This window comes from Staurois parvus, unplaced genomic scaffold, assembly GCF_062004578.1.
Source record: "Staurois parvus isolate SC_StPar_1 unplaced genomic scaffold, SC_StPar_1.0 ptg000155l, whole genome shotgun sequence".
Classification (NCBI taxonomy): Eukaryota; Metazoa; Chordata; class Amphibia; order Anura; family Ranidae; genus Staurois; species Staurois parvus.
Genome location: NW_028317951.1, coordinates 32,128,681 through 32,200,769, shown reverse-complemented (window position 1 = coordinate 32,200,769; position 72,089 = coordinate 32,128,681). Strand labels below are relative to the sequence as shown.

The 72,089-nt window shown below is 46.0% G+C and overlaps 1 protein-coding gene across 1 annotated transcript; it reads right to left on the bottom strand.

The window, feature by feature from the left end:
* Positions 1-44,307: 44,307 nt before the first annotated feature.
* LOC149463400 (uncharacterized) lies at positions 44,308-50,314 on the bottom strand. The gene has a single exon (XM_089675660.1). The coding sequence runs from the start codon at positions 50,309-50,311 to the stop codon at positions 47,843-47,845; it is 2,469 nt and encodes an 822-aa protein (XP_089531786.1). The 5' UTR covers positions 50,312-50,314; the 3' UTR covers positions 44,308-47,842.
* Positions 50,315-72,089: the final 21,775 nt, after the last annotated feature.

Genomic DNA, 72,089 nt, shown 5'->3' with positions numbered 1-72,089 from the left:
TGTGAAAATTGCTCTTGCAGTAATATATTGATTACCACAACTATTCATAATACAGTAGAAAGTCCAAAGATCCCTTTTATATATGATAGAGATGTTTTAGGTTAATTGGAATTTAGATATATGTACTCAACAGGTTTAGTGGACTGCTAATTAGATGTATAAATATTAGCATCCAAATGAAATTCAAATGATACAATCTCTTCCAAAGTTCTCTTAACAAGTCCACCCAAAATGAAATACAGTGCAATTCTCACCACAGCCTTAAAGTGTATTTCCACTTTTGCTGCCAAATTGGGATAACACCTACTTTATATTTGCAGAATGAAAATAATGTCTCACAAGCCACACACCAAGCACCCCCATGCATCAAAGAGATGTCAGCAGCCTCAGTCTATCTGCATCCTGGTTCTACCCCCGATGCGTTTCACCCCGCCCACGGGGCTTAGTCATGGAGTCTGCACCTGGATGATAATTATTATTATACAGGATCTATATAGCGCCAACAGTTTGCTCAGCGCTTTAAAATATAACGGGAGACAATACAGCAACGATACAGTTCAATACAAGAGGGATAGGAGGGCCCTGCTCCTTGGAGCTTACAATCTAGGAAGAGATTTCTAAAATTCTGTTTTTACTTTGTCATTATGGAGTACCGAGTGTAGATTAATGAGAAAAAAAAATTAGTTTAAACAGCTGTAGTATCAGGCTGCAGCATAACATTGAAAAAAGTGAATACTTTCTGAATACTTTCTGAATGCAGTGTGTGTATACACACACACATACATATATATATATATATATATATATATATATATATACACACACAAAAGCGCACACACACATACTGCATATATTCAGTGCTGTGAAAAGTACTTGCCACCTTTATGTGTTTTTTTTGTTTTGAATGATTTAAATGATTAAAATCAAATTTTAATATTACAGAAAGATAACCCCAGTAAATACAAAATTCAGTTTAAATGATGATTCAATTTATTAATGAAAAACAGCTGGCCAAACCTGCCTGGCCCTATGTGAAAAAGTAAATGCCCCTTCCCCTTTGCTAAATCATGAATGAGCAGTGATTAACCATATATTTTGGTTAATCCACCAGATGATCCACCAGATATGAAAGCACAAGTCGGACTGGGGACCCGAAGGTAAATTACCTATTTATATTTGTTACATGTCTCCATACGTAAAAAAAATAAATACAAATTGAGGCTTACCTTTTTTAAATGCTCTATTCCCACACAAGAAAAAATCTTACAGAGTTCTCTTTGTTTATGAGGGGGCTGGGCAGCTGTGTTTGCCTTAATTAATTCTGTCCATACTGTGCATTTTATGGTAACGAGGACAGTCTTAAGACAGACTCACTGTAACATTGTGCAAAAGCCTCGCAGACAGCCATGACACCTCCTCCTGAGAAATATCTAAAAAGTAAGAAATATTGAAAAAAAACTTACACATGCTGTGTGAATGGGAACATATCACAAACATACAGTGGAGTTTCCTTATACAGGGTGCAGCAACATAACCTCCTTTTTTATTTTATGAATCAGAATTGTTTTTATTGTCTTTAATAATGTAGGTACATATCTAAAGTTCTGTTTTACACAGTTTTGAAAATCATATCAGGTAGGTGACGCCCCCCATTGTCCATACACTGAATAAGCCAATTTCTGGCATTTTTCATGACCCTTACCAGCATAGCAGCGGGTATGTTGGCAATTTCTGCACGGATGTTGGCCTTCAGGTCTTGTAGGGTCCTTGGACAGTTTACATAAATGCGGGATTTCAAAACACCCCACAAAAAAAAGTCGCAAGGGGCCAAATCGGGGGAGCGGGCTGGCCACTCCAAATCGCCCCTTATTGAGATGAGGCGCTCCGGGAAGTGTTCCCTTAAAACAGCCATTGATGCGCTTGAAGTGTGAGCCGTTGCTCCGTCCTGTTGGAACCAAATGTCCCCTCAGTCCAATTCATCAAGTCGTGGAAAAACAAATTCCTCCAATATGTTCACATACCAGTCTGAATTCACTTTCACTGTGACCTCATTTTCTTCAAAGAACCAGGGACCAATAATCCCAGCTGAGGCAATTGCACACCACACTGTGACTTTAGATGAATGCAAAGGCCTTTGATGCAATTCTCGAGGATTGGTGTCGGCCCAGTAGCGCATGTTCTGTTTGTTGACGCATCCAGTAAAGTGAAAATGGGCTTCATCACTGTAAAAAACAATTGCGTCCTCAGGGACGTTTTCGAGTACTGCCTCACATGCGTTCCTCCGAGAATTGAAGTCGCGTTCGGAGAGTTCCTGCACAATCGCCAACTTGTATGGATGGTAATTAGAGATGAGCGAAGAAATGAAAAATTCGATTCGACTGATTCGGCGAATTCGTGGACAATATTCGATTCGAGTCGAATAAATTCGCTGTGAATTTAACTTAAAAAAGGGTGTTTCTAGGCTTCAGAGAGACTTAATATTAGTGCAGAACACTGTACCTTTAATTTAAATGCCCTTGGAGTCTGCTGGGGAAGAGAAATAATACTGTCAGTCAGTATGACATGCAGATGAGTGCCGTCGATCTTAGAATCACCGCAAACTTCACTCATTTGGGCAGTCACGGGGCCAAAACCAGAGTGTGGAGCCACAGTGTGGCGGTGGAGGCAGCAGCAATGGGAGGCCATACAGCACCCTATGACAAAAATGGAAACCACCAGCAGTGTGAGGAGACCTGAAAGTGGCACATGGCAGAGTGTGGCGATAGAGACAGCAGCAATGGGAGGCCGTACAGGGACCCATGACACACTCTGGACCTGGCAGCAGCATGAGGAGGCGGTACAGGGGCCCATGACAGATTACGGGCCTGGCAGCAGCATGAGGAGTCGGTACGGGGGCCCATGGCAGATTACGGGCCTGGCAGCAGCAATGGGAGGCCGTACAGGGACCCATGACACACTCTGGACCTGGCAGCAGCATGGGGAGGCGGTACAGGGGCCCATGACAGATTACGGGCCTGGCAGCAGCATGAGGAGTCGGTACGGGGGCCCATGACACACTCTGGACCTGGCAGCAGCATGAGGAGGCGGTACAGGGGCGCATGACAGATTACGAGCCTGGCAGCAGCAACTTGGACAGGAGGACGTTCAGCTTCTGCACCGTCGGATGCGTGCTCGCAAACTGTTGTCTCTTGGAAACGGATTCCAAGAAAGACTGCTGACGGAATCCGTGAAGAGGAGTAGCAGGAGAAGGAGCATCTGAACGAGCGGAATATGCCAACAAGCGACAACAGGGGCCCATGTCAGATTACGGGCCTGGCAGCAGCATGAGGAGTCGGTACGGGGGCCCATGGCAGATTAGGGGCCTGGCAGCAGCTATGGGAGGCCCGTAATCTGCCAGCACCCTATGACAAAAAATGGAACCCACCAGCAGTGTGAGGAGACCTGAAAGTGGCACATGGCAGAGTGTGGCGATGGAGACAGCAGCAATGGGAGGCCGTACAGGGACCCATGACACACTCTGGACCTGGCAGCAGCATGAGGAGGCGGTATAGGGGCCCATGGCAGATTAGGGGCCTGGCAGCAGCTATGGGAGGCCCGTAATCTGCCAGCACCCTATGACAAAAAATGGAACACACCAGCAGTGTGAGGAGACCTGAAAGTGGCACATGGCAGAGTGTGGCGATGGAGACAGCAGCAATGGGAGGCCGTACAGGGACCCATGACAGACTCTGGACTTGGCAGCAGCATGAGGAGGCGGTATAGGGGCCCATGGCAGATTAGGGGCCTGGCAGCAGCTATGGGAGGCCCGTAATCTGCCAGCACCCTATGACAAAAAATGGAACACACCAGCAGTGTGAGGAGACCTGAAAGTGGCACATGTTTGGGGCATGATTCATGGCGGATTTAGTCAGTTGTGTCAGGAACTGGTGGTTTGAAATCCAGACTAATCCACGCCTGATTCATTTTCACAAACATGAGTCTCTCCACACTTTGGGTGGACAGTCGTGTCCTCCGCGGAGTTGCAATACCTCCTGCCGCACTAAACACGCGCTCCGATGCCACGCTACTGGCCGGGCATGACAGCCTTTCAAGGGCAAATTCAGCTAGTTGGGGCCAAAGGTCAAGTTTCGTTGCCCAGTAGTCAAGGGGATTGTCTACCTCGGTTGGCAGGGTGCTGTCCAAGTAGGCCTAAGCCTGTTGTTTGAGGTCCTGCTCCAGGTCCACCTGATGCTGCTGCGGCTCCTGCTGCGGCTGGTTAGTAGTTTCCTCACTGCGCTGGTGAAGAAAGCTACTCATCATCGACTGCAGACTGAGGCAGCCGCTGCTGGTGGAGCTGCCACTGCTCCTACCACCCCACCCCTCCCCTGCTGCCATGGCAGCGGAACGCGAGCGCACAGGGCCCACAGTGTCTGAGGATGGACGTTGGCGCAGACAGGCAGAGACCAGCTGACTACATAGGTGGTTTTTATAGTACGTTATTTTGGCCTCCCTCTCAGCAGGTGTGAAAAAGGCCACCATTTTTGAACGGTAGCGAGGGTCCAACAAGGTGGACAGCCAAAAGTCATCCCTCTGTCTGATGGTTATTATTCGGCTGTCGCTACGCAAGCAAGCGAGCATGCTATGGGCCATTTGTGCCAAGGAATGCGAGGGACTCCCTGCCTCCATCTCCACAGCATACTGCCACAGTGCGTCTGGGTCCTCTGTCTCCTCTTCCTCCTCCTCTACCAGATGCTCCTGCTCCTCCACTCCTGTCCGCTGAGTGGAAAAACCACCCATTTCACTCAATAATTCCTGAGCACCAATGTCCTCCTCTACCTCCTCCTCTTCTTCCTGTCCTGCCCCCACAGGGGTCATGTGGCGTTGAGATCTGTGCGCCACGTCTACCGTACCCTGACCAGCCATTGTTAACAGCATTTGTTCCAGGACGTGCAACAGAGGAATGACGTCGTTCATCCCATAGTCCTGCCGACTCACGAATAGCGTGGCCTCCTCAAAGGGCCTGAGCAAGCGCAGGTGTCACGCATGAGCTGCCAATGGCTGACATCTAAGTTACACAGGGAGTACCTTTATCCGCTTTTAACATCAGGAAATCTGTGATGGCCTTTTGCTGTTCGTAAAGGCGGTCTAACATATGTAGGGTTGAATTCCACCTTGTTGCAACGTCACAGCATGAGGAGTCGGTATAGGGGCCCATGGCAGATTAGGGGCCTGGCAGCAGCTATGGGAGGCCCGTAATCTGCCAGCACCCTATGTCAAAAAATTCAACACACCAGCAGTGTGAGGAGACCTGAAAGTGGCACATGGCATGAGAGACTGTGGACCTGGCAGCAGCATGAGGAGGCGGTATAGGGGCCCATGACAGACTCTGGACTTGGCAGCAGCATGAGGAGGCGGTATATAGAGGCCTATGGCAGATTAGGGGCCTGGCAGCAGCTATAGGAGGCCCGTAATCTGCCAGCACCCTATGTCAAAAAATTCAACACACCAGCAGTGTGTGAGGAGACCTGAAAGTGGCACATGGCAGAGTGTGGCGATGGAGACAGCAGCAATGGGAGGCCGTACAGGGACCCATGAGAGACTCTGGACTTGGCAGCAGCATGAGGAGGCGGTATATAGGGGCCCATGGCAGATTAGGGGCCTGGCAGCAGCTATAGGAGGCCCGTAATCTGCCAGCACCCTATGTCAAAAAATTCTACACACCAGCAGTGTGTGAGGAGACCTGAAAGTGGCACATGGCAGAGTGTGGCGATGGAGACAGCAGCAATGGGAGGCCGTACAGGGACCCATGAGAGACTCTGGACCTGGCAGCAGCATGAGGAGGCGGTATATAGGGGCCCATGGCAGATTAGGGGCCTGGCAGCAGCTATAGGAGGCCCGTAATCTGCCAGCACCCTATGTCAAAAAATTCTACACACCAGCAGTGTGTGAGGAGACCTGAAAGTGGCACATGGCAGAGTGTGGCGATGGAGACAGCAGCAATGGGAGGCCGTACAGGGACCCATGAGAGACTCTGGACCTGGCAGCAGCATGAGGAGGCGGTATATAGGGGCCCATGGCAGATTAGGGGCCTGTCAGCAGCTATAGGAGGCCCGTAATCTGCCAGCACCCTATGTCAAAAAATTCTACACACCAGCAGTGTGTGAGGAGACCTGAAAGTGGCACATGGCAGAGTGTGGCGATGGAGACAGCAGCAATGGGAGGCCGTATAGGGACCCATGAGAGACTCTGGACTTGGCAGCAGCATGAGGAGGCGGTATATAGGGGCCCATGGCAGATTAGGGGCCTGGCAGCAGCTATGGGAGGCCCGTAATCTGCCAGCACCCTATGTCAAAAAATTGAAAACACAAGCAGTGTGAAGAGACCATAATGTGGCACATGGCAGAGTGTGGCGATGGAGACAGCAGCAATGGGAGGCCGTACAGGGACCCATGAGAGACTCTGGACCTGGCAGCAGCATGAGGAGGCGGTATATAGGGGCCCATGGCAGATTAGGGGCCTGGCAGCAGCTATAGGAGGCCCGTAATCTGCCAGCACCCTATGTCAAAAAATTCTACACACCAGCAGTGTGTGAGGAGACCTGAAAGTGGCACATGGCAGAGTGTGGCGATGGAGACAGCAGCAATGGGAGGCCGTACAGGGACCCATGAGAGACTCTGGACCTGGCAGCAGCATGAGGAGGCGGTATATAGGGGCCCATGGCAGATTAGGGGCCTGGCAGCAGCTATAGGAGGCCCGTAATCTGCCAGCACCCTATGTCAAAAAATTCTACACACCAGCAGTGTGTGAGGAGACCTGAAAGTGGCACATGGCAGAGTGTGGCGATGGAGACAGCAGCAATGGGAGGCCGTACAGGGACCCATGAGAGACTCTGGACCTGGCAGCAGCATGAGGAGGCGGTATATAGGGGCCCATGGCAGATTAGGGGCCTGTCAGCAGCTATAGGAGGCCCGTAATCTGCCAGCACCCTATGTCAAAAAATTCTACACACCAGCAGTGTGTGAGGAGACCTGAAAGTGGCACATGGCAGAGTGTGGCGATGGAGACAGCAGCAATGGGAGGCCGTATAGGGACCCATGAGAGACTCTGGACTTGGCAGCAGCATGAGGAGGCGGTATATAGGGGCCCATGGCAGATTAGGGGCCTGGCAGCAGCTATGGGAGGCCCGTAATCTGCCAGCACCCTATGTCAAAAAATTGAAAACACAAGCAGTGTGAAGAGACCATAATGTGGCACATGGCAGAGTGTGGCGATGGAGACAGCAGCAATGGGAGGCCGTACAGGGACCCATGAGAGACTCTGGACCTGGCAGCAGCATGAGGAGGCGGTATATAGGGGCCCATGGCAGATTAGGGGCCTGGCAGCAGCTATAGGAGGCCCGTAATCTGCCAGCACCCTATGTCAAAAAATTCTACACACCAGCAGTGTGTGAGGAGACCTGAAAGTGGCACATGGCAGAGTGTGGCGATGGAGACAGCAGCAATGGGAGGCCGTACAGGGACCCATGAGAGACTCTGGACCTGGCAGCAGCATGAGGAGGCGGTATATAGGGGCCCATGGCAGATTAGGGGCCTGGCAGCAGCTATAGGAGGCCCGTAATCTGCCAGCACCCTATGTCAAAAAATTCTACACACCAGCAGTGTGTGAGGAGACCTGAAAGTGGCACATGGCAGAGTGTGGCGATGGAGACAGCAGCAATGGGAGGCCGTACAGGGACCCATGAGAGACTCTGGACCTGGCAGCAGCATGAGGAGGCGGTATATAGGGGCCCATGGCAGATTAGGGGCCTGGCAGCAGCTATAGGAGGCCCGTAATCTGCCAGCACCCTATGTCAAAAAATTCTACACACCAGCAGTGTGTGAGGAGACCTGAAAGTGGCACATGGCAGAGTGTGGCGATGGAGACAGCAGCAATGGGAGGCCGTACAGGGACCCATGAGAGACTCTGGACCTGGCAGCAGCATGAGGAGGCGGTATATAGGGGCCCATGGCAGATTAGGGGCCTGGCAGCAGCTATAGGAGGCCCGTAATCTGCCAGCACCCTATGTCAAAAAATTCTACACACCAGCAGTGTGTGAGGAGACCTGAAAGTGGCACATGGCAGAGTGTGGCGATGGAGACAGCAGCAATGGGAGGCCGTACAGGGACCCATGAGAGACTCTGGACCTGGCAGCAGCATGAGGAGGCGGTATATAGGGGCCCATGGCAGATTAGGGGCCTGGCAGCAGCTATGGGAGGCCCGTAATCTGCCAGCACCCTATGTCAAAAAATTGAAAACACAAGCAGTGTGAAGAGACCATAATGTGGCACATGGCAGAGTGTGGTGATGGAGACAGCAGCAATGGGAGGCCGTATAGGGACCCATGAGAGACTCTGGACTTGGCAGCAGCATGAGGAGGCGGTATATAGGGGCCTATGGCAGATTAGGGGCCTGGCAGCAGCTATGGGAGGCCCGTAATCTGCCAGCACCCTATGACAAAAAATGGAACACACCAGCAGTGTGTGAGGAGACCTGAAAGTGGCACATGTTTGAGGCATGATTCATGGCGGATTTAGTCAGTTGTGTCAGGAACTGGTGGTTTGAAATCCAGACTAATCCACGCCTGATTCATTTTCACAAACGTGAGTCTCTCCACACTTTGGGTGGACAGTCGTGTCCTCCGCGGAGTTACAATACCTCCTGCTGCACTAAACACGCGCTCCGATGCCACGCTACTGGCCGGGCATGACAGCCTTTCAAGGGCAAATTCAGCTAGTTGGGGCCAAAGGTCAAGTTTCGTTGCCCAGTAGTCAAGGGGATTGTCTACCTCGGTTGGCAGGGTGCTGTCCAAGTAGGCCAAAGCCTGTTGTTTGAGGTCCTGCTCCAGGTCCACCTGATGCTGCTGCTGCTGCTGCGGCTGGTTCGTAGTTTCCTCACTGCGCTGGTGAAGAAAGCTACTCATCATCGACTGCAGACTGAGGCAGCCGCTGCTGGTGGAGCTGCCACTGCTCCTACCACCCCACCCCTCCCCTGCTGCCATGGCAGTGGAACGCGAGCGCACAGGGCCCACAGTGTCTGAGGATGGACGTTGGCGCACAAAGGCAGAGACCAACTGACTACATAGGTGGTTTTTATAGTACGTTATTTTGGCCTCCCTCTCAGCAGGTGTGAAAGAGGCCACCATTTTTGAACGGTAGCGAGGGTCCAACAAGGTGGACAGCCAAAAGTCATCCCTCTGTCTGATGGTTATTATTCGGCTGTCGCTACGCAAGCAACTGAGCATGCTATGGGCCATTTGTGCCAAGGAATGCGAGGGACTCCCTGCCTCCATCTCCACAGCATACTGCCACGGTGCGTCTGGGTCCTCTGTCTCCTCCTCCTCCTCCTCTACCAGATGCTCCTGCTCCTCCACTCCTGTCCGCTGAGTGGAAAAACCACCCATTTCACTCAATAATTCCTGAGCACAAATGTCCTCCTCTACCTCCTCCTCTTCTTCCTGTCCTGCCCCCACAGGGGTCATGTGGCGTTGAGATCTGTGCGCCACGTCTACCGCACCCTGACCAGCCATTGTTAACAGCATTTGTTCCAGGACGTGCAACAGAGGAATGACGTCGTTCATCCCATAGTCCTGCCGACTCACGAATAGCGTGGCCTCCTCAAAGGGCCTGAGCAAGCGGCAGGTGTCACGCATGAGCTGCCAATGGCTGACATCGAAGTTACACAGGGGAGTACCTTTATCCGCTTGTAACATCAGGAAATCGGTGATGGCCTTTCGCTGCTCGTAAAGGCGGTCTAACATGTGTAGGGTTGAATTCCACCTTGTTGCAACGTCGCAGATCAGGCGATGATGTGGAATTCCGTTCTGCCGCTGCAGCTCAAGGAGGGTGTGCTTTGCGGTGTAGGAATGGCTGAAATGCATGCAAAGTTTACGTGACATTTTAAGGATGTCTTGCAGTGGGATGGTGGATTTTAGGAACCGCTTGACAACCAGATTGAACACGTGAGCCATGCATGGCGCATGGCACAACCTTCCTTGACGCAGAGCAGACACCATGTTCTTTCCGTTGTCGGTCAACATGGTTCCGATTTTCAGTTTGCGCGGAGACAGCCATCTGTCGATTTCTCTGTTCATTACACTGAGAAGTTCCTCCCCTGTGTGACTACGTTCGCCTGGACCTGGCAGCAGCATGAGGAGGCGGTATAGGGGCCCATGGCAGATTAGGGGCCTGGCAGCAGCTATAGGAGGCCCGTAATCTGCCAGCACCCTATGTCAAAAAATTCAACACACCAGCAGTGTGAGGAGACCTGAAAGTGGCACATGGCATGAGACACTGTGGACCTGGCAGCAGCATGAGGAGGTGGTATAGGGGCCCATGGCGGATTAGGGGCCTGGCAGCAGCTATGGGAGGCCCGTAATCTGCCAGCACCCTATGTCAAAAAATTCAACACACCAGCAGTGTGTGAGGAGACCTGAAAGTGGCACATGGCATGAGAGACTGTGGACCTGGCAGCAGCATGAGGAGGCGGTATAGGGGCCCATGGCAGATTAGGGGCCTGGCAGCAGCTATGGGAGGCCCGTAATCTGCCAGCACCCTATGTCAAAAAATTCAACACACCAGCAGTGTGTGAGGAGACCTGAAAGTGGCACATGGCAGAGTGTGGCGATGGAGACAGCAGCAATGGGAGGCCGTACAGGGACCCATGAGAGACTCTGGACCTGGCAGCAGCATGAGGAGGCGGTATATAGGGGCCCATGGCAGATTAGGGGCCTGGCAGCAGCTATAGGAGGCCCGTAATCTGCCAGCACCCTATGTCAAAAAATTCTACACACCAGCAGTGTGTGAGGAGACCTGAAAGTGGCACATGGCAGAGTGTGGCGATGGAGACAGCAGCAATGGGAGGCCGTACAGGGACCCATGACAGACTCTGGACCTGGCAGCAGAATGAGGAGGCGGTATATAGGGGCCCATGGCAGATTAGGGGCCTGGCAGCAGCTATGGGAGGCCCGTAATCTGCCAGCACCCTATGTCAAAAAATTCAACACACCAGCAGTGTGAGGAGACCTGAAAGTGGCACATGGCATGAGAGACTGTGGACCTGGCAGCAGCATGAGGAGGCGGTATAGGGGCCCATGGCAGATTAGGGGCCTGGCAGCAGCTATGGGAGGCCCGTAATCTGCCAGCACCCTATGTCAAAAAATTCTACACACCAGCAGTGTGTGAGGAGACCTGAAAGTGGCACATGGCAGAGTGTGGCGATGGAGACAGCAGCAATGGGAGGCCGTACAGGGACCCATGACAGACTCTGGACCTGGCAGCAGCATGAGGAGGCGGTATATAGGGGCCCATGGCAGATTAGGGGCCTGGCAGCAGCTATGGGAGGCCCGAAATCTGCCAGCACCCTATGTCAAAAAATTCAACACACCAGCAGTGTGTGAGGAGACCTGAAAGTGGCACATGGCAGAGTGTGGCGATGTAGAGAACCCACCGACTGTTTTGCTCGCTGCCAAGCTGCCACCCTCTTCTCCTGATGATGCGGAAGCAATAGCCTGATGACGACGAGGCTGCCAAGTGCGATCAGCCTCATCATCATCAATTAGGGTCTCCGCCTCACTACTAGCCCCCTCGGCTGCGTGTGGGTCAGGAGACAGACCTGTCTCTACACCGGCTACCGAGCCACTCTCCTCGCCACTACTTCTTCGCCTGGCTGCTGAAGAGGCGGATGTCTCCCCCCGTTCCTGACCGCCCTCTGTTAGCTCTTCCTCACTGTACTGGATGACACCGGGAGCACTAGCCTCTGGCTGCGAATAGTGCTGCCTCGACCCCTTCCTCTGCTGCCACATCTGCTCGCTCCTAAAACATTGCCTCCTCTGCCACTCCTCTGCATGTTGTCTGACATACTCTTTAATTAAACGATTCTGTGTCCCTGAGTAACAATTCTGTGGCCCTAAGTAACAGTTCTGTGGCCCTCAGTAACAATTCTGTGGCCCTAAGTAACGGTTCTGTGGCCCTCAGTAACAATTCTGTGTCCCTGTGTAACAATTCTGTGTCTGTGCGAGTAACAATTCTGTGGCCCTAAGTAACAGTTCTGTGTCCCTGAGTAACAATTCTGTGTCTGTGCAAGTAACAATTCTGTGGCCCTAAGTAACAGTTCTGTGGCCCTCAGTAACAATTCTGTGTCCCTGAGTAACAATTCTGTGGCCCTAAGTAACGGTTCTGTGGCCCTCAGTAACAATTCTGTGTCTGTGCGAGTAACAATTCTGTGGCCCTAAGTAACAGTTCTGTGGCCCTCAGTAACAGTTCTGTGTCCCTGAGTAACAATTCTGTGTCTGTGCGAGTAACAATTCTGTGGCCCTAAGTAACAGTTCTGTGGCCCTCAGTAACAATTCTGTGTCCCTGAGTAACAATTCTGTGGCCCTAAGTAACGGTTCTGTGACCCTCAGTAACAATTCTGTGTCCCTGTGTAACAATTCTGTGTCTGTGCGAGTAACAATTCTGTGGCCCTAAGTAACAGTTCTGTGGCCCTCAGTAACAGTTCTGTGTCCCTGAGTAACAATTCTGTGTCTGTGCGAGTAACAATTCTGTGGCCCTAAGTAACAGTTCTGTGGCCCTCAGTAACAATTCTGTGGCCCTAAGTAATGGTTCTGTGGCCCTCAGTAACAATTCTGTGTCCCTGTGTAACAATTCTGTGTCTGTGCGAGTAACAATTCTGTGGCCCTAAGTAACAGTTCTGTGGCCCTCAGTAACAGTTCTGTGTCCCTGAGTAACAATTCTGTGTCTGTGCGAGTAACAATTCTGTGGCCCTAAGTAACAGTTCTGTGGCCCTCAGTAACAATTCTGTGGCCCTAAGTAACGGTTCTGTGGCCCTCAGTAACAATTCTGTGTCCCTGTGTAACAATTCTGTGTCTGTGCGAGTAACAATTCTGTGGCCCTAAGTAACAGTTCTGTGGCCCTCAGTAACAGTTCTGTGTCCCTGAGTAACAATTCTGTGTCTGTGCGAGTAACAATTCTGTGGCCCTAAGTAACAGTTCTGTGGCCCTCAGTAACAATTCTGTGGCCCTAAGTAACGGTTCTGTGGCCCTCAGTAACAATTCTGTGTCCCTGTGTAACAATTCTGTGTCTGTGCGAGTAACAATTCTGTGGCCCTAAGTAACAGTTCTGTGGCCCTCAGTAACAGTTCTGTGTCCCTGAGTAACAATTCTGTGTCTGTGCGAGTAACAATTCTGTGGCCCTAAGTAACAGTTCTGTGGCCCTCAGTAACAATTCTGTGGCCCTAAGTAACGGTTCTGTTGCCCTCAGTAACAATTCTGTGTCCCTGTGTAACAATTCTGTGTCTGTGCGAGTAACAATTCTGTGGCCCTAAGTAACAGTTCTGTGGCCCTCAGTAACAGTTCTGTGTCCCTGAGTAACAATTCTGTGTCTGTGCGAGTAACAATTCTGTGGCCCTAAGTAACAGTTCTGTGGCCCTCAGTAACAATTCTGTGTCCCTGAGTAACAATTCTGTGGCCCTAAGTAACGGTTCTGTGGCCCTCAGTAACAATTCTGTGTCCCTGTGTAACAATTCTGTGTCTGTGCGAGTAACAATTCTGTGGCCCTAAGTAACGGTTCTGTGGCCCTCAGTAACAATTCTGTGTCCCTGAGTAACAATTCTGTGTCTGTGCGAGTAACAATTCTGTGGCCCTAAGTAACAGTTCTGTGGCCCTCAGTAACAATTCTGTGTCTGTCCCTGAGTAACAATTCTGTGGCCCTAACTAAAGTTTCTGTGGCCCTCAGTAACAATTCTGTGTCTGTCCCTGAGTAACAATTCTGTGGCCCTAACTAAAGTTTCTGTGGCCCTAAGTAACAATTCTCTGGCACTCAGTAACAATTCTGTCTGTCCCTGAGTAACAATTCTGTGGCCCTAATAACGTTTCTGTGGCCCTAAGTAACAGTTCTGTGGCCCTCAGTAACAATTCTGTGTCTGTCCCTGAGTAACAATTCTGTGGCCCTAACTAAAGTTTCTGTGGCCCTAAGTAACAATTCTCTGGCACTCAGTAACAATTCTGTCTGTCCCTGAGTAACAATTCTGTGGCCCTAATAACGTTTCTGTGGCCCTAAGTAACAATTCTCTGGCACTCAGTAACAATTCTGGCTGTCCCTGAGTAAGAATTCTGTGGCCCTAACTAGCGTTTCTTTGTCCCTAAGTAACAATTCTGTGCCCTCACTAACAATTCTGTGTCCCTGAGTAATGGTTCTCTGTCCCTAAGTAACGTTTCTCTGTCCCCAAGTATCGTTTCTGTGGCCCTAACTCTGTCCCTAATACAGAGCGGTCTGCCTCTGTTCAATGACTGCAGGCAAATGAAGAATTCCAAAATGGCCGCTATTTATAGCTCGACCATTACACAGTGCTGGCTGGCTGGCTGCTGATTGGCTGATGCGATCACATGTCATTGAGGAATGCATTATGGGTCAGCGCGCCTTGTCTGCGCGCCTTCCCAGACATCCCCGCTCCGTCGCCGCACATGTCCGCCGCCATTTTCGGAAAAATTTCGATTCGCGCATCCGAAGTCTGCTATTTTTCGGATTCGGCGCGAATCGAAATTTTTCCGATATTCGACTCGAATTCCATTTCGGCTACTTCGATTCGCTCATCTCTAATGGTAATGAAGGTCATCGTGAAGAATTTGCCTCACTGAATGATCCAAAAGTCCAAGGGCAGACGCATGTTTTTGTGCGCAGAACGCTGCGGGAATCGCAAGATTGAAGCTCTCACTGCTTCGATGTTCTCAGGTGATCTGATGGGTCGAGGGACTCCAGCTCTTCGTCTTGTCGTACTCGCGGTTTCAACGGTTCCAACGCATGATGATGACTGACCTGGAAGAGAACAAAAACTTTAGAACTATGCCTGTCGCCTGAGACCACTCTCGCCCCGTTATGGCAGCTACAGCCTGAATGGCACACATTTCAAAAAAGGAAGTTATGTTGCTGCACCCTGTACTTGACTGCAAAAGTGGAACATTTAAAAACAACAAAAAACAGATCAAATTTGAAAACCTGGAAGGGACCTGTAACATTTTGTATGGGGTTTCTTTCAGGAAGACCACAGACAAGCTCTCAAGCTGGCCATATACACTAAGTTTTCTTTTTCTCAACCTGTGGGCTGAATGAAAGAAAACAGATTCCTCTATCCATGTCAAACTGCATGGATGGAGGAATCTTCTGTACTGGCTATTGTATTCTTCCAGCCGACTCTCTGCAGCAGCTGATTGGCTGCAGTCATTGTTTGGTAGACAATTTTACACCTGGCTCCTTCCATCTTCAGACAAATGTTTGTTGAGTTGGGTGGTGTTGCCAGGGCCACCCACAGATCAATTTTCGGACAATTCATCAGGAAATGGATGAAATTAGATGTATGGCCATGTATGGCCAGCTTTAGAGGCTTCCTCCCTTATTTTATGTGGGATTCATATATTTTCGGTAAGCAGTAAATTCCATAAAAATATGTGAATTATGCTTGACTCATGTGAAGAAGGAAAAACCCAATATTCCTTTCCTATATGTAGGAAATACAGGATTGATGCCTCTGATATTATTAATGTATTGGCATGTTAAAGAGATCATTCTCTAAGCTGAATTTCCATTCCTACAAACCTATAAAAAAAAGTATTGTCTTAAAAGGAATCAGATTATAGGACTTTTGGTACAAAATGAAAAATGTATAGATTAAGAAATATATCTGAAGGGCAATTTTGTAATCCATCTCTTAGCTCAGAAAAGGGTTCACTGTTGTCAGCAAGATATGAAAGATATCTAATTCCCTTATTTCTCCATGAATTCCTTCTGCCTGACTTCAGGCCCTGAGGGAAATCTTTATTATCTAAAGGAAGAAGGAGTAACACCAAGGTTTCTTTTTGTTTGATTTATTAAAGATAGTCCCACATCTAGTTGAATAAATAGTATATACCTGTAGGGAGCCTTATGCATATAGCAGTGTTGCTGACTTTACAGTTATGGCAGAAAATACCTAGGAGGGCTTTTTCTCTAAGAATCCATAATACATGGGGGTGGGTTGAGTGTAAGTAAACAATATGGAAAATCTGGAAGACCATGTAATATTTTCACTAGTCAAGAGCATCTGAAGATAGTTTTGAATGTTTTCGTCTCAAACAGCATGACATTTTTTTGTAATTTAAAGATGAACCCTTGACTGATATAAAAGACACATTATTGCAGCTATGTAAATATTAAAAAATGATTAAGTATATTTGTTCAATGCCGGCAGTGTAAGTACCTGCATTTGGCCTAGTATTAGCCTCTTCCAGTCCTTGTACAAAAAAAGCTGGATTATGTACAGAAGTAGCAGTACAATGAGCCAGCCAAATCATGTACAGGCTAGAACTGATAAGGGGAGGAAAAAACAGTGATAGAGATGATATAATCACTGTGCTGCTTCTTCTTTCGCTGCCCAGTTACAGACTGGGCAGGTCCAGAGAAACATGGCCTCTGGAGTAGGTTGAATGATGTTGGTCATCAGACTGAGGACACCAAATGACAGTAAAGTATTGTGGAGGAATCTCTGGATTTAAAGTGAATATTGCAGCAAAATCTGGTTTACTTTTTACTTTAGGGCTGTTCATTTTTGTCTTGCTATGTAGCTTGAGCTCTGCTTTAAGGTAAGGTAAATTGATTCTTGTGTTCTGCTAGACCTGCAATAGATCTTAATCACAAGTAAGTTCATGGAGCCTTGATTTTGACCTAAGTGGAGCTAAAACCCTACCTACATCCTAGGGGACTCTACAGGGACACAGTTATCAGTTTAAAAACTAAAGCTGGCTGGACACTAGTAGATCTTCAAAACAAATGTTCTTTTGAAAATTTGAACAAAAATTCTCAGTACATTTGATGACTTGAATGTCATTTGAAAGTACTTAAAAATGTAATTTTCTGTTAACATTTAATTTAGGAACCACTGGACTTTCCCAAACTAAAACTACTTACACTGTGAGAAATTAATTTGTTCATGAAAAAATTTCCATCCTGCTCCTTCAAATTTTCCTATCACTTTGGCCAAAAATGAATATGCGCATGACTGAGCAATTGTCAGGTAAAGTAACGCAGGGCTGTATCGCAAAAAGTTGCCTGGTCATCAAGGGGGGTACATTTTCCAGAGGTAGAGCAATAAGCACAATTTTTTCCCATTCACAGTTAGAATTTTTTTGTTCAAACAAGAAACAAACATACATTTTCCATCCTTTGTCTTCCAATTTTCTGTTCACTACAGTCATAAACAATCGTTGAATTGCCCCCCTTAATCATTAGAAGTGAATGAATGTTTAGAAAACCACCATTTTTTAATTAAATAGTGTTTGGCTATCTACAGAATGTTTTATGGTTGTTATATGTGTCTTTTTTGTAAGTTAGTTTGTGATCATTTGTTACCAGTTCAACATTGGGTGAATAACCTAGTTGCGGATAAACTCCTAGTTGCAGATAAAATCCTTTTTGAGTACGGGGAGATGTCAAGAACTCAGGTATAGCCATAACATTGGGCTTTTGTGTTTGACAAGTGGCATATTCTGTGTTTTTTGGTCTTTCATCTTCTCTGGTATTATTCTCGTAGAGTGGGAGACTCTAATAAAGTAAACTGGGTCAAGTATTTTGGCTGATGTTTCGGGCAGCAGTCATATCACTGCTACCTGAGGAAGAGGCGCTTTGAGGCCTTGAAACATCACTGTTTTCTGTTCATAACATTTAAGTGCCCTGTTTGTTTATCTGGACATGGTGTACTGCTGATACCCTTATACCCTGTTTGGGAGATGTCTCATATAAGGTAACTAATGGTTTGTAGCAGCAAAAATGCACTCTTTCTAAATAAACAAGTTTTTTTTTTTGCCGTTATTACAGGAAAAAGCCTCATATATGTGTATTCTGTCTCCCCCTACAGAAAATACAGCAAATTGCTAGAAAAGGCAGCAGTTTGTGAAATCAGGCATTGATGAGAAATAATCTAGATATACAGCTTTCTTGCAAAGGTGTGTAGCACTACCCCCTATAGTCCTGCACAGCTAGGCAACACACATTTCCTCACAGGCTTGTATCCAGAGTCAGAAATCAGTTCTTGAGCTTTGCTTTTGTTGTTTTATTTAGGGGATTTGAACTGGGATAGGGTTAGGGGGTGTACAGGATGCCCAAGGGAACTGATGAACCGAGGACAACTTCCTGGAACTATTTACAAGCCTTCACTGCAACACAGTCTTTGTTGGAGAGCTAGCCAGCATCTCCTTGATGTACCACCCCAGACCCTAGAAAAACTCCTCTTCTTCACCTAGCAATCTGGAGGTATCCCTGAACAGTTGATCTGGTGCCTGTTGAGTTGACACTCCCAAGTAGGTAGCAAATCTGGTTTCCCACCCTGGTGCTCCTTCCCCTATCTGCCCAGGGCGGGCAGGGGTACTCACTGGGTCGCTCCTTCCCTGCTATACAGGTGGTCCTCACTCTGGGGGCCACAAAGTCCTGAGCTTTCTTCTTTTGCAGCTCTGCTTCCTGTAGCTGAGCCCCCCTTTTTATCTGGACTCCCTCCCAGGCTTCTGCCTTCAGCCACACATCTTACTCACTATCTTCCACCCGAACTCTCTCCTCCCCAGCTGAGCAAGCTCAGTTACTTTTAAGGGTTGTCCCAGCCCCTTGCCAAGTCTCCTGATGGGGATTGGCTAGGATCCCTCAAGAGTACAGGCCAGCATCTCCTCAGATTCACCCACTGCCTCTAGGTCTTCCTCCAAAGATCTAGAGCAGGGGGAAATTCCAGAGAGACTGGCCTGCAGATCCTCTCAGTTCCTGACCCAAGTTTGAACTCCTAACTATTACACCCAGGCTGCTACTCAGCCCTCCTCTCTAACAGTCAGGATTCTAGCTCCCTCTAGTTAAACTAGGACGGTGCTACAGGTGGAATGTGCTCTTCCTCTTTTCTAAGGCTAGCCATACACTATATAGTCTGATGGTAAATCTAAAGAAGATTGCACAGACATCTATGTAGTGAAATGGTCTGTCTGATTTGATACTAATTGGATCTGTTATTTAGGTTTGTCCTCTTATTCCTTAGTTTTGGTAACGCTAAAGGAGGTTGTACAGAAATTGTACTATTAGATCGTAAAGCTTATGGCCAAGTTTAAAGTGTTGTCAGTGATCACCTCGTCAAAACTATGGCATCTCCAGTACCACGGAAGCAGTAAAAGTAGAACTAAACTCTCTGTACAGACTTCTATACATAGCACTATTCAATAAACCATTTCAGATAGCCATAATTTGAAATGTTTTTTTTAACCTCAGTAATGCTACCTGAGAGGGGTGCACATCTCAGTGGCCATTGCACACAGTTTTCAGTATTCTCACTGAATCCACACTCCGGCTGCTCCAGACATAAGGCATAATAAAAAGCAATGTTCTATCACGTCATGCAAATTGGATGCGGTGCAAACGCATCCAATTTGCATATATGTGAACCGGCTTCCCCTCTGTGATCAGATTCAAATCTGCCATACAAAAAGTAAGTCATAATCTGATAATCTGACTATGGATCTTCACCATAGAAAGAAAAAAAAGTCAGCAGCTACAAATACTGTAGCTGCTGACTTTTAATAAAAGGACACTTACTTATCCAGTGATCCAGGGCCGTCATCACCTGGGCCCCTGTATCAGAAGACTGCAGGTAAAGGGGGAGGCAAACTTCTGCTCTGATCGCCTAGGACACAGGTGTCTAACACAAGGTCCGTGGTCCTCCAAGCCATTTCATGTGGCCCTTGCACCTCTCCTGCACGTACCCCATTGTCTTCGCCCCCACCTTGTCTCAGCAGTTGACAACAGAGAGAAGGACAGAATTCCTCTACTAAATCCTGCACCTCTCAGTGCAGCTGCAGTACCCCCTCATCTCTGCCTTCTCTGATCTCAGCATTCAGCAGACTCTGGTAACTACACTCCTCCTCTGGTCCTCCTCCAGACCCTGCACTTTCTGCTTTCCAGCTCTGCTCCCAAAGGGGGTGCAGGGTGATGTTAGGGAGGGTGTGGGATTCTTAACATCTGATATAATGGGGGGGTGAGGTGCTGTGGACATTGTGTCTTACAGATACAACCAGCCCTTTGAGGGCAACTATAATACTGATACGGCCCGTGATTAAATGGCGTTTGATACCCCTAGCCTAGGAGATACAAGCAGAAGTGGGAGTGGGTACCTATTAAAACCAGGTACCCACTTCCCCCCAAAATTTTTAATGTGCCAATTGAGGAGGGAGGGGGGACATAAAGTGGTACTTCCTTTTTAGGGTGAAGTTCCGCTTTAAAGAGAACCATTTGGCACTGGGACTGAGCATATAATCCTAAAATACTGTCAATTTAAGATTTCTAATCTTTCATTTATTTAGATTAGTATGTTAAAGGATGACTCTTCTAGCTGGCAGTCAGAGGTAAGAGGCTTCCTATTGGCTGCCCCAAAAAGCTTAAAAATACACTGATAACGCATATTATCACCCAGCTCCTAAATAAGCATAACCATATCAGACAAAGTCCTGTACTTTTTACATTCCCCCTATCCAAAGAACTGTGACAGTGTGTGCGTTTTCAGAGGACTGACAGTTGACCAGGTCATCAGACTTCAGATGACTTAATCTGAACTGAAGGTACCTGCGAATGAAGGAAACATGTATATGTTTAATGGTGTCCATGTAATGCTAAATGCCTCTGCAGTTAGGCCCCCCAGAGTGCCTAAGCATAAATATGCCTCATAAAGTCCAGACAATACCAAATAACTTTGTATTATGCTTCCTAAAGGACATAGGTATATTTATATATTTTGGGGTTTTGATTGGGAACAATAAACTTGGATAGGGATAGAGAGCATGGGATACCTCGGTAAACTGTAGAACTGAACAGCATGGAAACTCCTCACTTCTGGCTGCACTGTACAAAACAAGAAATGTCCTGCAGGATCTCCATGCTGATGGTGACCTGTACTCCTTCCAGAGTCAAATGCTACAGTCAGGTCCATAAATATTGGGACATCGACAAAATTCTAACATTTTTGGCTCTATACACCACCACAGTGGATTTGAAATGAAACAAACAAGATGTGCTTTAACTGCAGACTGTCAGCTTTAATTTGAGGGTATTTACTTCCAAATCAGGTGAACGGTGTAGGAATTACAACAGTTTGCATATGTGCCTCCCACTTGTTAAGGGACCAAAAGTAATGGGACAATTGGCTTCTCAGCTGTTCCATGGCCAGGTGTGTGTTATTCCCTCATTATCCCAATTACAATGCGCAGATAAAAGGTCCAGAGTTCATTTCAAGTGTGCTATTTGCATTTGGAATCTGTTGCTGTCAACTCTCAAGATGAGATCCAAAGAGCTGTTACTATCAGTGAAGCAAGCCATCATTAGGCTGAAAAACAAAACAAACCCATTAGAGAGATAGCAAAAACATTAGGCGTGGCCAAAACAACTGTTTGGAACATTCTTAAAAAGAAGGAATGCACCAGTGAGCTCAGCAACACCAAAAGACCGGAAGACCACGGAAAACAACTGTGGTGGATGACCGAAGAATTCTTTCCCTGGTGAAGAAAACACTCTTCACAACAGTTGGCCAGATCAAGAACACTCTCCAGGAGGTAGGCGTATGTGTGTCAAAGTCAACAATCAAGAGAAGACTTCACCAGAGTGAATACAGAGGGTTCACCACAAGATGTAAACCATTAGTGAGTCTCAAAAACAGGAAGGCCAGATTAGAGTTTGCCAAACGACATCTAAAAAAGCCTTCACAGTTCTGGAACAACATCCTATGGACAGATGAGACCAAGATCAACTTGTACCAGAGTGATGGGAAGAGAAGAGTATGGAGAAGGAAAGGAACTGCTCATTATCCTAAGCATACCACCTCATCAGTTAAGCATGGTGGTGGTAGTGTCATGGCCACTGGAGTCATTTATTCACTTAGCCACAGGTTCATCGGTTCCCTCCTGCTGATATTCACAAGGCTCTTCCTACTGAGGGAGATGAACACTCACACCATAGGACAACTGGACTCTTTCCCACCAACTTCCTCCTGGCTGTCTCTAGTGAGCTTCTCCAGACCCAACTTGATCCCCAGATTTGAACTTGCAAATAGGCCACCCCAGTTAAGCCTACAGTACCTTGTACCTCAGTGTCTACCCAGAAGCTGCCCGCAGGGCTGCTGCCTAGACCTCACGCTATTTCTGAGCTCTCTTTCTCCACCTACTGGGCACACCCCTACATGGATTGGCTATAGTCCCATAAATATTCAGGTTGCATGCCCTGTTCTCCCTCCTTCTATGATTCTAGAATCCTCCAGGACACAGATGAACCAGCAGAGCAACAGCCTATGAGACACTGAGCAACCCTAATTAGTCAACCCCCCACTCTTCTGATTACAGTGCAGCTAACCAATTTTACCTAGCAGTCTACTCTACACTAGGAGTGTGCTAAATCCCTGTAGTGGCTCTAGCTACGATGATTTCTGGTATCCCTACTGTGCCAGTTCCTTGAGTAAAATACAAGGATATGGTCAAAGATGCTATGGAATACCTGAAAGAGAATCCAGAAATTATACCTGAACAAGAGCTCATATATATGTGAGATGACATCAGTATGCTAGCAGAGGCTACACAGTATGGTGATATAACAGCAAAGAGCTTGGTTTGTCAGCATAAAACCTTAGTGTACTAGTGGCAGCACACTACTAATGTGAGTGTTTTTTTTATCTTTATGATTTTAATAAATATACTTTTTTAGAAAATACTATTAGGATTTTTGAGTGCTATTCCATGGAGAGCCGGCAGAACTATACTGAAGGAAAAGAGGACATTTAAGGACAATGGGGTACGTGCAGGAGAGGTGCAAGGGCCACATGAAATGGCTCAGAGGGCGGGATTTGATGGTAGGAATTTAACACACAGCTAACACCAAACTTTATAAATAAAATAACTTATTAAAACCTATATGGGATAAATGTAATAGAAAAATAGAGTATCTGGCTAAAACAGTGCTAATAACCAATCCCAACACCACATACAGTATAGGCAGGCTTTTTTTAATCCCACTTGACTGGTCATAATGGGAATAATGCCCTGCATGGATGTATGATCAATAAATAAACAGGCAGACCTTCCTTAGAAGAAGTGTCTATATATTGTATGTGAAGCAGTCGGTTCCAAATTACAGGATGATAAGAAACCATCTATAATTCGCATACATGATACAACTGTATTCCTAATACCATCAAAAGAACTACAGAAAATAAGAGAACCTAATTCTCATTCTGTCTAACAGAGTTAATCCATATATCAAACCAATGGGCCCACTAGTATAACAATAGATATACAGTATATCATTTCATATTGTTAAAAGCTTGATCATAGTAAGTCTTTTTCAACCTATACAGATATTCTTTACAGTTGCTACAGACCTCATATTGGTCATCCGTTCAGCTAAAGGGACCAAATATAAATCTCACAATATGCAAACTACAGTATTGAATTTATTATATGAATACACATTCCAACTGTGCTATGGTGACCTGCTGTTTGCACTGAGCAATATTGCTAGTAAACATACAGTGGATATAAAAAGTCTACACACCCCTGTTAAAATGTCAGATTTCTTTGATGTAAAAAAATGAGACAAAGATAAATCATTTCATAACTTTTTCCACCTGTAATGTAACCTATAAACTGTACAATGCAATTGAACAACAAACTGAAATTCTTTAGGCGGAGGAAGTAAAAATAAAAAACTAAAATAATATGGATGCATACTATAAGTGTGCACACTCTTAAACTAATACTTTCTTGAAGCACCTTTTAATTTTATTACAGCATTCAGTCTTTTTTGGTATGAGTCTATCAGCATGGCACATCTTGACTTGGCAATATTTGCCCACCCTTCCTTGCAAAAACACTCCAAATCTGTCAGATTGCGATGCACAGCCCTCTTCAGATCACCCCACAGATTTTTGATCAGATTCAGGTCTGGGCTCTGGCTGGGCCATTCCAAAACTTTAATCTTCTTCTGGTGAAGCCATTTCTTTGTTGATTTGGATGTATGCTTTGGGTCGTTGTAATGCTCAAAGATGAAGTTCCTCTTCATGTTCAGATTTCTAGCAGAAGCCTGAAGGTTTTGTGCCAATATTGACTGGTATTTGGAACTGTTCATAATTCCCTCTACCTTGACTAAGGCCCCAGTTCCAACTGAAGAAAAACAACCCCAAAGCATGATGCTGCCACCACCATGCTTCACTGTGGGTATGGTGTTCTTTTGGTGATGTGCAGTGTTGTTTTTGTGCAAAACAAATCTTTTGGAATTATGGCCAAAAAGTTTAACATATTTTCCACATGCTTTTGGGAGACTTCAGATGTGTTTTTGCAAAATTTAGCCAGGCTTGGATGTTTTTCTTCATAAGAAAAGGCTTCTGTCTTGCCAATCTACCCCATAGCCCAGACATATGAAGAATACGGGAGATTGTTGTCACATGTACCACATAGCCAGTACTTGCCAGATTCTTGCAGCTCCTTTATTGTTGCTGTAGGCCTCTTGGCAGCCTCCCAGACCAGTTTTCTTCTTGTCTTTTCATCAATTTCGGAAGGATGTCCAGTTCTTGGTAATGTCACTGTTGCGCCATATTTTCTACACTTGATGATAACTGTTTCACTGTGTTCCAAGGTATATCTAATGCCTTGGAAATTCTTTTGTACCCTTCTTCTGACTAATACCTTTTAACAATGAGATCCCTGTAATGCTTTGGGAGCTCTCTGCGGACCATGGCTTTTGCTGTAGGATGAAACTAAGAAAATGTCAGGAAAGACCTACTAGAACAGCTGAACTTTATTTGGGGTTAATTTTAATTTAAATTATGGCAGGTGTGTACTGACTCCTATTTAGTATGATTTTAAATGTGATTGCTTAATTCTGAACACAGCTACATCCCCAGTTATAAGAGGGTGTGCAAACCTATGCATCCCAATTTTTTTGTTTTTTTATGTTTATTCCCCCCTACTAAAACATTTAAGTTTGTTTTTCAATTGAGTTGTACAGTTTATAGGTCACAATAAAGGTGGAAAAAGTTCTGAATGATTTATCTTTGTCTCATTTTTTCATCACAAAAACCTGACATTTTAACAGGGGTATGTAGACTTTTTATATCCACTGTAGATAACAAAATAATTTTGCCCAAGGTTAGAAAATATCCCCACAATAGGAACAATTGAACTGCATATTGTACCCAGTCCAGACATGACAACATGCACCTACAGCATGTCATCACACATGGGCAAAAGCATAATACATGGAGATCCTTCATTTTACTCTCATGGGGAAGGACACATAAATATGACCCAGGTGCCTTGCAATGCCAAATGCCAATGGAGTTGTATTCCTAAAAGAGAACAAGAAACTATGAATGAGATATGTTTCATGGACACGTGTATGCCTCATGAAGCCTGGGCAATGCCCAGTGCCGATGGGTTAATCATCCCAAAAGGGATAGACTACAAAGAAACATTATATGCAATGAGCTTGGGCTATGCCAAGTACCACTGCAATTAAAAGGAACTGGCCCAGGACATATACATAGCCTCATTGAGTCCAGGCTATACCATGTGCTTAATGAAATCTGCTTTAATCCTCCAATCCAGTCACAGCCATCCTCCTTGTAAAGGCACACTCACCTTTATTGGCCCCTAAGTAAATAAGGTAATCAAATATAACATGCTGAATAAAACATCCAACTGGACTTTAACTTTCCAAAACAACTGTTAGCTTTAAAAATGCTCCCCTTAATAACTCGATCAATCACCATCACAGAACGGTAAAGGCTTGTTTACACTTGACTAAATTTCTAACTCTTACCAAATGCTCCTATAGTTTTAGTATAGGAGTTAGACAGGCATTAATGAGCTTTTGTATGTGTGTTAGACCAGCTTTTTACAAATGCTAAAAACGCTCCCCAAATGCCCTATGTGCTGTATTTGAAGCGTTTTATAAGTATTTGACAAGTGTTAAAACCACACCACAAACTAAATAAACCGTAATGTTATTAACGCATCGTAAGTGCACCACAAATGCCCCACAAATTCCTGACAGTCTGTTTGAGGAGCATCACCATAGACTTAAATGGGAGGTGTTGAAAGGCTTTAAACTCCTCCAGACTTGACATGAGGCTTCAATTCTGAAGCGACTCTAATGCTTCATGTATTGATAATGTGAACAGCACTGTGTGCTGCTCATGGTATCATTTGTTCACCATAATTTTTACAGTCATTGTGCAATCTCCTTTAGATCTTCTAACAATATTTAGTGCAAGGACCTGCCTGATTGGATAAGAATTGATTGGATAGTTTAGGTAAGTCCTCTTTTTACATAGATTTTGTAATTCTAAAGTTGATTGTACAAAGGTTGTAATGTATATGGTGACCTTAAACTTTGTGGTTGACAGTTGAAGGCTGGAGTATGAAAATATACTGTGTTCAAGCATGTGTTACCCAAAATCTTTTTTTTTTTCCATGTGTGTTCACATATGTGTATTTTAAAAATCATAGGCTATATCATTTTCATGCACTTCTTCCATATGAAGTATCTGGTTGATCCTGCCAGTTACTTTTCTTTCTTGGTGTAAACTAACCATACAAAGCACAGAAGCTGATCCATGTTATCGTGGTCAGTTTTCATCTGTTGACTGGCCATTCAGGGGTACAGGATACTGTGCAGACAAACAACATGCCTGTATTTGGTAGTTTGTTCAGCTACCAGGCCCTCTGACCAATCACAGCCTGCCTCTGGCACACACCCTCTCCCAATCACAGCCTGCCTCTTGAACATGCCTCCTGCATCTTGTCTCAGGATGAACAGATTATGGAATACAGGCACACTGTGGCTGATTTACTAAAATGTGAACACTGATTCAGGCTGTATGAACATTATCTGCACCCATTTAGCCTGGTTGGAAGGTTTGTGTTGGAGAATCAAATCCCAAATTCTGCATGAGGCATATAGGATGTATTCCTCAAGTGAACCACATCAATTTTGCATTTAAAGTAGTATTAAACCCTTAGTGTATTTTAGCTTGACACATTGGGGGAGATTTACTAAAACTGTTGCAGACAGAATCTGGTGCAGCTGTGCATGGCAGTCAATCAGATTCTAACTTCAGCTTGTTTAATTAAGCTTTAACAATAAAAACTGAAAGCTGATTGGTTTCTAAGCAGAGCTGCACCAGATTTTTCATGCTCCATTTTTAATAAATCATCTCCACTGTGCGTGAGCACATTGTGTGTTCACATATGGCTGAACTGGATGGACGTTTGTCTTTTTTCAGCCAGACTAACTATGTAACTATGTCCTGTAATCCCTCCCGCCACTATCAGGAAGAAGAGATACATGGTCACATGATAGAAGTTTTTAATCTTGTAATGGGGTTAAGAAAGTTTCATTTCTGAAAATAGGCTAAAGCAGTTACTGTACGGTACCTGCATTGGTATAACTGTATCAAAAAGTGTCTATAATATTGTATTTTCAGAACTACTTTAAAGTGGAGTTCCAGCTGAAAAAAGTAAAAATAAAAGTCAGCAGTTACAAAAACTGTAGCTGCTGACTTTTAAAATACAGCCACTCACCTGTCCCTCGGTCCAGCGGTGTCCTCACCACCACTGATTTCACTGGCCGCCTTCTCTCCCTGGCATCTTTAGTGTGGGCACCCGGCTGTGACAGCTTGCGGCTTCACAGCCAGATGCCCACTGCACATTCAAGAGAAGCGCTGTGCTTTATGAATGGCCCCATAGTCTTCTGGGATCTGTCATGTGTCCCAGAAGACTACGTGGAGGGAGGAGGGGAGGATAACTTCCGCTTCCGATCGCCTAGGCGATTGCAGCGGAAGTGGGGGCGGGTACCTGTCAAATTCGGGTAACCACTCCCAAAAGTTGCCAATCTTTGACGGGGAAAGCATTAAATTGGAACTTCCCCTTTTGAGTGGAACTCCGCTTTAAGGAAAGCAACTTTAATGAGCAGGTTGACGAAGTCTTGCAGTGCTGAGCATCCTTAAACTGTGTTTCCATATGTTTGCCTGTGAACTTGAATAAATTGTAACATAATTGTCTACATTCAGTCTTCCTCATCTAAAGCTGTCCATTTATGGCTTAGCGAAAGAAAAAAAAAAATGATTCCCACACAATCGAGGTGGATGGGGTAATCCTTCCTACTGTGTCATTGTATCCTGACTGCGGAGGAGTCAGCTGGACTTCTCCACTGTCAGAACACACTGATCAAACTAAGGTTTTCCAGCAAGCCCATTCATAAACAGTCAATCAGCAGATCTACTGCTTTCAAACTGGACCTGCCATAGATGGATCAACGTTTGGCTGGTCCCCATTGAACCAGACGAATTTTGATCCATCTATGACCAACTTTACTAATAATGCTGTTTTAACAGGATGAATTTCATTGTTGACTTACTTATTAACTTAGTACCTCATTAACATTGACAATTAGAATAACGGCCCTTTGAAGGAAGATGTAATTTAGCAAAGCTGGAAGGCCATGGAAAGGCCTATAACAGTGCAGTGTTAAAACTTTCTCACTGACTAGATAGGGAACTTTTCCAGTAGCACATGCACAATAATGGGTCTTTGCCAGGATATGCTTTGTTTTGTATTTATGCCAGTTATTAGCCCGTGTGCCTCTGTCTACCTATATGCAGGTGTTCTTCTTGCTGTCATTGACCACAATAGAAGGTGTGCAACTTACAATGTGGTTTGAGTGCTGGGAGCTTGCAGCAGCAGGTCTGAAGCAGGCAGGATGCAGGTGTTGTGAAAACACAGTGGCAACTATTCCTTCTTTTATCTTTCATCCATTATTAGGGGACATCTATCTCAGACGTATTAACCACGGCTTGCGATCTGCAGCTTGGTTAACTCTAAACCAACCACGCGTATGAAATAAATTCCAACCATATCACTAGTCTTGTTTCAGCTTGTTTACAGATAACATTTTTAACTCTGTGATGCCAGGTGTACACAACAGTTTGTAAAATTAAGATTAACAAAAGAATCAATCCTTTACATGCCTTGAGCACCCAGGTATACTCTAGAAAATCAAGGCAGGTATATTGTTTGTAAACGTTGTATAAATGTATTGCGGTTTTGTGTATATTTTGTTTGTTTATTATGGTCAGGGTGAAAAAAATCTTTATTTTGTGTGGCAAATATAAAAAAATTTTTATATGAATATTTTGCATTTTCATTTTTAGGCAGCAGGTGGAGCACATGATTATTTTTCCTGTTTTCCAGGCTAACCCTATTTGTTTTTCGGAAAGAAGCCAGTTGTTTACAGCACCCAATAGATTATGGAAGAATTTACAAGTGAATGATTTAGAGCCGTGACTCCAATTTCTTTCAGGAAAGCTCTTAAAAACCTGTTTTACCTTTTTGAAGGCTAATTTGAAAAATAATGATTACAGGAGGATTAACAAAGAGTGGCACAGGATTTCTAATCTGGAGTGCCTTTGGTAATTAGGAGCAATCTGCTTAATTTCTTTGTCATGTCTACACCAGACACAGCATAGAGCTTGCTTCAGCTCCCTCCGCCTGTCCCTGAACTGAAGCGGGCCTATCTGATTTGTCAATGTGGCATACACCACTCATGCCAGTTTCTTGCACCATTGTAATTGCTTTGTTAAGTCCCCTCCATGTCTAAATATTAAAATAAACAGCCATTAAAAAAAAAAAAAAACTGTACTGAAAGAATATGGAGGACATTATTGCTGTCTTCTCCTTCTGACAATGCTATTTATCTGGCTGTCAGACTCATTCAAAAGCTTGTGTCTTCTGAAACACACACCTAGACCATGTATGCTCTAGTACTCCTAATACTGCTCTAGTATGTGGGCGGGGCCATCTTGTTCATGTGGGGGTACCTTTTTGTATGTGTACGAGCATGTCAATGCCTGGCACCAGACGGGGCCACATTCACGTGAAATCAACATTATGGTGGTACCCCGACTTAGAGAAGAGTCATACACTGTGTGCAGTAGTTACATTTACAGAGTCTATCTGTGTAGCATACTGTCCTATTGTCCCATGTCATTACACACCTTGTCTGTGAGTTGCTGCATTTAGGAGGGACACCTCTAAGCCTATGCTCTCTCCACCCATCCAGTGAACCTCTGCCAACTCACTCCCAGTGACAGAATGGGGGTCCCGCCCTTCACATAGTGTGGACCTCATGCATGCATTTGATTAACGCTTCCTGCTCTCTTGTACCATGAAGATTCAGCAACACAGTTCAACAGCACTGCACACATGAAACAGTCCAGCCCTATCTAACTAATGCAGGTTGCCAGGTTCATATCTTCCAGGGAAGCAAAGTCCTTTCAACAAAAGTCCAGTAATGGTAGGTTCCTAGTCCAGGGAAAATCCCAGCAGGTGGCCCACGTGCTCCAGTAGGATTACATGATGCAGCAGTTCTTCCTCTGGAGAAGAATGAGTTCTGAGCCCTCCTCTTGTATTTATGTGGCTTACACCAGGGGGCAGGACCCAGACAGCCCGGGAAAAGAGTCTAGATACAATTAACCCATGACCATCCTCGGCAGCCTGTAACTGTCTGTATAACTACACAGTGCAATGAATACAACAGCAGAAATGCATGCAATGACATCCCACAAGCACCTGCTTACAAGTAGATCACTGTTCCAAATCTATATGATTGTCAAGGTAAATGATGGGCAGCCCCATATTTCTCTAGGTACATTTATTATCCAGGTTAAAAAAACAAAGACCAACAAAACATAAAGTCAAGATGCTAGCGCATTGGCGACCAAGTAATGAAAATGTAATAAATAATTATAATCGACAGATTCTTCATGCTCCACCAAGTAGTAGCATTATGTTTTGGCAGAAGGTAGGTTTTAAAGGCCACTAATATTTCAGTTTTGGGTGGGGGTTGTTTTGTATACTCTATAGTGAAATCATTCTTAGTTTTTATTGGAATACATTGTTCATTTTTGTGTAACAATTACACCAACAGTATTCCGTAGAGATATATTCTTCAACCAGTAGATGGTAGTGTTTAAATGTTTATAGCTGCATCTAAACTCTATGTCTTTTCTCTATAATAAAGTTCCTGTTTTCAGAAAATCAGCAAATAAACACACGTAGACTGTGCACTGTCTGTTCTGCAGGGCTATATACAGAATCTCTAACAGGTTATGGGCTCAGACACCCATGCATATTTGACTACAGCAAATAAGTGCAAGATACAGCAACAGAATAAAAGAAAATGGCCAGTAAAACAGCTGCAACAAAGCTTTCATTTGCAAACCTGACAAACGAGAACTACCAGTCTTGGAAACTCAAGATGAAAATGCTAATAAGAGAAGGTATGTGGATATGTATAAATTAAGTCAGGTCAGAACAACCTTCAGATGAGTAGATAGAGAAAGATCCGAAAGCACAGAGCACAATCTCTCTTAGCATAGAAGATGATCAAATCATACATATATGTAAGTGTGAAACTGCTAATGAAATGTGGGAAGGATTACAGAAGGTGCATGAAAGAGCTAATTTCAGAAATAAATTGTATTTGATTAGAAAGCTATACCAAACCAAGCTTATGAAAGGATATGCAGGAATATATAAGGTACACCTTGGAAATGGTTGAACCCCTGAAAGGTATAGGAGAAGAAATTAAAGGTTTTCATGTTGCAGCTTACTTAGCGGTTTACCAGAAAATTATGAAACACCTGTCACAGCACTTGATCCACGTCCAGATGATGAATTAACATTGGAATATTTTAAGGGCAAGCTTGTGGATGAATATAAACATAAAACAGAAACATTAATGGTGACAGTGCTTCTATCGCAGAATCTGCAAAAAATATCAATGGGTATACGAGCGCTAAGGTGGTAAAGAGAAAAAGCAGCTGACATAAAGGCAAAACCTCTGATCCTTCACAAAAATCTGATAAATAAATGCAGCGCTAAAATCCTAATAAATATTGAGTTTAAAAATTCCAAAATCCACACATGCGCTGTGGAGCGCTTAAATAAATTACAGTGAGAAGAACGTCTTAGGACGTTAACTGTGCAAGAAGTGACATAAATAATTGATAAATAGTAGAAAATTACATATAAGTCCAAAGCTCAATATTAAGGTGAAATTTGTGACTCCAGTGATAATGAATGAGTATACATTGCACTAACCAGACAGCGCAATGTTATGCGCATTTGAGTAATTTGACCACTCTTGGTCCTCTGGACATGGAAAGGTGAGAATCAAAGAATCATCTGGCAAACCAACCAAAAGACAGGTAATCAAATGGTCATCACTCTCCAGGGATCAGGAACACTCATCCATCCAGCAGGGGGATCACTCTCCAGGTAACAGGTATCAGATTCAACCAGCAGGGGGATCACTCTCATTAACGAGCAAGGAGCAGGAAAAGAATCCACCAAGATGATTACCCTTTAGACATGACAATTTTGCGAACCAGACCGAAATGAGTTCATATTTTGCTTGGAGTAGCACTAGAGGGAGACATACTAAAACCAGGGCATGCAAAATCTGGTGCAGAGTCTGCTTTAAAGATGAAACATAGATATACAAAGAGTAACATGCAAAAAGAAGCATGTGAATACTTTGTGTGCAAGAAACAAAGCAATTTAAACACAGATTGCAGATCCTGGAAAGCTAGAATGTAAAAACAAACTAAACTACAAAAGGTCAAAAAGTGTGAAGGAAAAAAATTATTTTTCTTCAAATAATGAATATGTTTTTCATTCCAAAAGTTGCACCTCATCTTTGCAGGCATTGTGTGTTGATTCAGGATCTACAACTCACATGACAAATGACAGAAATTTCTTTCTTCATCTTGACCAGAAGAAAACAGAAAAAATCACCACAGCTAATGGGCAAATAATTGAATCAGAAGGATTAGGAGAGGGGGTTTACTTTACTGTCCTATTTCCCAGAGTGTCACCAGAAAGATACCTGTGAAAAATGTCCTGTATGTCCCTGCTCTTAAAACTAATTTTGTCAGTGAAGAAGCTCACAAAACAAGACAATCTAGTAACCTTCCAAGATGACAGTTGTGCCATTACATGCAAAAGCTAAAATTACAGATGAACTATATCAGCGGAACTGCAATGAGGTGGTTAATACTGCCAAGGAGGAAAATTTTCAAATTGCATTCACACATGGCACAGATGACTTGGGCACAGAAGTCCTGATATCATAAAGAAATTAACTGAGAATGAGTATGCAAGTGGAATAAAAATGAGTCCATGTGATCAAACAAAGAAATGTACCAGCTGTATAAAAGGAAAAATGACAAAGAAGCCTTTCCAAAACAGAGTACCAGCAGAGCTAAAAAAAAAAAAAAAAACCTCTGAACTTAATTCATTCAGATCTTTGCTGTCCAATGGAAAAATTGACTTCAGAAAAGAAGTATTTTCTCACTTTTATAGATGATTACTGTAGGTATACTACACTATATCTATTGCACAACAAAAGTGAAATACCAGAGAAACTTGAACAGTATTTGGCTCAAGTAAGCAACAAATTTGGCAAAAGGCTGAGTGTACAGACAATGGAACTGAATATACAAGTGATAACACAGTCAATTCTCAGAAAGCATGCCATAGTATTTCAAAGTACTGTACCATACAACCCAGGACAAAATGGGATTGCAGGAAGAATGAACCTTACTCTATGTGAGAGCGGAAGAACCATGCTGTTTGATACAGATATGCAAATCACATACTGGGGGAGGAAATTATGATGGCATGCTAACTCCAATCAACTACTAGGAAAATCAACTGAGAAAACTCCATATGAACTGTGGAATGGAAAACCCCCAAATTTAAACCATCTAAACATTTTTTGGAAGCAAAACCTATGTGCACATGTAAAAGAAACACGTACAAAATGAGATGCTTGCACAAAGGAAGGTGTACTTGTGGGGTTCAGTGAATCTCAAAAGGGATACAGAATTCTACACCAAGACACAAACAAGGTAATCATCAGTAGAAGTGTAATTCCACATCAGAGTCACATGAAGATAAGCAACAAAGTGGCACAGAAATAGAAAATCAGGAAATCCACCAGAAACAATAAAGGCATACCAACCAAATGTCTGTCCTATGTTACTCGCATAGCATTAAAACTAGCATCAAATTCATGGGATGAGATGCAAAGATTTCCAACACAGGAGAAACAAAAGAGAGTCAGAGCTGCTGAAGAAGAGATGACATCTCTTAGTGAACTGAAACAGATTTATAGAACTCGGATCTGAATTGGGACTAATATAAGGAGTAGTCGTTGAGTGGGGGTGTTGGAATACATTGTTCATGTATTTTTTGCGACAACTACAAATACAGTATTCAGTATAGATATATTCTTCAACCAGTAGATGGCAGTGTTAATAAATTTGTAGCTGCATCTATGACTAAACTCTAAGTCTTTTCTCTATAATAAAGTACCTGTTTCCTGTTTGCAGAAAAGAAGCAGATAAACACATGTGGACTGTGCACTGTCTGTTCTGTACAGCTTTATACAGAATCTTTAACACTCTTGATTTTTCAACCAACTTCTAAAGCCAAAGAATCATTTGTAGTTCCTGAACATCAATAAATGCTTGTTGATGGAGTCCACATGTGTGAAACAAACCACTATGTGATTCATCCCAAAAGTATGGACCCTAAGCTGACCTCTCATCATAGATAGCTTGCAATGCTCATAATGGATTACACTTCAATTGGTCCTATGCAACCAGATGTGTGATCTGCCCTTCCTGTGCCTGTACTGTATGTATCAAGGAATAGCTGTTACAGATTTATTTGATTTATTATTAGAGTGGTAGCAAAGCTGCTTTGTTCATTTTTACCTACAGGTAAGCTTATAATAAAGCTTATCTGTAGGTAAAATGAATATCTCCTAACCGTGCTCTGTTTAGGAGATATTCAGGGTTTTTTTTACAGCTGGCATACCCGTGCCATTCCTTCAGAGCACTGTGCCGTGTCCCGTGTGCATGTGTGGGAGTGACATCATTGTGGCTTAGCCAGCCAGATAGCCGGAGCTTGCGAACCCAGAAGGAAGACCGGATGAAGATGGAAGCCTCTACAGCGGTGACAGTGCCCACTAGAGCAGCGGTTCTCAACCTGTGGGTCGCGACCCCTTTGGGGGTCGAACGACCCTTTCACAGGGGTCGCCTAAGACCATCGGAAAACACATATTTCCGATGGTCTTAGGAACCGAGACACCGCTCCTCTATCCGTCTTCAGTTGTGGGCGGGATGACATGCCACCCCTGTCATCTGGATCAATAATCGCCGGTGATTGGCCGCTGGAACTGTAGCTCAGGAGAGGCACACAAGCGGCCAATCACCGGCGAGGAGGTGGAGCTTGGAGAGGAGGAGCCAAGCGGCACCGCGAAGATCGAGCGAGTGAAGAGGAGGAGAGCGGCCGGAGAAGGAAGACAGCTGACTTGTAACTGTCTGTACCATGGGAGAGGGAGGGAGCGAGTGAGCCCAGGCTGGAGCAGGGGTCAGCAAGGTAAGTATCATTGGTGTCAGTGGGAGGAATAGGGCCCAATCATTGGTGTCACTAATACCAATGATGGGGCACTATTCCTCCCACTGACACCAACGATGGGGCACGATTCCTCCCCAAATGACACTAACGATGGGGCACTATTCCTCCCCCCACTGACACCAATGATGGGGCACTATTCCTCCCCCCACTGACACCAACGATGAGGCAATATTCCTCCCCCAAATGACACCAACGATGGGACACTATTCCTCCCCCCACTGACACCAACGATGGGGCACTATTTCTCCCCCCACTGACACCAAGGATGGGGCACTATTCCTCCCCCCACTGACACCAAGGATGGGGCACTATTCCTATTCCTCCCCCCACTGACACCAAGGATGGGGCACTATTCCTCCCCCCACTGACACCAACAATGGGGCACTATTCCTCCTCCCACTGACACCAACGATGGGGCACTATTTCTCCTCCCACTGACACCAACGATGGGGCACTATTCCTCCCCCCACTGACACCAACCATGGGGCACTATTCCTCCCACTGACACCAACGTTGGGGCACTATTCCTCCCCCTGATACCAATGATGGGGCACTTTTCCTCCCACTGACACCAGTGATGGGGCACTATTCCTCCCACTGACACCAATGATGGGGGCACTATTCCTCCCACTGATACCAGTGATGGGGCACTATTCCTCCCACTGACACCAGTGTTGGGGCACTATTCCTCCCACTGATACCAGTCATGGGGCACTATTCCTCCCACTGATACCAATGTTGGAGCACTATTCCTCCCACTGATACCAGTGATGGGACACTTTTCCTCCCACTGACATCAGTGATGGGACACTATTCCTCCCACTGACACCAGTGATGGGGCACTATTCCTCCCACTGACACCAGTGATGGGGCACTATTCCCCCCACTGACACCTATGATGGGGCACTATTCCTCCCACTGACAGCAATGATGGGGCACTATTCCTCCCACTGACACGAATGATGGGGCACTATTCCTCCCACTGACACCAATGATGGGGCACTATTCCTCCCACTGGCACCAATGATGGGGCACTATTCCCCCCACTGGCACCAATGATGGGGCACTATTCCCCCCACTGACACCTATGATGGGGCACTATTCCTCCCACTGACACCAATGATGGGGCACTATTCCTCCCACTGACACCAATGATGGGGCACTATTCCTCCCACTGACACCAATGATAGGGCACTATTCCTCCCACTGACACCAATGATGGGGCACCATTCCCCCCACTGACACCTATGATGGGGCACTATTCCTCCCACTGACACCAATGATGGGGCACTATTCCTACCACTGATACCAATGATGGGGCACTATTCCTCCCACTGACACCAATGACGTGGCACTACTCCTCACACTGCAAAATTACAGTTATGAAGTAGCAACGAAAATAATTGTATGATTGGGGGTCACCACAACATGAGGAACTGTAATAAAGGGTCGCGGCATTAGGAAGGTTGAGAACCACTGCACTAGAGGGTTTCATTTTAAAGTAAGTTTTAAATAATGTGCTAGTATGTGATGCATACTAACACATTATGTCTTTACTTTGCTAGGGATTTTTTAATTTTTTTGAGACGTGGTTTACTACCGCTTTAACACTAAGTCGGGAAAAACTGTTCTCCAACAATGGAAGTGACTATGTACTTATTACAGGATCGCCATGCTCTAGCTGCAGAAGGGCCAGACACCCTTTAGAGTACACGTGTATAGCAGCAGATGAACCATACAATTCCTCCAGGATGTATGCACAGAGGGGAATCCTGCTCTCAACGCTCAAGGGCTGCAAGGCGAGGAGGAGGTCAGGAAGTAAACAAGATCAAACCACATTTACAGTTTTTTTTTCCTTTCCCACTTGCTCATAATACAGTTTATGACTTGTTTAAACTCTCAGCTATAATATAGGCATTCGTTGGCCCCTGTGGTGTAAATAAGAAGTTTCTTCATATAATTTGGAGGTTGGCCGCACAAATATGGTGCTTGTAACTTCCCAGTATCCTCTGTGCCCTGCTATCCATGTGCTGTCCCCAGCCATCACCTCCCTGTTTGCATACATCCTGGAGCCTTGTGTCTGCCTTTTTCATGGGCAACATCTGGTACTTATTGATTTAAGAGCAATTAAAATGTTTCCTTTTCCTTAAGTATACACAAGTGATAAAATACATTTGCATAAACATGAAGCCCTTTCAGATACCTATATATATATACTGTATATACAATACAATCTATATAGTGTGAGCCTGTGTTGAAACAGAATTTTAAAACAGAACTAAACTCATCAATTTAACTGTTTCCCAAAACAGATACATTCAAGGCATGCTGTGAAAAATAACTGTTGCTTGTGTTCTCAGCTGAACTGTCAAGCCATCAAATTCATAACTTTCATAACAGTTTCATAAGTGATCACATGTGCAGCACCATGGCAACTGCATATTAAACAGAGGCTACAATGGCAGCTTCCTTGGCTATAAAGAATAGAAGAGTTTTGTTCTATTTTAAGGCCTCATTCACATGGCCAAAGTGGTCCTGGTGTGGTAAGTATGCTTTAACACCTTCCCACCCGGCTTATAGCAGATTGAAGGCCAGGCGGGACACTCACCGCTGTGACTGGGTGTCATATGACGCCCTGTCAAAATGAGATGCTCACGCGGCCACGGGGCCATGGGGCCACGCAGTGGCGTGATCTGTCACCGACTGTGTCCACGGGACACAGCTGATGACATATCACTACACCGGCCTGTTGCCATTGTCATGTGACGGATGTGACCAATCACAGCAGATCACATGTCAATTTATTTGCAAAATTTTATAACAGAAGTGAAGCAAAGTGCGTTTTTTTTTAAAAAAGTTTCAGGTGTTTTTTGTTTTATTTAGCAAAAAATAAAAAACTCAGTGGTGATTACATACCACCAAAAGAAAGCTCTATTTGTGTGAAAAAAGTGATAAAAATGTCATATGTGTAGAGTGTTGCATGACTGCGCAATTGTCATTCAAAGTGCGACAGCGCTGAAAGCTGAAAATTGGCCTGGGCAGGAAGAGGGTATAAGTGCCCGGTATTGAAGTGGTTAAACAACTTTGCCCAGGGGTCCAGGTGTGTGCTGACAGTTGCAGCCGCTGAGACTGTACAAAGCAATCACAGGCTGACAATGGCTGCAGCTGTCGGCTGCTGTTCAAAAGTATCCTCACAGGGAGAGGGGGGATTACCTGTGGTTAGGGACAAGTGATTGTCCCTGGATGCACGGAATTTGCATCGAGAGATGGTCATCTGTTCCTAACCGCAGGTCATTTCTGGCGGTGCGAGTTCATCTGAACATCGGCAGCTGCTCTATCTGTATCTTGAGATGTTCCCTACGCTCTTTTTTCCCGTGGTATAAACTCTATGACGGTGAAATGTTGCTCACTTATGTGAACATGAAGTTATTCAATGAGTTATTCTCTGCTTAGTGCTTGGGCTTTATGGCTGGGCTATGAGTCTTTACTACTGTATTTATGTGTTATTCTGGTTTTAAAAAATGTATTTAGGACTTTATGGCTAAATACATCTTTATGGTTGTCTGGTTATTAAAGTTTTTATTGCTTATGTTGCTAAAACCTACAGTTCTACTGTGGCCAAAACAAAGTCATTTAAATTTAAAGGTTCATTATTTGTTAGAGTAAGGCCAGTGTAATCCCATGCTTTCTTCAACAGACACCTAGGGAAAATTACAGTTATCACCACAGTTATGTCAAGGACCTTAAAAACCAATAAAATAAAACATGGGCATTAAATGTCATTGACCCATGTGGCAATACTTTCAATGACATAAATGGTCATAATGGATTGTTAAAAAATGAAAATAGTAAAAGGGAATGTAAATGCTACATGCATTATGCTGTTCTGACCTGACCCCTATGAGCTGCTGAGACCTCTCTGTGTTAGTAAACTGAGGAACCCAATTAAAACAGGACATTGGCAGGGATGTCTTTTTATCCCCTTTAATTGTCAAGAAAATGAAGGAAGCTCAAAGCATCATCACATGACAAAGGCTACAGTTATCTGGTAGACTTGAGCGTTCCAATTTCACACATCAAATTAAAGCTTTTTTATCTGTTCTCCATGAACAGTGCAGAATGATTAACTTAATTTACAGGGACAACAACAAAACCATTATAAGAAAGATTCAAATACCACCCATCATTACTAAGCATTTATCATATCTATGCTAGTGGTAAGGTGATGGGACACTTTAGGGACAGGGAAGTAACAAAGGTTAATATATTACTTTAGCATTTTATGTAATAAATAAATAATAGTGTTGCTGGGAAATGTATTAATTTGTTGCATGCCAGTGGTGTGCTGTCCATCCATACACATCCACCTCTCCTCTCCCTTCATGCTGCCCATTCCTCCTCACTATAGTGTTTAGGCCACTGTGGTAATGGCCTTCTGTGGTAATGGTCACTTTATAACAGTTTTTATAACCTAGAACCTTGGTGCAAGTGCTTGGTTATTTTGGTGTATGCCAAAACTGTCATATCTCACTAATAAAAATAAATTGGTGCAGCTGGTGAAACAACGCATAGAACTTGTATAACGGCAATATTGAACTCAGGCATAAAGGAAACCAGAGGATTCCACAATTGTTGCACATCACACAAAGCCTGACGGTATTTATAGTAAGAGCAACCTCAGGCCGGACTCCATCCAGGCCATATCCCCAATGCATTATCTTAAGGATCTTTATTGTAAAATAAGTAGAGTTTCTACTCACAAGCATATAATAGAAAACCACACTTCAAGCCACACATCCATGGCCAGAAACAACAGTCTTCCAGACCTAAGGTGGGCCTTACGGGGGGGGGGGGGTGTCCCTGAAGGTTGACGCGTTTCAAATTATATCCTTCTTCCTCAGAGGCTCTGAGGTAGAAGGATATCCTTTGAAATGCATCAGAACCCCTGTGAGGTCCCCCTAGGTCTGCAAGACTGTTGTACCTGGCCACGGATGTGTGGCTTGAAGTGTGGTTTTCTCTTTTATGCTTGTGAGTAGAAACTACTTGTTTCACAATAAAGATCCTTAAGATAATGCACTAGGTTGGTGCACCATCTTTTCTCTTTTCTTGTTGTAGTTTCTATGGGACGTCCCCATTCCTTGAGGGCAGCAAGGCCATGTGTGACTACTCGCTTTTACACTGAACCAAGACTTGGGCGCAGCTGAATTTTTTTTTGTATTCTTGGTCACATCCCCAATGATTTTCACCTAGCTCATGAGGTTTAATCATGGAGGAGCACCTCCATGATTAAGCCCTGTGGGCAGAGTGAAGCTCTTTGGGGGGCCTAGCCTGGATGGAGTGTGGTCTGAGGCTGCTCTTACTATAGATGCCATTGGGCTTTGTGTGATGTTTAGCACTTGTGGAATCCTCTGTTTTTCTTTATACCTGTGTTCATCACACAGTGTTGGTTGGCATTGGTGCATGGAAAATGCACTGATATTTACACTATTTATTTATTTACTACAGGTACTTATATAGTGCTGTCAATTTATGTAGTGCTTACATGTATATATATATATATATATATATATACATATATATATATATATATATATATATATATTGTACATTCACATCAGTCCCTAACCCTCAAGGAGCATACAATCTAAGGTCCCTAACTCACATTCATACATACACATACTAGGGACAATTTAGACAGGAGACAATTAACCTACCAGTGTGTCTTTGGAGTGTGGGAGGAAACTAGACTACCCAGAGGAAACTCACACAAGCACAGGGAGAACATGCAAACTCCAGGCAGGTGGTGCCATGGTTAGGATTTAAAACAACAGCCCTTATACTGCCCGGTGGAAGTGCTAACCATTTAGCCACTTTCTGATGATAACCTAATAGTACGTCTTTGGAGTGTGGGAGGTAACTGGAGTACCCAAAGGAAATCTGCGCAGGCACAGGGAGAACATGCAAACTCCAGGCAGGTGGTGTTGTGGTTGGGATTTGAACCAATCACCCTTGTATTGCCAGGCAGAAATGCTAACCATTTAGGCACTGTGCTGCACCACTACACTAAATAAATGGCATATTTCTACTTGTTAATCAGTTAAGAAAAAAAATAGAAAAACACAAATTGTCTAAGTGTTAACATGATTTGTATGATCAATCCTCAGAGAGCACCAAGGTCTGGAGTGATTTTTATTCTTTCCTCCTGCAGTAAAACACTGTTATATCACATACAACACTATCCTCTAGTGGTAGTTTGCAAAATCACAAGTGAATGTTCCAGCTATTTTCCAGCACTTGATCCTCTGGACTGAAGCACAGAGTCTTGTACTGGATGCTAAAGAAGTCCTGCAACAATAATACTTTAAAATGATGTGAATTGGTGTATGATTCATTCAATCATTTTAAAGTAAATGTGTACTAGGGGTGGGCATCAAAACCTTTTACTTGGACCATTTAGTGCCCTACAACAGGTAGTATCATTCAGTCTTTCATCAACAACTCAAAGCGATGGATGGCCACACTGAGCAAGAGTAGGATATATGTGGTAGGAAAGGGCAGATCAAAGCAACAATTTCTCGACAGATAGTTTTTGCTTAGCAGAGCACCCCAGGTTATTTAGCAGAAAAGTCCAGCTGACGACTTACCATTCTCAGGGCCAGAACAAGTCCTCTTCAAGTTAGCATGTTTTCTTCTTTGTGAGACAGTGCTGCAGTCAGCCCAGGAAGATAGAAGATGTGTGCCCACTTTAAAGTGACACTAATTTCTGGTATAAAAACCATCCATCCAAGTGTGCATTCTTAAAGTGGCTCTAAAAGCTCAACGTAGAATACATGAAGGTAAAAAACCTTCTGTGTGCAGCATCCCCCCCAGCCCCCCAATCCTTACCTGAGCCCCCTCCGATCCAGCGACGTTCTCAACAGTCCCTGCTGTCTGGGGACTCTTCCTCCTCATTGGCTGAGACAGCAACGGGAGCCTAATAAGGAGAGAACGGGGGGCGTGACTGAGCTGCAGCTCTATGTGTCTTATAGACGCATAGAACAGTGGCTCAGGGACGAAAATGCAGCAGTGCCCCCAGTGCAAATGGCTTTCCCTGGGGGCAATGCTCGGGGAGGAGGAGCACCTGTGGGGACCCGAAAGCAAGAGGATCTGGGCTGCTCTGTGCAAAATCACTGCACAGAGCAGGTAAGTATAGATATGTTTGTTCTCCATGGTCCCACTGTATGTAGGAAGGTAGCTACCACCTTGTGCTCACTCCCAAAATGGACTAGGGACTATGAACTATGATTTATGGGATTTGTAGTGTGTATAAAGCAGTAAACAGGATCGCAACTAATGTGCTCTGCTCCTTCCAAACAGAAAGAAGGGAAGAAGAAGGAGGAAGGGAAGAAGGAGAGGTTCAGGAGCTCACATAGGAAATTACAAGAAGGAAAAACACAGTAAGAAACAATTTCATGAAAAATAGATTACAAAGCCATTAAAGTGTTAATAAAGGCAGATTTGTTTTTAAATAAAATAGTAAACATGTTATATTCACCTGCTCTATGCAGTGGTATTGCCCCCAATCCTCTTCTCGGGTCCCTCTCCAGCGATCCTGGGTCCTCCTCTTCTGTGCGTGTCCCCATAGCAAGCCTTTTGCTATGGGGACACACACTGAATGCTCACTCCTGAGCCGTGCTCCATAGACACACACAGCCCCGTCCCCACTTCCTCTTCACTGCACTTGATTGACAGCAGCAGGAGCCAATGGCTGTGTGAAGAGGAAGCGAGGGGAGAAGAGGTGCAGCCGTGCACAGCACTGATCTCTTCTCCACTCTCTTCCTCTTCACATAGGGAGAGCAAAGGGAACTTAAAAATTATTATTTTTTTATCTTAATGCAATCAATGCATTAAGGTAAAAAAACATTTTTAGTATCAATTTAAATAGTGGATGTTTATGAACAATTGTTTTTAAGAACAAGAATATTTAGTGTTATATCATTTTTTGTAGTTTTTTTTTCATTGAGAGAGACAAAAAAAGATGTAGGAAAGGTTTACCACTAATGTAGAAGAAAACCTTAAAAATAAGTAGCTGAAAGTAAATTTTGAACATCTGACTTTGGTAAATGAAATGATACACTCTCACCTGCGACATAGCCCAGCCTTGAATCTGGACTGTCCCTCAGCATTCTCACTTCCAGTGCAGGGCTAAGGACCCTGCTTTGGTCTTGATGATGTCAGGAGTAGGACCCTATACCGGTGGAACATAGGCATGCAGATGCTGCTGGGGCCAGTCTAGTTGTAGGGAGGAGAGGTGGATCAGGTAAGTATGTCTTCTTCTGTTGTTCCCCCTAGACATAAATGAGCATTTAATCCTTGTAGAGAGGGCACAACCTCACCGCAAGAGATTTTGTTTTATTTGCTGAAGTTCAGTTTTAAGGATTCAAATACTGTACTTTAGACTTTGAGGCTGATTTACTAAAGGAGTTGAGAATCTTTACTCAATAATTTAGTAAAGATTCAATTAACCTATATGATTATGTTAAAATGGAAATTCTTGTGTATTTTATCTGTAAATGGGTATTTAAAGTGAAAACAGCTACAATGTATTTAGTGAAGATTCTCAACTCCTTTAGTAATACATCTGCACTTTGTGTACAATCTACAGCTGTAGTTTCCAAGGTAAACTGTTAATATGAACCTGTGAGGATAATAAGACATTGAGGAATTGGAGTCTGTCATGGTTTTTTATCTATTTTATTTTAGTTGATACATTTTAACACTGATGTTTCAATTCTGTTTATTCTAATCATTGTGTACAATCTTAGTTTTACATATAAAAATGTTACACAGAACAGAGCATACCCAGATCACCACAGAGAAAGTTAAAAATAAGTACCTCCTAGAAGATAAACCAAACAAAAATATGTTAAAATACAGTGTTTCAAACCTCATGAAATATTCACAAAAGAAACAAATTACATATTAGTACTCATCAGACACCTAATATGGTAGTGAGTTCAATGAAAATAAATTCAACCAGATCTACCTATACAATCCACAAAAAAGTGTCTTCAGTGAAAAGAGGTTCAAGTCTTCCTTGTAATAGTCGATTTTTCCAATGGGTGACACTGATGGTAACAGCCAATGCCATAACAATTTAACCTTCGAGTTCTAGGTAGGGCTACTGACAACATATCTATTTCCTCCTCAGGTAAACCATAACTCAAACATCAATCAACAGATGATCATGTGTCCCAAAATAACATGTAAAACTCAAACAAAACAAAAGCGCTTCATTTTTTTTCATTTTAGCATTTTTATTTTAGAAATGTAAAAACAGTATGTAATAAAACTTACATTCTACTAGTGTACGAGTGACACTAATTAAAAACACATTCAAATAAATTGCTTACATAGCATCACAGACTAAAACAATACCAACCTTCCACAAGACTCCATCAATAAGATTGAGTACCATCAACTGACATAAAGAGGTAGATACCGACATTACACATTTTGTCATTCCAACTGCCTGCAATGAAAATATTAGTCTTTTTTTTAGGCTATAATATTTAGCTTGTAATATAATATTTAGCAGAGATCAGGTAATTGTTGGTGACAGTCTGTTCAAAAGCTGTTTTTTTCTCTTTTACAGCATCTCACTGCATCCATCCTCACCCCAGATTATTATAAGCCAGCTTCTCAGTCACAATTCCCCCCACTGCACTGAAGGTCCTCTCTGACATGGTACATGCAGCAGGTCAGGCTAGTACCTCAAGTACCTAGTGGGCCACCGCAAGTTACTGGTACATCCTTGGCACCCAGTAGTCCCTAGATTTGATTGTTTGACCTAATGCTATTTGCAACACCATGGCAGGAATGGCCTTAAAAAGAAAAAAAAAATAAAACAATTTAAAAAATAGTTAAGAAAAATTTAAACATACTGGTTAAAAAAACCCTACCTCCATGTGCAGAATTTCTGCCTCTCAGGTTGGATCTGCCTAACCTTTTTTTTTTATTAAATTAGAATTTAGTGCACAACCTAACTACTCTTAAAAATGCTCTCTCTTCCCTCCTAACACCTATTCCAACTAACCGTTATAAGACAGATCTGTATACTTAGCTATTTTCAGGCCTCTCAGGACCGGTCACATGATCTCCTTTGTGTCATTCAGCATCAGCTGCAGGGGGGAGGAGAGAGCGCTTGAGAATGGCTGGTAGAGCCTGTAAGTGGTGATGTCACCCATAGGTTCCTATGGCTAATCTGTTGATAGTGCTCCCTTCTCATCCCTGCAGCCATTGCTGGCTGACAGAGGGGCGTTAGATCACATGACCGGAATGGCCCAAAATTAGGTAAGTATACTGATCTTTCTTACACAGGTTAGTCAGAATAGGCATTCGAATGTGGGAGGAAGCATTTTTAAAATTAGATTTTGCCTGTAATTCTACTTTAATAAAAAGGAATCTCTAAACGTAATAGCAGCTATGGCAATACGTGGTGCTTTAGTGCACACAAGTTTAATGCACAAGTATGCGGTAATATGCTGCAAACAAAGGGCACCAATTAGTGTACGCTGCCAAAGCCCCCCAAACAAGGCACCAGGACAAAAAAGGAAAAGATACCCCCAACATACAACAAACCTTATTTGGGAAATAGTGGCTGGCCATGGAATTGTAAACCAAATTTTTGCTACTGCCTGTCCTTCTCCTTGGCTGTAGAATTGTCCCCCACCATTTGCTGCTTTGTGCCCTCCCCCTGCATTTTGGAAAAATCATTAATATTTCTATTGCACACATTTCTGGAATGAGCTGAGAAATAAATGGGTGCTGCATCAACATCCAGTTGGAAACTGGTAATATCACTGATCAATGTACATATTTGCTAGCACACCATGGATCTTCAAGTAACGTCCAGAAGATTTTATTCACATCACAGAGGCAGAGTACATCGTTACAGGTCCCCTTTGTCAGTCATGTGGTAAATGCATACAATGGTGCAAAGACATTTAAAATACCATCCACCAATCATCCAGATGTTATCTGAAGATCCATGGTGTGTTGGTGAATATGTACATTGATTTGTATTGTGGAAGGGCGAGCAGCCTATGGCTGTATTTTTTCCCTCTGTAGCTAGGTCTCTAGTGCAGGAAATCCTGCCGCCATCAGAAGATGTGGCAAAGAAATGTTTCAGTTCCACCTTAAAGTGGGACATTTTAGAATGATAGCAGTAGATCCCCCAGATTTTTCACTTGTATCAAAAAGGTGTGAAATATGCCCCTTGAAGCTCTCTCACTGCCAGCACCCCAACACTACTTCTTGTCCTAAACACCAGCACTCCACCACTCAGGCTCCTCCTGCCTTATGACATTGACATTCCATGTGCAGAGATGGCCTTCTGTGCAAAATAATGGCACTGGCATATGATCTTCTGGGCAATATAATGGTGGCTGTGTAACTCCCACTGGGGTGTAGCAAAGGCCGCAGGAAAAGTAACATTAGTAATTGCCATGCATACTTATGAAGAAAAAAAGAGGGTGCTTTAGCAGTCAAAAAATTGCCATCATGCACCCTTGAGGAGGAGAAAAGTGTGCATTAGTGTTCTTTAAAAACGATTGTCTTGTGCCCCTGAGAAGGAGGAAAAGGTCACATGAGCAGTCCTCAAAAAAATGACTGTTGTGCACCCTGAGGAGGAGGAAATGTGTGCATACAAGCAGCACAATAATAAGAGGTAGCTGCTCTGCACCCGTGAGGAGGAGGATGAGCAAGGCTATGCAGCAACGAGGACAGAAAAGGTTTGCTAGATTATTTGGGGAGGGTTGCAATGCGAAGAGTTTGGCAAAAATGGGGGCTTCACTGACACAAACTTTGCATTCAATGTACAAGCCACACCAAGCCATCAACGTCAATGGGATGTCCCAGGAGAGTGTTGTATTCATTGGACAAATGCATCCAGGATTCAGCACACATGTGCCTTAGTAGAGCAACAAGAGAAACATGTATTCCAACTACACCTGTTAACATACAAAGCAGGAATTCATTTTGCAGCTACCCCTTACATTGATGTCACTGATTCAGGATTAATTGGTGAATCTCTTGTTAAATGACCTTAACTTTTTTGCATCCTGCATGTGTTTGGTGGATCTCAGTACTTCACCTGCCATTCCAACTGGCATTAAAAAAAATCAACAGATTTCAATTATACTGTAAAATGTTTCATGAAACTTAATATTTGTTAATGGTAATAAGATTTCAACTAGGAAAGTAAATCTGCACTTATGTTTTGTCTTTTTTTTTATACATATTGACCAGTCTAACAGGACGTACTGGTATCTTTACACTGCGTATAGACTTTTGCAACCTGTAAACAAAAGTTAATAAAAAAAATGTAGAAAAAATCTCAATACACAAGAGAGTTAGATAGGAAATAAATAAAAACTTGCAGTGGTGTATTTTACTTCCAAGAATAAAATCACTGTCTTTAGAATGTAATGTTATGGTTGAAGGCATGGTGGCATTTTCCGTCACTGTTGTTGATGGCAAGAATGTAGTAGATGATGAAGCAAAATTGTCTTCTGTCAATGATATAAAAAATTCTGTTGTTGCAGGTGATGTTGCCAAGTGTGTGGTTGATATTACTGTTGATAATATTTCTGTTGTAGTTAATTTGCTAGTGATTACAGCAGTTGAAGTACATGTAGTTGATGCTTCAGTAGAGGACATCTCTGTTGTGCCTCTTACAGTTGTAAATAATGTGGTGAATTTCACAGCTGTGCTGGGCTCTGAAGTATACATTGTAGTTGAAGGAGTCTCTGTAGATTGTATGGTGTTATGTAAAGTAGTTCTCAAAGCTGTTGTGGATTCCCCAAATGTAGTCATACTAACTGTTGTAGTTTCTAGAGCAGTTGTCGTTAAGGCTGTAGTTGTCTGTTGTACAGTTGTAGGCACTTCAGTAGTAGTCTGAGCAACAGTTGTTTCCTGTGGTGTTGTGATTTGTATAGTAGTAGGCTCTTCAGTAGTAGTCTGAGCAAGAGTTGTTTCTTGTGGTGTTGTAATTTGTATAGTTGTAGGCTGTGTAGATGTCATTTCCGTTGTTGCCATTGTTGTTGTAGTTTGTATTGTTGTAACTTCTTTGGTTGTGGTTTGTGGGAGTGTTGTTACAGCTGGTGTTGTAGGCTTCATTGTTGTTATGATGGTAGTTGTGATTTCTTGAGTTGTAGTTGGAAGAGGAGTTGTTAAAGGAGTTGTCGTTTTCAGTGTTGTAGGGTAGTGAGTTGTTATGATGGGTTGTGTAGTAACCTGGGAAGTTGTCAGTTGCTTGGTAGTTGGGTTGGGAGTTGTGACAACGGCTCCTATCGTGGTTGTTCGAACTGTGGTAATTTTTGTTGTTGGTATTACAGTTGTTAGGCATACTAATTCATCTTGCTTCATAGAAATTATTTGGGTTCCATTATGATGAGCAGGTGACACGCAAAGTACGTTATCAGCATCTTTGACTTTTGCTTGATAATTTTTAATCCAGTCATAAAAACTTTCCATATCACAATCACAAACCCAAGGATTACCACTAAAGTACACACCAGTCAGTTTGGGAATTGAGTCTATAGAAGGCACTGGAAAGTTGGTGAACTGGTTTTCATTAAGTCTCAGTGTCTTTAACTGTGGAAGGAGAGAGAACACATCATCTTGTAAGCTACTAAGTAAATTGTTTTGTAAATTAAGCTCTGTTAACTTGTCCAGACCTTTAAACATTTCCTTTGTTAAAGCATTTATTCGATTGGAAGAAATAATTAACTTTTTTAAAGATTTAAAGTTACTAAATGCTTCATGTGGAATAGTTGTCAACCTGTTTTGGCCCAGATCAAGTTCTAATATGGGCATGCCATCAGTTATTTGATGTGGAAGCTTCTGAAGTTTATTTGAGTTGATTCTAAGCTGCTTAATCTTGTTAAGACCAAAAAATGTATTATCTGGAAGCTCCTCTATAAGGTTACCCTCCAAAAAAAGTTTTTCAAGATTTTTTGATTTGGCCAGATAGTTTGGGGGCCATTGTTCTATCTTGTTCCTTGAGACACTGAATTCAATCAGTTTATGGTTACTGTCCACCAAACCTTGTGGAAGATCAGTGAGATCATTTTCATAGAGCCGGAGATATTTTAGTTTGGTCAGTTTAGAAAATATGTCTTCAGGTAATGTTGTCAAATTATTTTTTGCAAGATGTAACATTGTAAGGTTAACAAGATTGTTGAACGGATCTTGAGGCAATGCCACCAGTTCATTAACATTTAAATATAGTTCTTCTAAATTGTACAGGCTGTCAAAGATACCTTGTTCAATCATATTAATCTTATTATTTTTCAATATGAGCTTTTTCAGACCCCCAAGGTTTTTAAATACTCCACTCGTTAGCTGCTTCAAATCAGCATTTCCTGATATCTCTAGTTCAGTGAGATTGGACAAATTGTCAAAAGCACCAACCTCAACTGATGTAATTTTGTTGTTAATGAATGCTATTTTTTGCAGTTGACTCATGTATTTGAAAGCATCTTTTCTTATTGTTGATATTTCAGTTTGCACAAAGAATATCTCTGTGGTTTTTGGTCTTATGGATTTAGGGATCTCAGTAAGGGGGCTCGCGAAGACTTCTTGGTAATCTTTGGGGCAGTCATAGTCGTTTTCACATACTTTGACAGGACTAGGTTCAGCAGCCTCAAATAAAATCAAAAGAATGAGTAAGGACTTCATTCTGTTTCTGTTAATACAAAAAATAAAGATGTATTTATTAGACAAATTATTCTGATGCTTATAGATACCTGATAACCAAAAAGAGATAAACATAATCTATTGGGAAATAAGATAAAGTAGGCAAATGTTTCTATTATGCACTTGTAATTTCTAGCAACATTTGTTATCCACAATTAGTGGTGAGGAAATATCAAACAGTTTATACAACTATATTAAAATGGATTAAGATGAGTCACCAGTCACTGATTTAACCACTTGTCGACCGCCAACAGTAAATTTACTGCTATAAATAAATAAATAAATAATTGCAGCGCTGGGGATGTCGCTGCTTACAGTCAGCTTCCCCAAGCACCGCAACGTACCCGTATGTCATGGTGACCTTCCTGGTTTAGAGGCAGCCGCGCTCTCTGCTGCTCTGTGCTGTGATTGAACACAGCACAAGTTTGTCAGCAGGTATACAGCCAATGATTTTGGCTGTATTCCTAATGACCTGTGTGCCCAATCACAGCACAGAGATCTGTGTGTTTTTAAAGGCTATACTCAGAATCTAAATTGCTTCCTCCTGCTCTCAGATATCATTCAAAACTGAGAACAAGGAGAGACCAAGCCATGTGAGTAAAAGCACAGGGATGTTCGATTCCTATCGCCCGATGCCTGGGACATGTAGTTCCGGGTGGAGGGGGCAGGTAGTGTTTTTCTACCTTTAGCCCTGCAGTGGGTAAACAGTGGGATCACCTGTCAGGTGGAAGCATTGCTGCCTGATTGCTTCCACACAGTGCTACCTCTCTCTCCCCCCCGTGAGGTCTCCCAGGCTCTGCTTGCCCATCTGCAGGCCCGGGACCGGCAAACCGCCATCGACTAGAGGGAGAGAGGAGAGCGGACATGTCCCCTCCCCTTCTTGTCCTGACCGGGAAGTGACGTTATGATGTCACCTCTGGGTCCCTGTTGAGAGATTCCTGGCCATGGAAGCCGGGAAAGAATGTAATACAGAGCGATGTGCACTGCATTACATTCAGTGGAGCACAGGGGAGACATGCAGGGTCTTTTAGACCCTGGATGCCTCAATAAAGAGAACCTGTCACCAAAAAAAAAGGAAAACAAACAAAAAGTTTTTTTTAATTGTAAAAAAATGAAAGTTACACCCAAGCACATACCATCTCTCCCTAAAAAAATTGAGGTCCCTCACCCCCACATATATGCACGTACAAACGTAAAAGTACACACTGGGGTGCATACACATGAAAACATTGATTGCCATACACATGTCACATATCGCTGCGTACGCCAGAATGAGAGCAATAATTCTAGCACCAGACCCCTCCGTAATGCTAAACTGATGACCTATAAGGAGCTTTAAATGTGTCAGCCTATAGAAAATATAGAGTACTGAAGTTTGTAGCCATTTCACAAGCGCACACAAATTTCAGGTTTGACAAGTTGGATATCTATTTACTCAGTGCAACCTCAACTTTTATATTTTACAAATAAAATAGAGTAGTTTAATGCTTTTTTGTGCCCTAACTTATTTGTATTTTTTACCTAAATTTTGCGGTAATATCATGCCACATAAAAAAATGTTAGAGGGTTTTAGGTAATCTTCAGGCCTAAAATAAATTTTTAAACTTGTGCAAAAAACACTAAAATCGCTCTGGCAGCGAATGGGATAAAGGATAAGCCCTGACCCACCCTTTCCTGAGGAGCAGCCAATCAGTGCTCATTACACTGCAAGGTTTCTCCCCACCCTGCTAGTCCCTGTGTGCAGTGCTGGAGAGAGGCAGAGAGAGGAGGAGGAGATAAACAACGCAAAGTTAAAAATATTAAACATTTAAGTCGCCATAAAGCCCCTTTTGTTTTTAAAAGCCCCAGACATTCTTAATATCACCTCCAATTTAAATACAGTTTTGGGTAAAATTTATTTATTTTTTTGTTTATCTGGACAAGTAGATTGTCATGAGGTATTTTTTTGTTTATCTGGACAAGTAGATTGTCATGAGGTACAAGTAGATTGGGGCACCGATTTAGTCCATGGACAAGTAATTTTTTCATAATTTCCACACCCCTGAAAACAGCACACATACACTTTGTTAGGCACAGAACTAACCCTTTGATTGCCCTCCTGATCATCCCTGTCATCTAGCCTGTGTTATTAGCACAGTGTACATTATTATCACTGATCACCGTATCACTAGTGACATTAGATAGTGTCAGAGTCAGTCAGTGTCCCTCCCTGCCAGTGTCAGTTACCGCCAGTCACCGACTGCCCACCACACTATCACAGGCACACAATAACCACCATTACTAGTATAGTGTCTGAATATATACTAGTGTTCCCAATTGTATAATGTCCCCAAAAATGCAGTGTCAGCAGGATCAACCTACTAGTAAGGAGTTATACCAGATTCTGAACATGACAGATGAGAGTGAAGGGGAGGCCTCACTGTCAAAATCTAGAAAACACAATTATGCTCAGACGCAGCAGGGCAAAAGTACTATTTGGTGATCTGGCAAGCACCAGCAGCGTAGTATATCCTTTCCATTCAGGCACCAGCACTGCAGTATTTCATTGTGAAGTGGCGAGCACCAGCAGTGCAGTACAAACCAGATTACATGGCTCACGCTAGTGGCATATTGCAACCGCAGCCAGCAAGAATTTGAGTACAGGACCAGAGAGCCCATAGTAGCCTTCCAGAGGTGCTTACAAACCCTAACTGGCTGCCCACTAGATTCAGCAGCACCCGTTATCCCCCCAATCACAGCCCAGTCCAGGTTTTCATTTGGAAACAGACAATTTACCAATGCCCCTGACTTTTTAAAGCTGTTTATCACTGAAGACCTGTATAATTTGATTGTGGACCAAAGTAATGTTTATGGCCAACAGTACATCACCACCAACAAAAATTCATACCTTGTCAGGCCATTTGAGTGAAAACCTATCATGGTTTCTGAATTTAAAACTTATTTGGGCCTAACCCTTAACAGAAATATTACGAAAAAGAAAGAAATGCGGTCATATTGGCCCACAGACCCAATTTATCAAATGCTCGTGTTCTCTTCTGCAACGGCCAGGAAAAGATACGAGATAATAATGTGTTTATGCATTTTGGTGACAATAACTAGAGATGAGCGAAGTATTCAAAAATTCGATTCGACTGATTCGGCGAATTCGTGGAAAAATTTCGATTCGAGTTGAATATATTCGCTGCGAATTTAACTTATAAAAGGGTGTTTCTAGGCTTCAGAGAGCCTTTATATTAGTGCAGAACACTGTACCTTTAATTTAAATGCCCTTGGAGTCTGCTGGGGAAGAGAAATAATACTGTCAGTCAGTATGACATGCAGATGAGTGCCGTCGATCTTAGAATCACCGCACACTTCACTCATTTGGGCAGTCACGGGGCCAAAACCAGAGTGTGGAGCCACAGTGTGGCGGTGGAGGCAGCAGCAATGGGAGGCCATACAGCACCCTATGACAAAAATGGAAACCACCAGCAGTGTGAGGAGACCTGAAAGTGGCACATGGCAGAGTGTGGCGATGGAGACAGCAGCAATGGGAGGCCGTACAGGGACCCATGACACACTCTGGACCTGGCAGCAGCATGAGGAGGCGGTACAGGGGCCCATGACAGATTAGGGGCCTGGCAGCAGCATGAGGAGTCGGTACGGGGGCCCATGGCAGATTAGGGGCCTGGCAGCAGCTATGGGAGGCCTGTAATCTGCCAGCACCCTATGACAAAAAATGGAACACACCAGCAGTGTGAGGAGACCTGAAAGTGGCACATGGCAGAGTGTGGCGATGGAGACAGCAGCAATGGGAGGCCGTATAAGGACCCATGAGAGACTCTGGACCTGGCAGCAGCATGAGGAGGCGGTATAGGGGCCCATGGCAGATTAGGGGCCTGGCAGCAGCTATGGGAGGCCCGTAATCTGCCAGCACCCTATGACAAAAAATGGAACACACCAGCAGTGTGAGGAGACCTGAAAGTGGCACATGGCAGAGTGTGGCGATGGAGACAGCAGCAATGGGAGGCCGTACAGGGACCCATGAGAGACTCTGGACCTGGCAGCAGCATGAGGAGGCGGTATAGGGGCCCATGGCAGATTAGGGGCCTGGCAGCAGCTATGGGAGGTCCGTAATCTGCCAGCACCCTATGACAAAAAATGTAACACACCAGCAGTGTGAGGAGACCTGAAAGTGGCACATGTTTGGGGCATGATTCATGGCGGATTTAGTCAGTTGTGTCAGGAACTGGTGGTTTGAAATCCAGACTAATCCACGCCTGATTCATTTTCACAAACGTGAGTCTCTCCACACTTTGGGTGGATAGTCGTGTCCTCCGCGGAGTTACAATACCTCCTGCCGCACTAAACACGCGCTCCGATGCCACGCTACTGGCCGGGCATGACAGCCTTTCAAGGGCAAATTCAGCTAGTTGGGGCCAAAGGTCAAGTTTCGTTGCCCCGTAGTCAAGGGGATTGTCTACCTCGGTTGGCAGGGTACTGTCAAAGTAGGCCTAAGCCTGTTGTTTGAGGTCCTGCTCCAGGTCCACCTGATGCTGCTGCTGCTGCTGCTGCTGCGGCTGGTTAGCAGTTTCCTCACTGCGCTGGTGAAGAAAGCTACTCATCATCGACTGCAGACTGAGGCAGCTGCTGCTGGTGGAGCTGCCACTGCTCCTACCACCCCACCCCTCCCCTGCTGCCATGGCAGCGGAACGCGAGCGCACAGGACCCACAGTGTCTGAGGATGGACGTTGGCGCAGAAAGGCAGAGACCAGCTGACTACATAGGTGGTTTTTATAGTACGTTATTTTGGCCTCCCTCTCAGCAGGTGTGAAAAAGGCCACCATTTTTGAACTGTAGTGAGGGTCCAAGAAGGTGGACAGCCAAAAGTCATCCCTCTGTCTGATGGTTATTATTCGGCTGTCGGTACGCAAGCAAGCGAGCATGCTATGGGCCATTTGTGCCAAGGAATGCGAGGGACTCCCTGCCTCCATCTCCACAGCATACTGCCACGGTGCGTCTGGGTCCTCTGTCTCCTCTTCCTCCTCCTCTACCAGATGCTCCTGCTCCTCCACTTCTGTCCGCTGAGTGGAAAAACCACCCATTTCACTCAATAATTCCTGAGCACCAATGTCCTCCTCTACCTCCTCCTCTTCTTCCTGTCCTGCCCCCACAGGGGTCATGTGGCGTTGAGATCTGTGCGCCACGTCTACCGCACCCTGACCAGCCATTGTTAACAGCATTTGTTCCAGGACGTGCAACAGAGGAATGACGTCGTTCATCCCATAGTCCTGCCGACTCACGAATAGCGTGGCCTCCTCAAAGGGCCTGAGCAAGCGGCAGGTGTCACGCATGAGCTGCCAATGACTGACATCTAAGTTACACAGGGAGTACCTTTATCCGCTTTTAACATCAGGAAATCTGTGATGGCCTTTCGCTGTTCGTAAAGGCGGTCTAACATATGTAGGGTTGAATTCCACCTTGTTGCAACGTCACAGCATGAGGAGTTGGTACGGGGGCACATGGCAGATTACGGGCCTGGCAGCAGCAATGGGAGGCCCGTAATCTGCCAGCACCCTATGACAAAAAATGTAACACACCAGCAGTGTGAGGAGATCTGAAAGTGGCACATGGCAGAGTGTGGCGATGGAGACAGCAGCAATGGGAGGCCGTACAGGGACCCATGAGAGACTCTGGACCTGGTAGCAGCATGAGGAGGCGGTATAGGGGCCCATGGCAGATTAGGGGCCTGGCAGCAGCTATGGGAGGCCCGTAATCTGCCAGCACCCTATGTCAAAAAATTCAACACACCAACAGTGTGAGGAGACCTGAAAGTGGCACATGGCATGAGACACTGTGGACCTGGCAGCAGCATGAGGAGGCGGTACAGGGGCCCATGGCAGATTAGGGGCCTGGCAGCAGCTATGGGAGGCCCGTAATCTGCCAGCACCCTATGACAAAAAATGGAACACACCAGCAGTGTGAGGAGACCTGAAAGTGGCACATGGAAGAGTGTGGCGATGGAGACAGCAGCAATGGGAGGCCGTACAGGGACCCATGAGAGACTTTGGACCTGGCAGCAGCATGAGGAGGCGGTATAGGGCCCCATGGCAGATTAGGGGCCTGGCAGCAGCTATGGGAGGCCCGTAATCTGCCAGCACCCTATGTCAAAAAATTGAACACACCAGCAGTGTGAGGAGACCTGAAAGTGGCACATGGCAGAGTGTGGCGATGGAGACAGCAGCAATGGGAGGCGGTACAGGGACCCATGACAGACTCTGGACTTGGCAGCAGCATGAGGAGGCGGTATAGGGGCCCATGGCAGATTAGGGGCCTGGCAGCAGCTATGGGAGGCCCGTAATCTGCCAGCACCCTATGTCAAAAAATTGAACACACCAGCAGTGTGAGGAGACCTGAAAGTGGCACATGGCATGAGAGACTGTGGACCTGGCAGCAGCATGAGGAGGCGGTACAGGGGCCCATGGCAGATTAGGGGCCTGGCAGCAGCTATGGGAGGCCCGTAATCTGCCAGCACCCTATGACAAAAAATGGAACACACCAGCAGTGTGAGGAGATCTGAAAGTGGCACATGGAAGAGTGTGGCGATGGAGACAGCAGCAATGGGAGGCCGTACAGGGACCCATGACAGACTCTGGACCTGGCAGCAGCATGAGGAGGCGGTATAGGGGCCCATGGCAGATTAGGGGCCTGGCAGCAGCTATAGGAGGCCAGTAATCTGCCAGCACCCTATGACAAAAAATGGAACACACCAGCAGTGTGAGGAGACCTGAAAGTGGCACATGGAAGAGTGTGGCGATGGAGACAGCAGCAATGGGAGGCCGTACAGGGACCCATGAGAGACTCTGGACCTGGCAGCAGCATGAGGAGGCGGTATAGGGGCCCATGGCATATTAGGGGCCTGGCAGCAGCTATAGGAGGCCCGTAATCTGCCAGCACCCTATGTCAAAAAATTGAACACACCAGCAGTGTGTGAGGAGACCTGAAAGTGGCACATGGCAGAGTGTGGCGATGGAGACAGCAGCAATGGGACGCCGTACAGGGACCCATGAGAGACTCTGGACTTGGCAGCAGCATGAGGAGTCGGTATAGGGGCCCATGGCAGATTAGGGGCCTGGCAGCAGCTATGGGAGGCCCGTAATCTGCCAGCACCCTATGTCAAAAAATTCAACACACCAGCAGTGTGAGGAGACCTGAAAGTGGCACATGGCATGAGACACTGTGGACCTGGCAGCAGCATGAGGAGGCGGTATAGGGGCCCATGGCAGATTAGGGGCCTGGCAGCAGCTATGGGAGGCCCGTAATCTGCCAGCACCCTATGTCAAAAAATTGAACACACCAGCAGTGTGTGAGGAGACCTGAAAGTGGCACATGGCAGAGTGTGGCGATGGAGACAGCAGCAATGGGAGGCCGTACAGGGACCCATGACACACTCTGGACCTGGCAGCAGCATGAGGAGGCGGTACAGGGGCCCATGACAGATTACGGGCCTGGCAGCAGCATGAGGAGTCGGTACGGGGGCCCATGGCAGATTAGGGGCCTGGCAGCAGCTATGGGAGGCCTGTAATCTGCCAGCACCCTATGACAAAAAATGGAACACACCAGCAGTGTGAGGAGACCTGAAAGTGGCACATGGCAGAGTGTGGCGATGGAGACAGCAGCAATGGGAGGCCGTATAGGGACCCATGAGAGACTCTGGACCTGGCAGCAGCATGAGGAGGCGGTATAGGGGCCCATGGCAGATTAGGGGCCTGGCAGCAGCTATGGGAGGCCCGTAATCTGCCAGCACCCTATGACAAAAAATGGAACACACCAGCAGTGTGAGGAGACCTGAAAGTGGCACATGGCAGAGTGTGGCGATGGAGACAGCAGCAATGGGAGGCCGTACAGGGACCCATGAGAGACTCTGGACCTGGCAGCAGCATGAGGAGGCGGTATAGGGGCCCATGGCAGATTAGGGGCCTGGCAGCAGCTATGGGAGGTCCGTAATCTGCCAGCACCCTATGACAAAAAATGTAACACACCAGCAGTGTGAGGAGACCTGAAAGTGGCACATGTTTGGGGCATGATTCATGGCGGATTTAGTCAGTTGTGTCAGGAACTGGTGGTTTGAAATCCAGACTAATCCACGCCTGATTCATTTTCACAAACGTGAGTCTCTCCACACTTTGGGTGGATAGTCGTGTCCTCCGCGGAGTTACAATACCTCCTGCCGCACTAAACACGCGCTCCGATGCCACGCTACTGGCCGGGCATGACAGCCTTTCAAGGGCAAATTCAGCTAGTTGGGGCCAAAGGTCAAGTTTCGTTGCCCAGTAGTCAAGGGGATTGTCTACCTCGGTTGGCAGGGTACTGTCAAAGTAGGCCTAAGCCTGTTGTTTGAGGTCCTGCTCCAGGTCCACCTGATGCTGCTGCTGCTGCTGCTGCTGCTGCTGCGGCTGGTTAGCAGTTTCCTCACTGCGCTGGTGAAGAAAGCTACTCATCATCGACTGCAGACTGAGGCAGCTGCTGCTGGTGGAGCTGCCACTGCTCCTACCACCCCACCCCTCCCCTGCTGCCATGGCAGCGGAACGCGAGCGCACAGGACCCACAGTGTCTGAGGATGGACGTTGGCGCAGAAAGGCAGAGACCAGCTGACTACATAGGTGGTTTTTATAGTACGTTATTTTGGCCTCCCTCTCAGCAGGTGTGAAAAAGGCCACCATTTTTGAACGGTAGTGAGGGTCCAAGAAGGTGGACAGCCAAAAGTCATCCCTCTGTCTGATGGTTATTATTCGGCTGTCGGTACGCAAGCAAGCGAGCATGCTATGGGCCATTTGTGCCAAGGAATGCGAGGGACTCCCTGCCTCCATCTCCACAGCATACTGCCACGGTGCGTCTGGGTCCTCTGTCTCCTCTTCCTCCTCCTCTACCAGATGCTCCTGCTCCTCCACTTCTGTCCGCTGAGTGGAAAAACCACCCATTTCACTCAATAATTCCTGAGCACCAATGTCCTCCTCTACCTCCTCCTCTTCTTCCTGTCCTGCCCCCACAGGGGTCATGTGGCGTTGAGATCTGTGCGCCACGTCTACCGCACCCTGACCAGCCATTGTTAACAGCATTTGTTCCAGGACGTGCAACAGAGGAATGACGTCGTTCATCCCATAGTCCTGCCGACTCACGAATAGCGTGGCCTCCTCAAAGGGCCTGAGCAAGCGCAGGTGTCACGCATGAGCTGCCAATGACTGACATCTAAGTTACACAGGGAGTACCTTTATCCGCTTTTAACATCAGGAAATCTGTGATGGCCTTTCGCTGTTCGTAAAGGCGGTCTAACATATGTAGGGTTGAATTCCACCTTGTTGCAACGTCACAGCATGAGGAGTTGGTACAGGGGCACATAACAGATTACGGGCCTGGCAGCAGCAATGGGAGGCCCGTAATCTGCCAGCACCCTATGACAAAAAATGTAACACACCAGCAGTGTGAGGAGATCTGAAAGTGGCACATGGCAGAGTGTGGCGATGGAGACAGCAGCAATGGGAGGCCGTACAGGGACCCATGAGAGACTCTGGACCTGGTAGCAGCATGAGGAGGCGGTATAGGGGCCCATGGCAGATTAGGGGCCTGGCAGCAGCTATGGGAGGCCCGTAATCTGCCAGCACCCTATGTCAAAAAATTCAACACACCAACAGTGTGAGGAGACCTGAAAGTGGCACATGGCATGAGACACTGTGGACCTGGCAGCAGCATGAGGAGGCGGTACAGGGGCCCATGGCAGATTAGGGGCCTGGCAGCAGCTATGGGAGGCCCGTAATCTGCCAGCACCCTATGACAAAAAATGGAACACACCAGCAGTGTGAGGAGACCTGAAAGTGGCACATGGAAGAGTGTGGCGATGGAGACAGCAGCAATGGGAGGCCGTACAGGGACCCATGAGAGACTTTGGACCTGGCAGCAGCATGAGGAGGCGGTATAGGGCCCCATGGCAGATTAGGGGCCTGGCAGCAGCTATGGGAGGCCCGTAATCTGCCAGCACCCTATGTCAAAAAATTGAACACACCAGCAGTGTGAGGAGACCTGAAAGTGGCACATGGCAGAGTGTGGCGATGGAGACAGCAGCAATGGGAGGCCGTACAGGGACCCATGACAGACTCTGGACTTGGCAGCAGCATGAGGAGGCGGTATAGGGGCCCATGGCAGATTAGGGGCCTGGCAGCAGCTATGGGAGGCCCGTAATCTGCCAGCACCCTATGTCAAAAAATTGAACACACCAGCAGTGTGAGGAGACCTGAAAGTGGCACATGGCATGAGAGACTGTGGACCTGGCAGCAGCATGAGGAGGCGGTACAGGGGCCCATGGCAGATTAGGGGCCTGGCAGCAGCTATGGGAGGCCCGTAATCTGCCAGCACCCTATGACAAAAAATGGAACACACCAGCAGTGTGAGGAGATCTGAAAGTGGCACATGGAAGAGTGTGGCGATGGAGACAGCAGCAATGGGAGGCCGTACAGGGACCCATGACAGACTCTGGACCTGGCAGCAGCATGAGGAGGCGGTACAGGGGCCCATGGCAGATTAGGGGCCTGGCAGCAGCTATGGGAGGCCCGTAATCTGCCAGCACCCTATGACAAAAAATGGAACACACTAGCAGTGTGAGGAGACCTGAAAGTGGCACATGGAAGAGTGTGGAGATGGAGACAGCAGCAATGGGAGGCCGTACAGGGACCCATGACAGACTCTGGACTTGGCAGCAGCATGAGGAGGCGGTATAGGGGCCCATGGCAGATTAGGGGCCTGGCAGCAGCTATGGGAGGCCCGTAATCTGCCAGCACCCTATGACAAAAAATGGAACACACCAGCAGTGTGAGGAGACCTGAAAGTGACACATGGCATGAGACACTGTGGACCTGGCAGCAGCATGAGGAGGCGGTACAGGGGCCCATGGCAGATTAGGGGCCTGGCAGCAGCTATGGGAGGCCCGTAATCTGCCAGCACCCTATGTCAAAAAATTGAACACACCAGCAGTGTGTGAGGAGACCTGAAAGTGGCACATGGCAGAGTGTGGCGATGGAGACAGCAGCAATGGGACGCCGTACAGGGACCCATGAGAGACTCTGGACTTGGCAGCAGCATGAGGAGGCGGTATAGGGGCCCATGGCAGATTAGGGGCCTGGCAGCAGCTATGGGAGGCCCGTAATCTGCCAGCACCCTATGTCAAGAAATTGAACACACCAGCAGTGTGAGGAGACCTGAAAGTGGCACATGGCATGAGACACTGTGGACCTGGCAGCAGCATGAGGAGGCGGTACAGGGGCCCATGGCAGATTAGGGGCCTGGCAGCAGCTATGGGAGGCCCGTAATCTGCCAGCACCCTATGTCAAAAAATTGAACACACCAGCAGTGTGTGAGGAGACCTGAAAGTGGCACATGGCAGAGTGTGGCGATGGAGACAGCAGCAATGGGAGGCCGTACAGGGACCCATGACAGACTCTGGACTTGGCAGCAGCATGAGGAGGCGGTATAGGGGCCCATGGCAGATTAGGGGCCTGGCAGCAGCTATGGGAGGCCCGTAATCTGCCAGCACCCTATGTCAAAAAATTGAACACACCAGCAGTGTGAGGAGACCTGAAAGTGGCACATGGCATGAGACACTGTGGACCTGGCAGCAGCATGAGGAGGCGGTACAGGGGCCCATGGCAGATTAGGGGCCTGGCAGCAGCTATGGGAGGCCCGTAATCTGCCAGCACCCTATGACAAAAAATGGAACACACCAGCAGTGTGAGGAGACCTGAAAGTGGCACATGGAAGAGTGTGGCGATGGAGACAGCAGCAATGGGAGGCCGTACAGGGACCCATGAGAGACTTTGGACCTGGCAGCAGCATGAGGAGGCGGTATAGGGCCCCATGGCAGATTAGGGGCCTGGCAGCAGCTATGGGAGGCCCGTAATCTGCCAGCACCCTATGTCAAAAAATTGAACACACCAGCAGTGTGTGAGGAGACCTGAAAGTGGCACATGGCAGAGTGTGGCGATGGAGACAGCAGCAATGGGACGCCGTACAGGGACCCATGAGAGACTCTGGACTTGGCAGCAGCATGAGGAGTCGGTATAGGGGCCCATGGCAGATTAGGGGCCTGGCAGCAGCTATGGGAGGCCCGTAATCTGCCAGCACCCTATGTCAAAAAATTCAACACACCAGCAGTGTGAGGAGACCTGAAAGTGGCACATGGCATGAGACACTGTGGACCTGGCAGCAGCATGAGGAGGCGGTATAGGGGCCCATGGCAGATTAGGGGCCTGGCAGCAGCTATGGGAGGCCCGTAATCTGCCAGCACCCTATGTCAAAAAATTGAACACACCAGCAGTGTGTGAGGAGACCTGAAAGTGGCACATGGCAGAGTTTGGCGATGGAGACAGCAGCAATGGGAGGCCGTACAGGGACCCATGACAGACTCTGGACTTGGCAGCAGCATGAGGAGGCGGTATAGGGGCCCATGGCAGATTAGGGGCCTGGCAGCAGCTATGGGAGGCCCGTAATCTGCCAGCACCCTATGTCAAAAAATTGAACACACCAGCAGTGTGAGGAGACCTGAAAGTGGCACATGGCATGAGACACTGTGGACCTGGCAGCAGCATGAGGAGGCGGTACAGGGGCCCATGGCAGATTAGGGGCCTGGCAGCAGCTATGGGAGGCCCGTAATCTGCCAGCACCCTATGTCAAAAAATGGAACACACCAGCAGTGTGAGGAGACCTGAAAGTGGTACATGGAAGAGTGTGGCGATGGAGACAGCAGCAATGGGAGGCCGTACAGGGACCCATGACAGACTCTGGACTTGGCAGCAGCATGAGGAGGCGGTATAAGGGCCCATGGCAGATTAGGGGCCTGGCAGCAGCTATGGGAGGCCCGTAATCTGCCAGCACCCTATGACAAAAAATGGAACACACCAGCAGTGTGAGGAGACCTGAAAGTGGCACATGGCATGAGACACTATGGACCTGGCAGCAGCATGAGGAGGTGGTACAGGGGCCCATGGCAGATTAGGGGCCTGGCAGCAGCTATGGGAGGCCCGTAATCTGCCAGCACCCTATGTCAAAAAATTGAACACAGCAGCAGTGTGTGAGGAGACCTGAAAGTGGCACATGGCAGAGTGTGGCGATGGAGACAGCAGCAATGGGACGCCGTACAGGGACCCATGAGAGACTCTGGACTTGGCAGCAGCATGAGGAGGCGGTATAGGGGCCCATGGCAGATTAGGGGACTGGCAGCAGCTATAGGAGGCCCGTAATCTGCCAGCACCCTATGACAAAAAATGGAACACACCAGCAGTGTGAGGAGACCTGAAAGTGGCACATGGCATGAGACACTGTGGACCTGGCAGCAGCATGAGGAGGCGGTACAGGGGCCCATGGCAGATTATGGTCCTGGCAGCAGCTATGGGAGGCCCGTAATCTGCCAGCACCCTATGACAAAAAATGGAACACCCCAGCAGTGTGAGGAGACGTGAAAGTGGCACATGGCAGGGGCATGATTCATGGCGGATTTAGTCAGTTGTGTCAGGAACTGGTGGTTTGAAATCCAGACTAATCCACGCCTGATTCATTTTCACAAACGTGAGTCTCTCCACACTTTGGGTGGACAGTCGTGTCCTCCGCGGAGTTACAATACCTCCTGCCGCACTAAACACGCGCTCCGATGCCACGCTACTAGCCGGGCATGACAGCCTTTCAAGGGCAAATTCAGCTAGTTGGGGCCAAAGGTCAAGTTTCGTTGCCCAGTAGTCAAGGGGATTGTCTACCTCGGTTGGCAGGGTGCTGTCCAAGTAGGCCCAAGCCTGTTGTTTGAGCTCCTGCTCCAGGTCCACCTGATGCTGCTGCTGCTGCGGCTGGTTAGTAGTTTCCTCACTGCGCTGGTGAAGAAAGCTACTCATCATCGACTGCAGACTGAGGCAGCCGCTGCTGGTGGAGCTACCACTGCTCCTACCACCCCACCCATCCCCTGCTGCCATGGCAGCGGAACGCGAGCGCACAGGGCCCACAGTGTCTGAGGATGGACGTTGGCGCACAAAGGCAGAGACCAACTGACTACATAGGTGGTTTTTATAGTACGTTATTTTGGCCTCCCTCTCAGCAGGTGTGAAAAAGGCCACCATTTTTGAACGGTAGCGAGGGTCCAACAAGGTGGACAGCCAAAAGTCATCCCTCTGTCTGATGGTTATTATTCGGCTGTCGCTACGCAAGCAACCGAGCATGCTATGGGCCATTTGTGCCAAGGAATGCGAGGGACTCTCTGCCTCCATCTCCACAGCATACTGCCACGGTGCGTCTGGGTCCTCTGTCTCCTCCTCCTCCTCCTCTACCAGATGCTCCTGTTCCTCCACTCCTGTCCGCTGAGTGGAAAAACCACCCATTTCACTCAATAATTCCTGAGCACAAATGTCCTCCTCTACCTCCTCCTCTTCTTCCTGTCCTGCCCCCACAGGGGTCATGTGGCGTTGAGATCTGTGCGCCACGTCTACCACACCCTGACCAGCCATTGTTAACAGCATTTGTTCCAGGACGTGCAACAGAGGAATGACGTCGTTCATCCCATAGTCCTGCCGACTCACGAATAGCGTGGCCTCCTCAAAGGGCCTGAGCAAGCGGCAGGTGTCACGCATGAGCTGCCCATGGCTGACATCGAAGTTACACAGGGGAGTACCTTTATCTGCTTGTAACATCAGGAAATCGGTGATGGCCTTTCGCTGTTCGTAAAGGCGGTCTAACATGTGTAGGGTTGAATTCCACCTTGTTGCAACGTCGCAGATCAGGCGATGCTGTGCAATTCCGTTCTGCCGCTGCAGCTCAAGGAGGGTGTGCTTTGCGGTGTAGGAATGGCTGAAATGCATGCAAAGTTTACGTGACATTTTAAGGATGTCTTGCAGTGGGATGGTGGATTTTAGGAACCGCTTGACAACCAGATTGAACACGTGAGCCATGCATGGCGCATGGCACAACCTTCCTTGACGCAGAGCAGACACCATGTTCTTTCCGTTGTCGGTCAACATGGTTCCGATTTTCAGTTTGCGCGGAGACAGCCATCTGTCGATTTCTCTGTTCATTACACTGAGAAGTTCCTCCCCTGTGTGACTACGTTCGCCAAGGCATACCAGGTGCAGCACAGCGTGACACCGTTGCGCCCTGCACATGTGATATGCCGGTCGGGTAATGGGACTTGGCACGGGGGTGGCGGCTGAGGACACGAAGGAAGAAGAGGTGGTAGAGGCGGACATCTTTTGTGGACCAAGGACGTGCAAACGTGGAGGCAAAAGCGGCGTGACCTGTCCAAGTTGCTGGTGCGGCTGTGACGGCACCACATTCACCCAGTGGGCCGTAAATGACATGTACTGTCCCTGACCGTAGTTACAGCTCCACACGTCGGCGCTGCCGTGCACTTTGGCAGAGACCGACATGCTCAAAGACTGGCCCACCATCTCTTCTACATGTGAATGCAGGGCTGGCACTGCCTTTTTGGCGAAGAAATGACGGCTTGGCACTCTCCACCGCGGCGCGGCACAAGACATCATTTCTCGGAAAGGTGCTGAGTCCACCACTTGGAAAGGGAGGGACTGCAGCACCAGCAACTTGGACAGAAGGACGTTCAGCTTTTGCACCGTCGGGTGCGTGCTCGCAAACTGTTGTCTCTTGGAAACGGATTCCAAGAAAGACTGCTGACGGAATCCGTGAAGAGGAGTAGCAGGAGAAGGAGCATCTGAACGAGCGGAAGATGCCAACGAGCGACAACTCCCCTCAGCAGAGGTGTTGGAGCCTTGACTGGCTGATAGAGGGCGATTGACGTCGGGTGACGGAGCAAGTAACGGAGCGGGTGATGGAGCGGGGGCTGGGGCGGGCAGAACCGCCGTATCTTTATCACGGTTTTCCCAGGCAACCAAATGGCGACGCTGCATATGCTGCCGCAACGCTGTAGTCCCAACATGGGCCCCCTGGCCACGCTTGACTTTCTGGCCACATAGTCGACATACGGCTACGTTTACTTCCTCGGGCGGCTTGACAAAAAATTGCCACACCGCCGAGTAGGAAACTTTGCCCCCGATACTCCTCACTGGCTGACTGCTGCTTCCTCCGTGCACACCGGCACCACTACTGGCCGTGGTGGTAGGCTGCAGTGGAGCTGGTGCTCTACTCCGTGGCCGTTTGCCTCCACTGACACTGCTGCGACCCTGCTGCCTCCTGGGCAACCCACCGACTGTTTTGCTCGCTGCCAAGCTGCCACCCTCTTCTCCTGATGATGCGGAAGCAATAGCCTGATGACGACGAGGCTGCCAAGTGCGATCAGCCTCATCATCATCAATTAGGGTCTCCGCCTCACTACTAGCCCCCTCGGCTGCGTGTGGGTCAGGAGACAGACCTGTCTCTAGACCGGCTACCGAGCCACTCTCCTCGCCACTACTTCTTCGCCTGGCTGCTGAAGAGGCGGATGTCTCCCCCCGTTCCTGACTGCCCTCTGTTAGCTCTTCCTCACTGTACAGTGGGGCTGAGCCCACAGCATGCGATACTTCGCTTGGTGAGGGAACACCAAAGGACAGGGGCAGGTAGAGGACACGTGATTTCAGTGGGCTTGCTCCCGGGCCATGCCAACTAACGGTTGTGTCTGACGTACCCACCGACCGTTGGCTGTAGGTGTCAGAGGTGACCTGGGAAGAGGAAGACGATCGAGCCAACCAATCGATGACGGCAGGGTTGTCGGTGGAGACACGACCGCTGGATGACACCGGGAGCACTGGCCTCTGGCTGCGAATAGTGCGGCCTCGACCCCTTCCTCTGCTGCCACGTCTGCTCGCTCCTAAAACATTGCCTCCTCTGCCACTCCTCTGCATGTTGTCTGACATACTCTTTAATTAAACGATTCTGTGTCCCTGAGTAACAATTCTGTGTCTGTCCCTGAGTAACAATTCTGTGTCCCTGAGTAACGTTTCTGTGGCCTTAAGTAACAGTTCTGTGGCCCTCAGTAACAATTCTGTGTCCCTCAGTAACAATTCTGTGTCCCTCAGTAACAATTCTGTGTCTGTCCCTGAGTAACAATTCTGTGTCCCTGAGTAACGTTTCTCTGGCCCTAAGTAACAGTTCTGTGGCCCTCAGTAACAATTCTGTGTCCCTCAGTAACAATTCTGTGTCCCTCAGTAACAATTCTGTGTCTGTCCCTGAGTAACAATTCTGTGGCCCTCAGTAACAATTCTGTGTCCCTCAGTAACAATTCTGTGTCTGTCCCTAAGTAACAATTCTGTGGCCCTAGGCAACAATTCTGTGTCTGTCCCTGAGTAACAATTCTGTGTCCCTAGGTAACAATTCTGTGGCCCTAAGTAAAGTTTCTGTGGCCCTAAGTAACGATTCTGTGGCCCTAAGTAACGTTTCTGTGTCCCTAAGTAACGTTTCTGTGGCCCTAAGTAACGGTTCTGTGGCCCTCAGTAACAATTCTGTGTCCCTCAGTAACAATTCTGTGTCCCTCAGTAACAATTCTGTGTCTGTCCCTGAGTAACAATTCTGTGTCTGTCCCTGAGTAACAATTCTGTGTCCCTGAGTAACGTTTCTCTGGCCCTAAGTAACAGTTCTGTGGCCCTCAGTAACAATTCTGTGTCCCTCAGTAACAATTCTGTGTCCCTGAGTAACAATTCTGTGTCCCTCAGTAACAATTCTGTGTCCCTCAGTAACAATTCTGTGTCCCTGAGTAACAATTCTGTGTCTGTCCCTGAGTAACAATTCTGTGTCCCTAAGTAACGTTTCTGTGGCCCTAAGTAACGGTTCTGTGGCCCTCAGTAACAAATCTGTGTCCCTCAGTAACAATTCTGTGTCTGTCCCTGAGTAACAATTCTGTGTCCCTAAGTAACGTTTCTGTGGCCCTAAGTAACGTTTCTGTGGCCCTAAGTAACGATTCTGTGGCCCTAAGTAACGTTTCTGTAGCCCTAAGTAACGTTTCTGTGGCCCTAAGTAACGTTTCTGTGGCCCTAAGTAACGGTTCTGTGGCCCTCAGTAACAATTCTGTGTCCCTCAGTAACAATTCTGTGTCTGTCCCTAAGTAACAATTCTGTGGCCCTAAGTAACGTTTCTGTGGCCCTAAGTAACGTTTCTGTGGCCCTAAGTAACGTTTCTGTGTCCCTCAGTAACAATTCTGTATCCCTCAGTAACAATTCTGTGTCTGTCCCTGAGTAACAATTCTGTGTCCCTAAGTAACGTTTCTGTGGCCCTAAGTAACGGTTCTGTGGCCCTCAGTAACAATTCTGTGTCCCTCAGTAACAATTCTGTGTCTGTCCCTAAGTAACAATTCTGTGGCCCTAAGTAAAGTTTCTGTGGCCCTAAGTAACGTTTCTGTGGCCCTAAGTAACGATTCTGTGGCCCTAAGTAACGTTTCTGTGGCCCTAAGTAACGTTTCTGTGGCCCTCAGTAACAAATCTGTGTCCCTCAGTAACAATTCTGTGTCTGTCCCTAAGTAACAATTCTGTGGCCCTAAGTAACGTTTCTGTGGCCCTAAGTAACGGTTCTGTATCCCTCAGTAACAATTCTGTATCCCTCAGTAACAATTCTGTGTCTGTCCCTGAGTAACAATTCTGTGGCCCTAAGTAACGTTTCTGTGGCCCTAAGTAACGTTTCTGTGGCCCTAAGTAACGTTTCTGTGGCCCTCAGTAACAAATCTGTGTCCCTCAGTAACAATTCTGTGTCTGTCCCTAAGTAACAATTCTGTGGCCCTAAGTAACGTTTCTGTGGCCCTAAGTAACGGTTCTGTGGCCCTCAGTAACAATTCTGTGTCCCTCAATAACAATTCTGTGTCTGTCCCTAAGTAACAATTCTGTGGCCCTAAGTAACGTTTCTGTGGCCCTAAGTAACGTTTCTGTGGCCCTAAGTAACGATTCTGTGGCCCTCAGTAACAATTCTGTATCCCTCAGTAACAATTCTGTGTCTGTCCCTGAGTAACAATTCTGTGTCCCTAAGTAACGTTTCTGTGGCCCTAACTAACGATTCTGTGGCTCTAAGTAACGTTTCTGTTGCCCTAAGTAACGTTTCTGTGGCCCTCAGTAACAAATCTGTGTCCCTCAGTAACAATTCTGTGTCTGTCCCTAAGTAACAATTCTGTGGCCCTAAGTAACGTTTCTGTGGCCCTAAGTAACGGTTCTGTGGCCCTCAGTAACAATTCTGTGTCCCTCAATAACAATTCTGTGTCTGTCCCTAAGTAACAATTCTGTGGCCCTAAGTAACGTTTCTGTGGCCCTAAGTAACGTTTCTGTGGCCCTAAGTAACGTTTCTGTGGCCCTAAGTAACGTTTCTGTGGCCCTAAGTAACGATTCTGTGGCCCTCAGTAACAAATCTGTGTCCCTCAGTAACAATTCTGTGTCTGTCCCTAAGTAACAATTCTGTGGCCCTAAGTAATGGTTCTGTGGCCCTAAGTAACGGTTCTGTGGCCCTCAGTAACAATTCTGTGTCCCTCAGTAACAATTCTGTGTCTGTCCCTAAGTAACAATTCTGTGGCCCTAAGTAACGTTTCTGTGGCCCTAAGTAACGGTTCTGTGGCCCTCAGTAACAATTCTGTGTCCCTCAATAACAATTCTGTGTCTGTCCCTAAGTAACAATTCTGTGGCCCTAAGTAACGTTTCTGTGGCCCTAAGTAACGATTCTGTGGCACTCAGTAACAAATCTGTGTCCCTCAGTAACAATTCTGTGTCTGTCCCTAAGTAACAATTCTGTGGCCCTAAGTAACGATTCTGTGGCCCTCAGTAACAAATCTGTGTCCCTCAGTAACAATTCTGTGTCTGTCCCTAAGTAACAATTCTGTGGCCCTAAGTAACATTTCTGTGGCCCTAAGTAACGATTCTGTGGCCCTCAGTAACAATTCTGTATCCCTCAGTAACAATTCTGTCTGTCCCTGAGTAACAATTCTGTGTCCCTAAGTAACGTTTCTGTGGCCCTAACTAACGATTCTGTGGCCCTAAGTAACGTTTCTGTGGCCCTATGTAACGTTTCTATGGCCCTAAGTAACGATTCTGTGGCCCTAACTAACGTTTCTGTGTCCCTAAGTAACGTTTCGCTGTCCCTAACTCTCTCCCTGAATACAGCCAGGTCTGCCTCTGTTGAATGACTGGAGGCAAATGGAGAATTCTAAAATGGCCGCCATTTATAGCTCGACCATTACACTGTGCTGGCTGGCTGGCTGCTGATTGGCTAATGCGATCACATGTCATGAATGAATGCATTATGGGTCAGCGCGCCTTGTCTGCGCGCCTTCCCAGACATCCCCGCTCCGTCGCCGCACATGTCGCCGCCATTTTAGGAAAAATTTCGATTCGCGCATCCGAAGTCTGCTTATTTTTGGATTCGACGCGAATCGAAATTTTCCTAATATTCGAAACGAATTCCACTTCGCCTACTTCGATTCGCTCATCTCTAACAATAACCTATATATTCCCATGGGTAACAAGTTTAAAAGGCTAAAAATAAAACCTATGTGGCTTACAGGCAAAGTTAAAAAAGCTATAAATAATAAGAAAAGAGCTTTTATAAAATATAAAAGTGAAGGAACGCTATCATCGTTTAAACGTTACAAAGAAGTATCTTCCCAACTATAGAAGTTAAACTAACAGGTCTATAATTACTTGGTAAAGATTTGGATCCCTTTTTAAATATTGGCACCACATTGGCCTTACACCAATCTAGTGGTACTATGCCAGTCATTAAAGAGTCCCTAAAAATTAGAAACAGTGGCTTTGAAATGACAGCTCAATTCTTTTTTGGACCCGTGGGTGTATGCCATCTGGTCCAGGTGCTTTATTCACCTTTATTCTGTCTAAATAGTACTGGATCATATCATTTGTGAGCCAATGTGGATCATCTGGGGCTGTGTCAATACCATTCCCATTATAGACAAGAGCTCCCCCATGCTCCTTTTTATACACAGAGCTGTCCCCAATCAGTTGTCCCCAGTCACCCACTCTAGATTATTTTGTAAAGGGCCTACATGCTCGAACCTGACCTTTTTACTATTAAAATATTTGAAGAGTCTTTGGGGTTTATCCTGCTTTCTTTTGCAATCTGTCATTCATTTTCAATTTTTTTGTAGCCTTGATTTCCTTTTCAAAACGCTTTTGTTATTTGAAGCCAGGAATCTTTACTGGTAATGGACACCTGCTCAGGTAGATGATATCCCTCTCACTGGGAACAGCCAGGTCCCCTCCAGTATAAAGCAGTCAAGCACCAACTCACAGTTTGGATAAAAATAAAAAGAAACCTCCCATAGTGTAAATCTGTTTTAATAGGGACTCTCAAATCTCAGCACAGCCAAATGCCCACTCATATTTAGTAAGATTATAACAAGCTTTTCAAAAGACCTCATGCTAAAGGTGTACTTGCATGGGAACTCATTGGGTGCAGCAAGATGGCGTCCGTGCCGGAAGTACGTCACCACATTCGCGTCTCCATGATATTGTTGATCCCTGTTAGGGGTTCACGTTCTCATTTTCACCATCATTTGCATCAATTTATTGATCTCTATTTAGGGATTCATGCTTATTTGTGTTTTTTTTTATTTTGTGTATGATCCGATTTTGGATAGTGGGTGTATTGGTTCCTGTTTTTTTATACCAGGTGTGGTCCTTACAGGATGTCTCCAATTTACAAGCGAACCTCAATACTCTGTTTAATTGGGCAACTATGTGGCAAATGAGGTTTAGTGTTGATAAATGTAAGGTTATGCACTTGGGGGCTAAGAATATTCATGCATCATACATACTAGGGGGGGGTA

Bases quoted from the DNA above. Each gene is read 5' to 3' on its own strand.
- LOC149463400 (XM_089675660.1), bottom strand. From the start codon at position 50,311: ATGAAGTCCTTACTCATTCTTTTGATTTTATTTGAGGCTGCTGAACCT.